The 72089-nt window shown below is 39.7% G+C and overlaps 6 protein-coding genes and 2 pseudogenes across 6 annotated transcripts; all 8 read right to left on the bottom strand.

The window, feature by feature from the left end:
• Window positions 1–1019: 1019 nt before the first annotated feature.
• LOC118800866 (olfactory receptor 1496-like) lies at window positions 1020–2015 on the bottom strand. Its single transcript, XM_036561027.1, has one exon. It carries the CDS (start codon window positions 2013–2015, stop codon window positions 1020–1022), a length of 996 nt encoding a protein of 331 aa, XP_036416920.1.
• Window positions 2016–22315: 20300 nt separating this feature from the next.
• Window positions 22316–23327, bottom strand: LOC118800865 (annotated as a pseudogene).
• Window positions 23328–32937: 9610 nt separating this feature from the next.
• LOC118800843 (olfactory receptor 1496-like) lies at window positions 32938–33932 on the bottom strand. The gene is given in 3 exon segments (XM_036560992.1): window positions 32938–33609; window positions 33611–33775; window positions 33777–33932. Coding segments are annotated over 3 exon segments (987 nt in total). The 5' UTR covers window positions 33927–33932.
• Window positions 33933–39811: 5879 nt separating this feature from the next.
• On the bottom strand, window positions 39812–40828 carry LOC118800847 (olfactory receptor 1-like). Its single transcript, XM_036560996.1, has one exon. It carries the CDS (start codon window positions 40826–40828, stop codon window positions 39812–39814), a length of 1017 nt encoding a protein of 338 aa, XP_036416889.1.
• Window positions 40829–46918: 6090 nt separating this feature from the next.
• Window positions 46919–47935, bottom strand: LOC118800844 (annotated as a pseudogene).
• A 10264-nt stretch (window positions 47936–58199) lies between these two features.
• On the bottom strand, window positions 58200–59213 carry LOC118800882 (olfactory receptor 1571-like). The gene has a single exon (XM_036561046.1). The coding sequence runs from the start codon at window positions 59193–59195 to the stop codon at window positions 58200–58202; it is 996 nt and encodes a 331-aa protein (XP_036416939.1). The 5' UTR covers window positions 59196–59213.
• Window positions 59214–63221: 4008 nt separating this feature from the next.
• On the bottom strand, window positions 63222–64223 carry LOC118800831 (olfactory receptor 1571-like). The gene has a single exon (XM_036560974.1). It carries the CDS (start codon window positions 64203–64205, stop codon window positions 63222–63224), a length of 984 nt encoding a protein of 327 aa, XP_036416867.1. The 5' UTR covers window positions 64206–64223.
• A 3547-nt stretch (window positions 64224–67770) lies between these two features.
• On the bottom strand, window positions 67771–68969 carry LOC118800852 (olfactory receptor 1571-like). The gene has a single exon (XM_036561001.1). It carries the CDS (start codon window positions 68949–68951, stop codon window positions 67959–67961), a length of 993 nt encoding a protein of 330 aa, XP_036416894.1. The 5' UTR covers window positions 68952–68969; the 3' UTR covers window positions 67771–67958.
• Between the last annotated feature and the right edge of the window lie 3120 nt (window positions 68970–72089).

Here is a 72089-nt window from a genome sequence, read left to right as displayed (position 1 = left end):
AGGTCAGCAGTTGTGTGTTTAAAATGTCAGTCACACTTTATTTTTAGTGGTCCTTTTTAGATGAAGTAAACCCTAAACAGACTCTCAGTGACATAAATCAATTATGAAGCAACAGTGAATACACTGATAGACTTTTAATGAACTGCATAAAAAATGTTTTTATAGTGTGCTGAATTCAGTTGTTTTTCAACTTAGTCCCCACTGTTTTTCATCAATCCCTGATGTTGAGTCTTGTCACACCCTTAAAATAATAGTTAACATTTAAAAATGTATATGTTTTTCGGGTACAATACATGAAACAGAAAGATAATATTCGTATCAACTGAAAGCCAAAATGTTCTCTTTAAATAAATGTACAAACCCCAAATTGTGGTTTTGGATCAAAAATTATATTAAATAATGGAACATTTTACGTATGTCACTGGGCGCTGTACGCCAATCAGGTCAATAGCTAATAAGAATGTATAACAACCAGTTTGAGGGACAGTAAAATCCATCAGAAAAAAAGTCAAGAGCTGAAGTATAAATAACTAAAAATAAACAGAAGTTATGTATATTTTTTTCTATTTAAACAACAGATATTTTTAGTACACTACAGAAAATTGGATTAACAAATAGAAACATTTAAATTTGTTATCTGTAATCCATAGATTGCCTACTTATAGGAGCCTGTTGTTGACAGGAAGAAGTATGGAGGATAGATAAAACTTGGTTACATTATTCTGATGATAATTTCGAATATAAATATAATATAATGTAAATTGTAGTTATCCAGTGTTGCAATTTTATGTCACTACTTTATTGAAGTGATACTGCATAATTTTGTCACATACAAAGAAATTGCTGTTTAAATGTAATATATATCAAAATAGAAACTGATGAATTTTTTCTTGCCCAAATTTCCTTTGACTAGACTGGTTGATTTTTAAAGAAAAAAATATAAACAGTAATAAATAAACACAACTGAAAATCCCTAAAAACAATTTTCTGAGGAGAACAATTATATAGTTATTGTCACTTTATTTCTTCGCAGTCTTTTTCACAGAGTTCACCTTCGCTCGTTTGTAGAGTACTTTAACAGACTGTAATACCTCCTCTGTTTTTAGTGTATACATGATGGGGTTTAACATGGGTGGAATGGTTTGTGTCAAAGCAGTATTGATTATTGCAACATTTGAATCTATATACGTTGTAAGAGCTACAGTATAAACACTTATAATTGGTATGTAAAACATGGCCACTAATATGACATGAGAAGTGCAGGTTTTAATGGCTTTGATTCGCTCAACACCATGTGAGATCTTCTGTAATGCAAAAGCAATACAAACATATGAGAGAGCTATTAGCATCAATGGAATGTAAAGCAGTGCAGCAGTTAAGACACTGCCAATAATGGAATTCATGGAGTTGTCATTACAGGCTAGGGAATAGACAGGTCCATGATCACAGTAATAGCTGTTAATTGTAGTTGATTTACAGAAAAACAGTCTAGTAATTAGAGCTACCATCAGAGCATGGGCACTCAGAGAGAGAATCCACATAACACCAATGATCAAAGTCATTGCAGTTTTGGTGACAATTGCATGGTATCTTAGTGGAAAACATATAGCAATTAGCCTGTCATAGGCCATAGCAAGCAAAGTAAGTGACTGCATGGCCATAAAGACATAAACAAAAAACATGTTTGCTAGACAGGCTTCATAAGATATGTACTGATTCTCAAACAGAAACATGTCCAGAAGCTTTGGAATGAGAGCAGAGCTTCCACACAGATCACACAAGGCCAAGTTGAAGACAGCTATATACTTAGCAGTGTGTAAGCTGTGTGCCAGGTATATGGTGCCCATAATAAACAAATTCCCCAACACAGTCACAGCATAAACAAAGCACAGAAACACATAGTAGTACTTTGCATGTGGGACATTGTAAAGTCCACTCATGTAAAAGTTGGAGGGACGAATAAATGTTGCATTTGTTGATGACACGGACTGCATAAAATTCAAATCAGCAGACATCTGGCTTTAAAACATCTATAGGAAGTAACGGTTTGCACTAATTAGATTTGTGCTGGCAATAGAAGTATAAACAAAATAATTGTTGCAATGTTACAATAAATCAACAATTAATCCTTTATAACGTGAATAAAAGCATAAAAGTTGTAGAAGAGGAATGAGATCACTATTGACAGTGTATGATTTGCACTATTAATACTGTACCTTCTGCAGCTGAGAAACAATACCAGCATACCTGTGAAGATCACTTGTATATATATTTTTTTGGTCTCTGATGAGATCATTCCCTACAGCACTGCCCCTCTGTTAAACTCTAAAGAAACAAAAAAGACAAGTCTCAATTTTATTTCAGTTGTTTTCAAATGAAGTTAATTGTACATTCATTGTCAGTAATTATTAGTTTTGTTTTATATTAATACATATTACAATCACATTTCAAAAGAAATTGGGACACTGTGCAAAATTTAAATAAAAACAGAATATAATGATGTGCAAATCATGTAAAAGAATCATTTATATCTAAGGTTGAAACTGAAAAATTTTACTCTTTTTGAAAAGTAGATTAGATTTGATTCGATTCAACTTTATTGTCATCATGCAGAGTACAGGTACAGAGGCAATGAAGTGCAAAATACAGTATTATTTTACATACAAAGTGCAGGGAAGTAACCATGGTAAGCAATGCTGTGGTTATAATATGTACAATTAAAGATGGTAGAGTGGTAAAAAAAAATGGATATTGCAAGTATAAATATGCATAATATATGGAGAAAGTATAGAGAACGCAATTTAGGAACGTACTGTGAGAGCAGCATATGTAAAATTATGAGAATGCAGAGTAAAAATATTTACAGTAACTGTCTGTGCAAATATGAATAGTGCAGTAATATGCTGTCCAAAATGAATAGTGCAATAATACTAATAGATTGTACAAATATGAAGAGTGCAATAAACCTAGGACATAAAGTACAGTAACACTGCAGTGAGTGCAAAGATCTGGTTAAAGTGGTAGGGTTAAAGGGTGGAGTTCAGCAGGGTCACAGCCTGAGGGAAGAAGCTCTTCCTGAGCCTGCTGGTTCAGCAGTGGAGGATCCTGTAACGCCTGCCAGATGGGAGGAGGGTAAAAAGTTCATGGTTATGTAACAGGTATGATCTTTGTTACTACTGTTTTACTAGTCAGGGTCTAGGTTCGGTATAGAGCTGGCTGTATTAAAGGTATTCAACTGAGACCAAGGCTTAAAGGAGCAAAAAAAATTAAACACATTTAATTAAGGTAGCACTTAAGATGCAATTCACAAATTTACAATTTGCAAAAAAAAAAATATATATATATATATATATATATATTTCAGCTTTGAATTCCCAATCAAATATTTACACAAACACAATAGAAATCACGAAAATTAATATAGGAATGTACAAGTTACATAAATTCGAACAGCTTCAAATTGCAAAACATAACATACAAAACTGTATAAATCTAGTACAATAAAACACTGAATATTTCCATTGGTTTCCTTTGTATATAAGCTCAATGTTCTTTTTTTTATTTTTAGGAGCATCAAAACTCCACTATAACCATTCTAACATAATATATAGCTTTTACCCAGTTGAAGCAGCAAAATTGGGCAACAAGTGCCCTCCTGTGGACTTCAGGTGTGAAAGTTTCAGCCATTTTAGAACTTTCACTCGGCACGGTGAGTAACAATGCGCTGCCACCATTTTCATAGGAAATGTGTTTAACAGAACAATTTATAACAAAACTACATTATATATCTTCCGAAGTATGACATAAAAAGCTTAAAACATACAATCGCTTTACTTTTCAATTGCTAAGTATAGAGAAGAAATGGGAATTGTAGAACCTTTTGTAGGTATACAGTGACTTAACAAGCGATTTAACACGTTATTTTGCGTTATCTATACGTTTACAGCTTTGTCTCCAATCTAGTGCATCTTCACGCTGAACGACCAACGGAAAAAAAGAAGTAGAACCTTGCAGCACTGCATATATACTATATTAGATAGGAGGAGCTTGAACACGATTCGTTCACATTCTTCAAAATAAGAGATCAAGTGCTCTACAATGAAAAGGGTAAATTATTTATTTACTTATTCATGAATCTTAGCAGCTATTTTATAGTTATATTAGCGAACGTAGAGAGGGTACGTTTTTGGGGTTTTATCCAAAACGGGATATTTTTAAAGCTTAATATTGATTCTCAATAAGTTCTAGAGATAAATATCTATAACTGGGTTACATCCTCCCCCTCTAAATATATGCAAGTCCCTTTTGCATACAGACTACACCACTTCAGAATGGGTCAGTGATAAGTTAGGAAGAGTCTCTACGTTTTCAAAGCTGTTCATAGAATCGATGATGGCAGTGTTAAGGCTTTGAAATAGGGAATGAACAACAGAAATGAGTGGATTCCCTAACTGAGGATAGTGAAATATGGGTTGTATCTTGATTCTGTGAGAATGTCTCACAGGGAGATCTGTGTCACTGACATTACATCTCTCCATGGATTCCGCAGATTCGTTACTAGAGCTTGCTACCACTTCTTTGGAACTGGGATCTTCATGTACCTTGGGAATGTCACTCATTGGATCAGGTAAGTGTTCTTTCTCTCCAGCAGGTGTCACAGCAGGCAAGTCACATTCTTTTTCCCCTACAGGATCTTCATCAGGTAAGTTTTCAAGGTTTTCCTCAAGAGGTGGTACTTTGGGTACAACAGGAATATCAACATCAACTGGTATAGCAGAAGGCAAGTTTTGACCTGGAGGACTGATTACCTCTCTCGATTGAGCAGCATTTCTGACATTCATCATCTCTTCCTCAGTTTCAGCATGAAAGGGTTGCTTAAGGCCATATACGTAAGACAGTCTGGTTTCTTCAGTTGGATGAGGAGCAAGAGTAAGGCTTCATTCGTCTTCCTCCAACTCTGACTCAATGTCGCCATTCGCTATCTCATTAACTGTTTGTCTTGATCTGGTTCTAGGTCTACAGGGCTTGGTAGAAGTAGGTTTGCTTTCTACTTCAGACATTGGTAAGAAACTGCAGGATAAGAGTAGGTCTCGGTGTAAATTATGGTGCGGCCCTTCTTTATTTTCAGGCCGAACAGTGAAGGCAAGTCTCCTGCACGGTTCACAACTACATACACATCGGGCTCCCACTTGTCAGCAAGCTTTTGTTTTCCTCTAATTCGGACATTCCTAATCAAAACTCTGTCTCCAACTTCCAATTTTGATTCAGTCACAAGTTTATCGAATCTGGTTTTATTTCTTCCCATGGACTTAAAAGCATTCTGTGTTGCTACTTTGTAGTTCTCTTCAAGATGAGATTTGAGGTTTTTTACATATTGAGAGTGTGATTTCTGGGGGCTTTCTTTGACCAGTAGGCCAAAAGCTATATCCAATGGTAATCTTGGTTGTCTCCCAAAAATGAGTTCATAAGGGGTGAAACCCGTGACTTCATTCTTTGTACAATTATAATCATGAACCAAGGGTTTCACAAAGTCGTGCCAATGTGATTTATTCTGGTTTGTCAGACTACCAAGCATATTGAGCAACGTCCTGTTGAAGCGTTCAACAGGATTGGCTCTTGGGTGGTAGAGACTCGTTCTTGTTTTCTGAATACCTGCTAGGCTGCACAGTTCTTTAATGGTCTGTGACTCAAAGTCTGGTCCTTGATCACTGTATAAATGTTCAGGAAAATCAGCATCCATTCTAGAGAACCCAATTTCTTTGGCAACACCAGTTGGTATTGTGTTTGTTCCTTCTCTTGTCGTCATCTGTACAGGACTCCTTCAAGTAGTTCAAGACAGTTTGACTCTCTTAACAACAATGGCAACTCAGGTAGCTTGGTTCTTACTGTTGGGCATGGCGTTTCTCCTGTTTCCAACGGAATAATCACTTGCTGTATGCCTGGGTCAGATCTTTGCTCTTCTTTTAAATCAGTCTTGGAAAAATTAGGAATAGTCCCACAACCTTGTATGAAATTTTCATTTTCAAAAAGTCAGGAATAGCATTTGCATGAATAGACAATGATTCCACACCAGTGATAGGGGATTCACAGTCACCAAAATCTCTCATAATGAAATGCTTCTCACACATAGCTTTGACTACATCCTCACTTATTTCTGATGTTTCAGAGGTGTGATGCTGAATGAACTTCCGGACCCATTCCTGTGCTTTCTGGAAAAGAGAATCATTAGTTAATTCACCATGAGAACATCTAGACAGGCCGTCTGCATCCTGATTTTTGTTTCCGGCATGATACAGTAGGTTGAACGTGAACGTGGAAAGAGCCGAAAGCCACCTGTAGCCTGTAGCATCTAGTTTTGCAGATGTTAATATAAAGGTGAGGGGGTTACTGTAAGTCACTACTGTAAAGGAATTTCCATAAAGATAGTCTGAGAATTGTTCTGTTTCTGCCCATTTGAGGGCGGGAAATTCAAGTTTGTGTGCAGGATACCTGGATTCACTATGCGACAAACCCCTGCTTTCAAAAGCAATCACTCTCTTCTGGCCATCTTGTTCCTTGTATAAAGCAGCCCCGAGGCCCGTCATGCTTGCATCCCGATGAAGGATATAAGGCTTTGTGAGGTCAGCAAACCCAAGGACTGACGCAGAAGTAAGTTTCTCAATGATAGTTGTTAAAGCACCTTTGCAGGCAGATGTCCACCTGTCAGCAAACGGTTCTTTTGGGTCCTTTTCGCAATGGAGGATATCCAACAGTGAGATTTGTTAGAGGGCTGATAATTTTGGAATAATCTTTAATGAATCTCCTGTAGTATCCAGAGAAACCAAGGAATGACCAGAGGTTTCGAGGCTTTGGCCAGGTTTTAAGGGCTTTCATATTTTCAGGGTCAGTTTCAACACCATGTTGGGAAATGATATGTCCCAAGTAGCGGGCAGATGACTGAAAGAAACTACACTTCTCCGAAGATAGTTTCAGACCATACTCTTTCAGACGCAGTGAGACTTTCATGAGGTGCTGTTCATGTTCCTCAATGGTTTTAGAAAATACTATGTCGTCAAGGAAAAATAGAACTTCCTTTAAATTCAAATCCCCCATGCACTTCTCCATTAGCCTCTGGAATGTGGTTGGTGCATTAGTGACACCCTGTGGCATTCTGTTAAATTCCCAGAAACCTAATGGGCAGACAAATGCAGTCTTGTGCTTGTCGCACTCTTCAACTTCAATCTGATAGTATCCTGATTTTAAATCAAGCACGGAGAACCATACTGATCCATTTAAGGCAGAGAAGGATTCTTCCAGATTGGGAAGGGCATAAGTGTCTTGGTCTGCAGATTTAGCTTGCGGTAATCAGTGCATAGCCTCACAGTACCATACTTTTTCCGTACCACAAAAATGGGAGAGGAAAATGGGGACTCTGACTCTCTGATCACTCCTGATTGTTGCAGATCTTGAAGGTGTTTTCTTACTGCTTCTAAGTCTTGCGGTTGAATAGGTCGTACGCGCTGCTTGAAAGGAGTCTGGTCATTAAGCTTTATGCAATGTTTCACTTGAGACGTTTGACGAAAGTCTAAGTCATGATGAGCAAATACTTTGGGAATAGAATTAAGTTTTTCTGTGATTCTCTCCTTCCACTCAGTAGGCAATGGGGAATCTCCAAAATCAAAAGTGATGCTTGGCCTGGATGCTGATTTCATCTAACAAGTCTCAGAGTCCTGAACATTGTGCTCTTGTGAAACAATGTGCTTTATAGCATTTATCTCAACAATCACACGTTTTTGGGGAATGATGACTATAGCGGCTCTTCCTTTCACTTTCCTTAGCCGCTTACAGAGCAGGTTACTGGTAACAAGCCAGACGCAAAAAACTTCTCAGAAACAAAACTATTGATGCAAAAAACTTTTACTATTCCAGTATTGATGTTTACAAGTCATAGTTGGCTCGTTAGGATTTCGGTCAGAAAACTATGTTACTCCTAACCTGACCGTCTTAAATCTGTTAACGCATTCATGGACGCTGTGTTCCATTACTATATTCCACGGGGTTCTTTAACTGCAACAACAATACAACTAAATATCATGTCAAGCAATTATATTAGGGTTTAACACAATATCAGAATAAAAAAAGCAAATGTTTACTGAACACTATAAGATTCTTAAATGGCTCCTACATTTAACATGACCCCTAATTGTCTATGCAGTGGGCAGAACAATTACCAAACTTACTCAAAAAAGGAGCCATTATACACACATTTGACAATATTTATAGTCTTAAGAAGCTAAATAAGACTAAATAAAGTCATTTCAAGAGTTCAGTGAGTCTCTTTACATTGCATCTTGTATCAGACACAGTTTACTCATAGGTCTGTTCAATGTGCTGGTTTTGGTCTGCACAATGACTCGTCTAACCATACCTCTGGAGTCTGGTAGTGTTTTAAGTATTCGTCCCATTATCCAGGAATTACGAGGGGCAGCATCATCCACTATCAACACAATATCTCCCTCTTGAAGGTTCCTTTTTGGTCTGGACCACTTCTGCCGCACCTGGAGTAGTGGTAAGTATTCTCTTACCCACCTTGCCCAAAAGAGGTCAGCAATATATTGGACCTGCCGCCAACGCCGTCATGCATACTGATCATCTTTAGAGAAGACTCCAGGTGGGATGTTCAGTTCCATCTTCAACAGCAACAGGTGGTTGGGCGTTAACACATCCAGATCATTAGGATCGTCAGATGCCTTTGTGAGGGGTCTGCTGTTGACTTCGCATATGACAGTCTGAAGGCCCTCATCATCCAATGACTGTTGCTTGAGCACAGAGTTCATGATTTTTCTCACGGTCAAATCTGCCTTTCCCATACGCCGCCATGATGAGAGGCTGCAGGAACGTTGAAGATCGTAGAAGATATCCTTCTTCGTCATCGCATTCTCAATTTTCCTTTGGTTCAGATCTTTCAGCACCTCCCGCAGTCCTCTCTCTGCACCGACAAGGTTTGTACCATTATCTGATCGCATGATCTTAATCTGTCCTCTTCTGCATAAGAAGCAACACAAGGCGTTAATACAGGAATCAGTATCAAGACTGTGAGTGATTTCGATGTGCACAGCTCTTACTGTTAGACAGGTGAAGAGTACCCCAAATCTTTTAACTCTGCCTCTTCCACACTTAACTTCAAAGGGCCCAAAGTAGTCTACCCCGACACTGGTGAAAGGAGGCTGATCGGGTAAGGCGCGGTCCTCTGGCAGATCTGCCATTTTTTGTTCTCCTGTCCTGCTGTTCAGCCTTCTGCATACTGTGCATTTTGAAATAATGTTCCTTATAGCTGAGCTACTTTGAAGAATCCAGTATTTCACTCGCAATCTGGCAAGCATGTAATTGCATCCACAATGCCCAATCTCCTTATGAATGTGTTGGAGAATAAGAATTGCAACCCCAGAATGTTTTGAGAGGATTGCAGGGTGCTTTATTTCTTCCGGCATTGCCAATTTAGAGAGTCTGCCACCCACTCTTAGTATTCCCTTCTGCAGAATAGGATCTAGTCTATAGATCTGACTGGTTTTCTTCACGTGAGCATTTTTCTCCAGGGCCTTGATTTCATCAGAGTATTTCTGCTGTTGACTGAATCGTATGAGCTCTGTTTCAGCCTTGTCCATGTCCTCTAGAGAGAGAGATCTTGATTTCAGAGTCACCTTGTACTTCTCAACACGGGTTCTCGTAAGTTCGTCTTGTCAGTTTGGGGAGCCTTCAGACTGGCTGATCTCATTCCTCAATGCTTTCCTCTTCTCTTTCAGACACAGCAGTATATCTTTGAGCCGCAGCAGCCACGCTACTGCTCTCTTTAGCCTTGGCCAATCCGAGTAGTAGCCAACCAGCTTGTGCATGGCAGAAGCCCTTTCCTCCGCTCCTACCATGCTTACCACTGCACAGCGCTTGATCTCTGGATCACTTTCTATGGATGAGCCCCCTAGGTCAGGTTGCTCTGGCCATTCGTTTCTGGATTTCACCAAGAAACTTGGTCCTTGTATCCAAGTCTTGCTCTGAATGAAGTCCCTCATTTTCACTCCTCTAGATGCTTGATCAGCTGGATTAACTGCAGACTGTACATACCGCCACTGTGACGGCTGTGAATGTTCCTTTATCACTGCGACTCTATTAGCGACAAATGTCTTGAAGTGACTGCTTTCATTTGTGATGTATCGTAGAACTGTGGTGCTATCTGTCCCAAAAATGGGATTCTTGGAGTTGGAATTGAAGTTCATGTCGCAGCATCTGATCCATTTTAACCGCAACCACGGCTGCGGTCAGTTCCAATCTCAGAATTGTGACATGCTTTAAAGGTGCCACTCTTGCCTTTTCCCATCAAGAGAGTGCAGTGCTTCTTGTCCTTGTTGTCAGTCAGGAGCAGGTAAGTAGCAGTACCATAGCCATTTTCTGATGCATCAGCAAAGTGATGTAATTCTGCAGACTGCAGGGGTCCAAATCCATTCGGCTGAACACATCTTCTTACAGCAAAGCCTTCTAGAAGTTGTAGGTCTGCCAACCATTCTTGCCATTTCTGTGCATGCTGGCCCTTAACCTCTTCATCCCAACCATGTTTTTCCTCACACAAGGCTCTCATCATCAGTTCTGCTGGCAGAATGGCGGGTGCCAAGAATCCAAGAGGATCATATATGGAGCTCACAATCGACAAGATTCCTCTCCTTGAGATAGGCCTCTCTTGTAGTTTCATCTGGAATTTGAAGCTAGTTGTTATTCTTCCATCTTCTGCTGTTTTGCATAAGGCATAGGAGGCACAACTGGGCGAAGACGTAGCACCGACAAGGTGAACCGTCATTCTGAACTCTTCAACCTCTTGTTCACCCTCTGGCCACCACAGAAAATGCAGAAGATCAGTGTCTTCTTCTGGGACCCTGACCTGATAGAACATAGATTTGATGTCCGCCATTAATGCCACCGGTTCCTGTCTGAACCGCGTCAAGACACAAACAAGTGTGTTGGTGAGGATTGGACCTTGGAGCAGCTGCTCATTCAGAGACACTCCTTTGTATGAAGCTGTGCAATCAAACACCACACGTATCTTCTTTTTCTTGGGGTGGTACACCCCATGGTGAGGGATGTACCACACCTTGCCATCACAGCGACTTAGCTGTTCCCTAGGGACCTGGACTGCATAGCCACTCTCAGTTATCTCTTTCACAAAGGTCTTATAATCTTCATGGAAGTCTGCATTCTTTCTGAGCTTTCCTTTGAGGTTGATGGCACGTTGTTCAGCGATACAACAATTGTTTGGCATGATTAGGGACTCATCTTTTAATGGCAGACCTATGCAGTAGTGGCCATGAACTAGCTTTGCAGAGCTAGCGACTAGACGCATAAACTTGTGGTCTTCCAGTGACATTTCTTCTTGCTCCTCATAGCTGCACTCTGGGAAGTCTGCATCATATTGCTGGTGTAACAGCTCTTCTATTTCCAGGACAGAGAGGCGATTGACTGTATGGCTCTGCAACAGGTCACTATCCATCCCCAGACCACATCGTCCTCTCAATGGCCCACCAACCACCCAACCAAGGGTGTACTATGTACAACCTGCCATGGCTCCATTGCCTTTGGAATGTTGGTGCCTATGAGTAGACCCACCTCAGCCTGTACACTGGGTAGACATACCTGTTTCAGGTAAGGCCACCTTGTGATGTCTTTCTGTTGGGGAATATTCTATTTCTTCACTGGGATATAGCTGCTGGTAAAGACCTTAGGCAATTCAATGTAAGTACACTCCTCTACACCACACACCTCCAGGTCTGAGAGAATGAAAGTCTTCATCACCTTACCATCATTTGCCTTGTTGCAACTCATTGTTCTAAGAAGAATTTGTGTTTTTCGCCCTCTAAGTTTCAGTTGTCTCTGGAGGTCCTCAGTGCAAAAGGTTGCTGTGCTGCCGGGATCAATGAACGCATATGTTTCTACATACCTAATCACTCTTCTTTGATTTGACCCTGACTGGCACAACAGCTAGTGCACACTCCACTCCGGCCCCAGTATACATGCATGCTTCTCGTTCCAGTGATATGCAGGCACTGGCGAGCTCTTTGTTTTCAGTGTCAGCTTCTTCCTTTCCGTCAGTAGCCACACTGTCTTCCTTGTCCACATGCAGTATGTCTGGATGTCGCTGATGCCATGTTTGACACTTGGCTCTCTTCTTGCAGTCCTTGCTGCGATGTCCCTGTGACACCTGAAGACACCCGAAGCAAAGCCCTTTAGACTTCAAAAAATCTATTCTTTCTTCATGTGGTAACTGTTTGATCTTACTGCATTCTGCAATCACGTTTGTTACGGCAATAGACACAGTGTTTCTGAGATGCAGCTACAGCAGCTTTTTTGTTTGTCACATCTTTTTCATTATTCTCTTTATATGCTGCGACATCTGTGATGAAGCTACTTCCCTTTTGTTCTCCTTTCTTGGATATACTTTCATACTTTCATAATTACTGTAGCCTGTAGAACGATGAATTCAACCAGTTCTGAGAACCTGGCCCGTCTTCTTCCTTTCTCTTGAATCTCAAAGGCTATTACTCTCCATTTCTCACACAATTTGTAAGGAAGTTTTGAAACAATGACCTTCATATTAGTAGGATTATCCATTTCCTCCATGAATTCCAGATCACCCATGGTGTTCTTGCATCCAGTCAGAAAAAGTGCATATGCATTCAATGCTTTACCATCTTCTGATTTGATAGGCGGCCAGTTAAGTGCTTTGTCCATGCAGGCACTGGCAATTTTAATCAACCCATCACCATAGTGCTTCTGGAGTAGCCTTCTGGCTTCTTCATAGCCTCTTTCTGGTGCCATATGCTCACAGCTACAGACAAGCTCCTGTGGCTCACCACTGGTATACTGCTCAAGGTAATAAAATTTCCTTGCTGTCTACAGCATGCTCAAATGCCCGAATGAAGGACTTATAGGAGAGAGGGTCACCTTTAAATACTGGCATATCCTTGCGTGGCAGACTTGACAGACTATGCTGCTGATGACAAGCATTTCAGTGATGACACTCTGCCTATGCAGCACCTCCTGGAGGTCCCTGTCATGTCTTGCATTTTGTGTTTGACTCTGACCGATGCCTTTGTGTACGTGGACCTTCTGAGACCTGCAATGGCATATCTAATAGCCTTGAGGTAGCCTTTCTTTGAATGGAGGGATGTGTTTGTGGATAATCCTCTTGTTTTCCTTCTAATTTAACTCGGGATAACCTCTTAGAGACATAGCTGTTCGTGCTGCTTTGCTCATCCTCATATACTTCCAAAAGCAGCCTTCACACAGCGAATACTGGGGCCCCATCTATCCGCTCTGGCGGTGGGGGTGAGACGTCCGGCGTCGCATCATCCAATGGCACTGTAACAACTGGTTTTCAAGAGAGAGACATGGTATGAACGAGACACTCTAAAACGCGGGGGAAGGTCAAGTCTGTAAGTCACATCATTAACACGTTTCAAAACTTTGAAGGGCCCAATATATTTGGGCTGCAATTTCCTGCAACTTCCCTCACTCTGGCGAAGATCTCTTGTAGACAACCAGACACGGTCTCCTGGTTGATAAACGGGTGACGGGCCATGATGACGGTCAGCCTGTCTATTTGTTGATGGGTTTCTTCCCACACTTGTTCTCTGTGCTTCATCCATTCATCGATGGCTGGCACATCTGTCTGAGTGCCCGTCCAGGGAGCTATCGGAGGCTGGTACCCTAAAATGCACTGGAAAGGTGTCATTCTAGTAGTGGAACTAATCAAAGAGGTTTGTGCAATTTCAGCCCAAACCAGATATTTCGACCAATCCGTAGGGTTGTTAAAACAAAACAGTCTTAGAAATTTACCCAATTCCTGGTTAACTGTTTCACATTGTCCATTTGACTGTGGGTGATAATCTGATGAAAGGCTCACGGATACCCCTAGGTGCTCAAAAAATGCGGTCCATACCTGGGAGGTGAACTGAGCTCCTCGGTCCGACACAATATCCTCGGGTATACCAAAAAATCAAAATACATACTGGAACAAGGCCTCTGCTGTGTGAAAAGCGCTGGGGAGATGGTTAAAAGGGATGAAACGCACTCCCCTACAAAATCTGTCTATTACAGTCAAGATTGTGGTAAAACCCTGGGATTCAGGTAAGTCAGTTACAAAGTCCACTGCTATATGTGACCATGGTCTATCAGGTATGGGTAAAGGCATGAGCTTACCGGCGGGTAATATCTTGGGCATCTTACACTGAGCACAAGTGGAGCACAATGACACAAAAGAGTGGATGTCTTGGGTCATGGATTCCCACCAGTACCTATGCACCAAAAGCTGGTGAGTACGGGTCTCTCCAGGGTGTCCTGATGTCAGTGAGGAGTGGGCCCAGGTGATGAGTTGTGTTTTGAACTGTTTTGGGGACATAGAGCTTTCCTGGTGGACATTGACTGGGAACTTGTATGTTGGGCAATGCCCTTTCGATCTCTTCATCAATTTGCCATCGAATGGATGAGATGGTTACCTCGGGTGGGAGAATCCGTTCGGGAGTTCCCCATTGGGGTTGTTGTGTGTCCTGTTGGTAAATGCTAGAAAGGGCATTGGCTTTGGTGTTACATGGTCTATAAGTGATGTGGAATTGAAAGCGTGCGAAGAATAGGGACCACCTGGCTTGAAGTGCATTGAGTCTTTTAGCAGTTTGTAGATATTCTAAGTTCTTGTGGTCAGTTAATACAGTGAAGGGATGATTGGCTCCTTCCAACCAGTGATGCCATTCCTCCAAGGCGAGTTTGACAGCGAGTAATTCACAGTCTCCCATACCAAAATTCCTTTCTGAGGGCGTCAACTTATGGGAAAAGAAGGCAATAGGGTGCAATTTTATCAGGGAACCAGTTCTCTGGGCGAGAACTGCACCTATGCCTGTTTCAGAAGCATCAACCTCTACTATGAATGGCTGTGAGGGATCAGGATGTCTCAAAATAGGGGCAGTAGTGAAAGCATGTTTCAGATGTTGCATGTCCTGCTCTGCCTGTTCCGCCCACTGAAGTTTCTTTGGGTTTCTCTTTAAGAGAGACGTGAGGGGGGCCACAAGGCTACTAAAGTTTCTAATAAACCTGCGATAAAAATTTGCAAAGCCCAAAAATCTCTGTAACTCCTTTACTGAGGAGGGTTTAGGCCAGTTTACTACCGCCTCGAACTTGTGATCGTCCAGAGTAATACCCTGGGGGCTGATGATATACTCCAGGAAAGCTACTGATTGCAGGTGGAATTCGCATTTCTCACCTTTTAGGAATAAGTGGTTGTCTAACAATCTCTGGAGGACCGCTTGTACATGTTGGATATGGGATTCAAAGGAGGGAGAATACAGAACGTCATCCAAGTAAGCAATAACGAAACAGCCTAGCATGTCTCTAAGAACATCGTTTATAAAAGCTTGAAACACCGAGGGGGCGATAGAGAGCCCGAATGGCATCACCTGGTACTCATAGCGCCCCCTAGTGGTCATAAATGCCGTCTTCCATTCATCTCCTTGCTTTACTCTAATGAGGTGCTATGCACTACGGAGGTCTAACTTAGTGAAAAAGCTTGCACCTTGAAGTTGTTCTAGGGCCACCGGGACTAATGGTAATGGATAGGGATAGGATTTGGAGATTTGATTCAGGGCTTGGTAATCAATACAAGGACGGAGACCACCATCCTTCTTCTTAATAAAGAAGAAACTGGACGCAATGGGAGAAGTAGATGGTCTAATGAAACCTTGCTCTAGGGCTTCTTCGATGTATATATCTAATGCTCTTTGTTCTTCCTGGGTAAGCGGGTATACTCTGGCTTTGGGCAGGACAGGATTTTCAATGAGTTCTATAGCACATATGTTCGGTGAGGAGGCAGTTTGGTCGCGTTCTTTTTGTTGAACACCTCCTTCAGGTCTGTGTATTCAAGGGGAAAGGTGACATCGGCATTAGGGCTTTCTGTGGAAGTGGACAAAAGGGATACGGCAGGAGGAGTGATGCAGTGCTGGAGACAATAGTCAGATTTAGTGATGGAGTGCTCAGACCATGAAATGTTAGGGTTGTGTTTCTGCAGCCTAAAATCAACTCAAATTCAGAATGGAGTAACACTAAAAAGGACAGTTCCTCTTTGTGAAGGGCACTGGCTTGCATAGTCACTGATTTTGTGACATTGGAAATGGTCCCAAAACCCACCGGTCCTCCATCTAAAGCTGCTACTTTAAGACTGGATTGCAGTGGTTGTACTGGAATCTGCAGCCTCTCCACTAGTCTGGCGTGAATGAAGTTTCCCTCAGCTCCTGAGTCGATCAACGCTGAAACAATAAGATAGTATAGCTGACAATATATATTTACAGGTAATATCATGGATTTTGAAACCAACCCCTTTGTGGGAACACTCACCACGTGGAGTACACTCCACGTGCTGTCCAGGGGTCGGCACCTTGCTCTTTTGTGGCCTGGCACGGTAATCACGAACTTGATGTCCATCTTTTCCACAATACAGACAGGGATGACTGTCAAGTCGCCTTCGTCTCTTCTCCTGTGACAACTTGAAGAGTCACACTGCATTGGTTCAGTGGCATCCATTTTCTCTTTAATGACTCTCACAGGCTGCAGATTTCTCCGTTGTGTTTTTTCAGTCTTGGTTCTAGTTTTGGAGTGAATCAGATGATCTAGCTTAATAGCTACGGTGATCAGTTCATACAAACCTAAGTCATCGTCCTTGCTTACTAGTTCATTCAATACATCTGCATTAAGTCCCTGTCGGAACATCACCAATAGAGCCGCCTCATTCCATCCACTACTTGCTGCCAGGTTGTGAAATTCCAGATAATAGTCCACCACAGAACGGTCTCACTGACGTAACTGAGCAAGTAATTCTCCACTAATCTTACCCTCATAAGGGTGATCAAAAACCAATTCCAGCTCTTTAATGAACTGCCTATAGGACATTTGATGAAGGTGTGCCCAACCAGCAGTGGCCCATTCAAGAGCTTTTTCGGTCAGACATGAAACAACAAAAGCTATCTTAGCCTGATCAGAATTGATAGGAAAATTATCACAAAAAAACGAACATTGCAGCAGAAACCCACAACATTTATCTGGATTGCCCTCATATTTATCAGGTTTACTCACTGGAAAAGTTGCTGATGAAATAGCAGCTGCAGTAGTAGGTAACATAGTGCTTACTGACTGTTCTGCTAGGCTCATATTCTGCAGTTGGTTAGTGAGTCCCTTGACGCTGGTGACCAGTTGAACTAGCTGGGTTTGTTGATCTGCTTGTTGGGCGATGGACTCTAAAGAGTGAGTGACACCAGAAAGCACTTGTTGATGTCGGCCTAGGAGTGGTCCCTGGTCCCCTCCTTTTGGAAGGCTTCAGGATCCGCTGTCTGCATGGTATGGCGAAGTATTCTGTGATGTGGCAGCAGAATACAGATGCTCGCGGATGTAAGAAAAATGACAAGTTTAATATGATCAGGCAAACAAAGCAAAAGGGCAGAGCAAAAACGAGGTCACAAAAACAGGCAAGGAAGTCAAAAACATAGGTCAATCAAAACAGGCAAAGGCACAAAAGGAATAAGGCAAAAGGCAGAGTCGAAAATACAAAATGGTGGTCAATAAACGGAAAAACAGGCAAGAATATACAAATGCTCAGTAGATGGCAAGGATACAACACTTCGCAATTAGTCTATCTAAAGCCTGGGCTTTTAAAGTAAACTAACTAGTCATGTGAGCAGAAACACAGGTGACACCAGTTAGTATTCCGGAGATGCAGAGCACTGATAGGTGCGCGAGCGGGAGTCAGCAGTCACGTGAGTCCCCACTATGGGAAATGGAGTCTGTGTCTGAGTCCGAGTCGGAGGGAAGTTGCTCCATCATGTGATCTCCCAGAGGAGTCTGGGAGATGAAGTCTGGTTCTTTGCTAGAGTTCGTTGAATGCGTGACAGCCCAAATATGATTTTCTCACAAAATCATCTCTGGCTGTGTTTGGCCGTTCCATTCAAAATCTCTTCGAACATGGAGTGGTTTGATGAGTCTCTTTTAATGTTTTGGTACAGAAACATCAGACTAAATATTAATAATATAATATTATATATAATATTGAGTCTCAGCAGTGCGAAAATATGACGAATGTCGAGTTGCATTGATGTAAAAGTCGCATGAATTCCGATCTGGCTGTTCAGACTGAGTCGCATTGCCGCAGATCGGACACGTATCAGATTTCAGTACCACATATGAAAGCGTCTCAAATCGGAACTGAAAGTGTCCGATTCAATGGGTTTTTTGCTGTTCACACAGCCACACAGATGACACATCTGTGTCACATTTGAGGAAAAAGATTGGAATTGGGCCACTTTTACCTGCTGTGTAGACGTAGCCTAAGAGGCACTTGTATTCCTCTCCAGCAATTATGACTTGTGTGGTACATTTTGCACCAATTAACCCTTTGGGAAGTGTGTGGGCATTGCCAGTGGCATGAGAACGAATTGTCACACTGTAATTTCTATTCATGGTGGGACGCTTCGGGACTGGTGTTCCTGTTTGACCCTCAACAGAAACATCTAGTCGTTTAAAGTTGCAGACTGAGTCTCCCATTGGTGTTGTTTCTCTTTCAGCTCTTTTTTCTTTCGCTTGACTAGTTTAGCATTAGGAGTATTGCTGCATGCACTAGCAATATGCCCATCTTCTCCACACCTAAAACAGTACCAGGGTCTGGGTCTACTCTTCTGTGTATCGTCCACACTATCTACATGCTCTTTTCTTACAGGGGTAGAGGTATTCTTGCATAGCTGGAAGCATTTTTAGGTTTTACTTTGCTTTTGAATGTTCTAACTTTTGCTCTTGCCTCTTTCTTTTGCTGCATAGAAGCCCCCTGTGATGTTAGCTCAGCAGTTTGTCTTTTCAGCTGCTCTGTTTTGGAAGGGGGATCATTTGTGAACAAGAAAGGATCATGTACTTGGCTCATATCTTGGGGTGAGTGTAACGTTTGGACGTTGGCTTGAACTCTCTGCTTTGATAATCCAAGATGTTGTCTCATTCTTGTCTTTTTGACAGCACGTGTGTCTACTTCAGTGTGGAGTGACAGTAAGAGCTTTGTAAAAGTGGGTGGATTGTCACTTCTTAGCTTTAGTCTAAGATCAGAGATCAATGCATCATCCCAGCATCCTCTACAAAACTGCTTTAGCAAATGTCTGTTGGATTCAGATGCAGATATGCCACCTCATCTGACAGCAATGTTTAATGCTCCTTGCAACCTATGTAAATAAGTGGAAGGTTTCTCGTCTAGATTTTGGAAGGTGTTTATAAACTTTGCGAAAAGCTCATTCCCATCTTCAACAGTACCAAATGCAGAATCTAAAAGCTCAAGGCAGGCTCTTGGTGAAGCAAGAGGACCTAGTTGCTTGACAATATCTGCTGCTGGTGGTGCAAGGCTCTCCATGATCTTTCTGGATTGATGCAGCTCAGAAAAGGTAGGATCTTCAAACATGAGCTCAATACTGTTATGCCATGACTCATAACCGGCTTTGTTGCTGGGGCATGGAATCCTCCCAGAAAAAGTTTGAAGTCTAAGTGCTGTGTAGGGCTGCAATGCAACTCCTTCACTCTTTACTACATGTTCCACAATGACTCTTTGCATGTCTGTGGGATTTAGATCATCTGTGCTTATCTTGTATTGTAGTCTGGCAGCAGGTTTTGCTGTTGAGGGGTGCTGACTATTACTGTTGACATTGGGTGACTGGGCTGTGTGTAGCATACTTGACCTAAGGTCTTCATGGGCAGAAATGACCTCTTTCTCTTGGTCATCCTGCATGTCAAGTTGAAAGCTCTCTTCTTCATCCTCACTACTCTTTCCACCATCTGTTTCAGCAAGGCTGAGTGATCTGGACATATGGGACAGCTCTTCCTGCAACACAACACTGAAGGACATCCCACTTTGTTTAGCAACATCTTTCAGCACATTCAGGTAATTCTTTGTTGCGTCTATGCTTTCTTGATTGCAATACACACTAGGCAGTGCAGACACATGGTAAGTAAAGGAAGAATCATCTTTGTTCTGATGTATGAGGGGCAAAATAGGTTGGATGGATTCTATAGCTGAGCCATAACTATATTCAACTATGGCATGGTTGTGCAAGTCTGAATCTGGGTTTGATAATGGTATTACTTTAACTAAGAGAGAATTAGGCACCTTAATGTTTTCTGACTGGATGATTTCCATGGTTACTGAAGAAAATGCTGTTGAGTATTATTATTTTTATTTTTTTAATGTTCGTAACTTGGTCTCAGATGTGAAGATTTATTTAGTCTAGATTTTAAAACCAGCTCCTGGCTGGCTCGCCATTTTTTACATGTAACAGGTATGATCTTTGTTACTACTATTTTACTAGTCAGGGACTAGGTTCGGTATAGAGCTGTATTTAAGGTATTCAACTTAGACCAAGGCTTAAAGGAGCAAAAAATTAAACACATTTAATTAAGGTAGCACTTAAGATGCAATTCACAAATTTACAATTTGCAATCGTCTGCATAATTTCTCTTGATTTTGTCATTTGTGGCCTCTCAACACCTGTCCACAAATGTGGACAATTTCTCTACTTGAGAATTCCATGGGGGAGAGCCTGAAAGACACCAGATGCTTCTAGAGCAAGCTCATCAATTCTAATCAATGCTCATCCTGGAGATGGTATTGCGGTCCACTCTCACTTATTGAAAGCCCTCTTCATTGACCCACCTTGGTTAAAGGCTTGTATGGCATGCTTATAACGCAGTATTACACTCTGAACAGTTTTTGTTATAGAAAAGAAGTAATACAAAAAAATATGAATATCTGAATGCAGACACTCCAAAGAACCACTGCAGTTATTTGACCAACAGTTTGAGTGCGCCCCTTGCTGTGTTGATCTTGCTTTCTTCCCCCTTGAAGGGGGCTGCATCTCTTCATCATCAGAGTCATCAATAGTTGATGATTCTGAAGACAGAACATGGCAAGACAAGAGCATTGGATTTACTAGTTGCCTTAATTATGTTATTCCAAATAAATAGAATAAATAATTGCCTTGATTAATACTGTTTCTTGTACTCACATTAATTGAGCATGATAGTAAGATGTCTACGATAGTAAGATGTCTGAGCACCAAAGTAAGATTTCAGTACTTTTTCCAGGCCCTGAATGAAACTGACTGCCAAACCAAATGCTATCATCATGGCAATGTTTAAACAGCTGCACATGGCCATCAATGGGGCACAGAATGACAGTTTTTGCTCCACTGTTTCATTTAACTGTATGAACTTTACAAAGCTGTGCTGGTTCCTAGCATAGGACTCTACTTGTATAGATATAGTGAACGTATGTGAAAGGTCAGTTGTGTTCATTTTTTTTTCTGATTGTGGAAGCAGACTTAGAGCACTGGCTAATGTCCCTTTGTTGCAGTGTTTATTAATGATTACAGAATAAAGAAATGGAAACTTTTCTGCCTCCACAGGGAAGGCACTGTGAAATTTAGTGGAAATTCTGTATCTTCTATACATATTTGAAATCATGCTAAATGGGCCATGAGCTCAACTCCTGATGTGAGTCATGGCCTTGATATTGTGTAAAAAAGTATTGTCAACTCTCTGATGACAGGTAATATTTAAGTAACATATCTTGTTCTGGTCTAATACATGGAACACAAAGAATATATGAAAGCTTGAAAGCTGAGCTCTTTACAGAAATTAATTACAGCAAACTGTGGATTTGGTTGAAAATTACAAAAAATTATGGAGTGCTAGTCATTGCCAGTCAAGGCAATAGCTGGCAATAGCTAATGATGAATGACATACATGACAGCATGTATAATGACCAGTAAAGTAAGTCAATAGAAAAGTCTGGAAAATAAGTAACTAAAAATAGAGTGAGATTATTCCATTGTAAATAACAGGTATGTTTAGTAGGCCACGGGAAATTATTTAACAAACCGAAAAATCTAATTATGTCATCTGTAATCCAGATCATGTACTTACAGGTGACTATTGCTGACAGGTGGAGTATATTGTGGAGTATGGTAATACAATTTTTAATTGTAGCTACCCATTGTTGAAATGTACTAACTTATACTATCTTATAGACTTTCAAAATAATTTGATTTGATTTGAAATTAGGATTGCAAGTTGATATAACTGACAAAATATAAGTTGATAAAATTACATTTAATCTAGCCAAAATTCATGGACATTTTTCGACTTGACAGGTGTATCTGTTTTAATAATCAAAACAGCAATAAACACAACTCGCATGATTGTATCTCTCACAAGGCCAATTTACAGTGCCATTTCAATTCCTCAAAGTTTTTTTCACAGCTTTTTCCACTTTAGAGTTCACCTTGTTTCGTTTGTACAGTACTTTAATGGACTGTAACAACTCCTCTGTTTTAAGAGTATATATTATGGGGTTTAACATAGATGGAATTGTTTGTGTCAAAGCAGTATTGATTATTCTGACATTTGTACTGATAGATGTTGTAAGAGCTGCAGTGTAAACGCTAATAATTGGCACATAAAACATGGCCACTAATATGACATGGGAGGTGCAGGTTTTCATAGCTTTGATTTGCTCAATACCTTTTGCAATCCTTCGCAATGCAAAACCAATACAAACATATGAGAGAGCTATTAGTATCAATGGAATGTAAAGCAATGCAGCAGTACAGACATTGCCCAATTATGGAATTTATGGTATTATCGTTACAGGCTAGTTTATAGACAGGACCATGATCACAGAAATAGCTGTTAACTGTAGTGGATCTACAGAAGGACAGTCTGGTAACTAGTGCTACCATCAAAGTAATGACACTCACAGAGAAAATCCACATAACACAGATGATCAAAGTCATTGTTGTTTTGGTGACAATTGCATGATACCTTAGTGGAAAACATATAGCAATCAGCCTGTCATAGGCCATAGCAAGCAGAGTAAGAGACTGCAGGGTCATAAAGACATAAACAAAAAACATGTTTGCTAGACAGGCTTCGTAAGATATGTACTGATTCTCAAACAGAAACATGTCCAGAAGCTTTGGAATGAGAGCAGAGCTTCCACACAGATCACACAAGGCCAAGTTGAAGACAGCTACATATTTAGCAGTGTGTAAGCTGCGTGCCAGGTATATGGTGCCCATTATAAACAAATTCCCCATAATAGTCACTGCATACACAAAGCACAGAAAAACATAGTAGTACTTTGCATGTGGGAGATTGTAAAGTCCAATGATGTAAAAGCTGGAGGGACGAATAAATGTTGCATTTGTTGATGACGCTGACACAATTGAACTTAAGTTAGTAGCCATCTGGCTTCATAACACCTGTAAGAAGGATGATTTGCATTAATTCAATTTGTGCTGGAACACCTTATTTTAATTCCTTGTTACAATGCATGTATAAATAAAGTCATTACAATGCAGTAAATTACACTAAATCAACAATAAATTGTTTTGTATAAAAAAAAACACAAAAATTGTAGAAGGTGAATGAGATCGCTAGGGCATCGCAGGCACTATTGATACTGTACCTTAGGCAGTTGAGAAAGAATGCCAGCATATCGGTGAAGATCACTTTTATTTGTGTTTGGTCTCTGGTGATATCATTCCCTGCAGCACTGCTCCTCAGTAGAACTCTAAAGAAAAAATTAGACAAGTCTTTCCATAGATCTCTACTGCCACATTTGTAATGAGAGCACAAGAGAGATATCTCAAGTAATTGGTCCTGACCATTTTGAGGAATTTGATTGCATTTTCAGCAAAAGGGTTTAAGAATTATGCTATACTGAAATGTAACCACTGTCCAATCAGTCCTGCGCCAAATTTAGAGGCATTGTTGAAGTTGCCCCTAAATATTTCGGCTGATGTTACCTATCTGTCTTTCTGGTTTGACTTCAGTTGTTTTGTTCATAATATAACCTATATACCTGAAACATGTACATTATAACAAAGATGACTTCTCATAAAGTTGCTTGTGAATGCTGATCCAAGATCAAATTTGTGTTTTCTGTTCATTATTTATTAGTGCAGTGCTTACCAACACTGGTCCTGGAGTACCTATGCACATGTTAGTGTTACTGCTGCTCCCAAAACACCTGATCTAACTTATCAGCTAATAAACTAGCTGTTCCTTAATTTAAGTAGGTGTTTTAGAGAATGAAAATAATAAAATGTGCAGGACATGGGGTTCACCAGGAGTAGGGTTGGAAATCTGTGTAGTAATCTCATTTGGCACTGCAACGACCTGATGGTCATGAACCTTCTTTGAGGGATTAACGATAGTAAGCAGAATAACAGTGTGACAGTACATGCTTAAATATTGCTATTGTTAACAAAGATTTGCCAATAGACAGCTTAGAATTATATAAAATCTGAAGTCAATCATGTTACTTGCTGATCAACCTCCTGTGAAATGAACACAAGGAACACAAAAGATTGAGAAGACATATGGATGATGCAAATTCAGCACTAGTCTCAAATGAAGTTGTGGAGTCATAAAACCATATCAGGAGATGTGTCTCCAAGTCAATGATGCTACATAATTGTACACTGTATGTTGAAATTAAAAAGAAAACATTTTTAAAAAGCTGGTAACAGCTTTGAGTGGCCCCAAGATTGCACAAGCATCCAGACATTTTTTTATGTTATTTTTATTATATTATTTAATTTTTATATTTAACTAACTAACTATATATACTAAACTGTAGTGATAATTTACCCAAGCTAGTAAATAAAATTACTCAAGTAAGAGTTGTGTAAGGAACATGGTTTACATTAAACTGCATGCTCAGAAGATTATATAAGACATCCTAGTTTATCTGCTTCCAGTAAAGTATTTCAGAATCCCTGAAAGACTGTGCAGAGGCTGTTACTGTTTAATTAAGTTTAAGAGAAGAGAGAGTCAAAATTATGAGTAAATTGCTTAATTAATAATGTAGTTTTAGTGAGTCCTGCTGCCCATCAGCTCCCTGGACTCTAGCTTACGTTAATGAGGTATGAATCTCTCACAACCTTCAAACTGTATATTTTCACTGATATCTGTTCAGAACATTTACACCATTAAAATCAGCAGCAACATCAGCAATTTACCGAGCTGTGATTTTTACTGTAATATATTTCACTAATCATGCTGATCACTTCATACAGAATCAGACATTGTTATTGCATTTCACAGTTAAACAGCTACACGACCTCTCACAGTTAAAGACAAACACCAACGCAGAGAGAAAGAGAAAGAGAGAGAGAGAGAGAGGAAGAGACAGAGAGAGAGAGGCAGGGAGGGATCAGGCCAGTCATCACCACAGAATCACTGTCCAGAGTTTATGAAGAGCCTGTGTTAGGCTAGATTTCTTGTCTCACAGCCGTTCACGACTGTTTATCTCCAAAACAGCCACTAAACTAGGCTGTATAAATGGTAAGTGGGCTGTGGGCGACACCTGTTAACTAAAGCAGCTAACAGGCACTGTAATAAAATATACGCAACAGATTTCCAGTGTCATAATCAGAATGATATAAAAGAAAGAAGAAAATCGTAAACACGGTACCCGTTTAGCTCGGCTAATGCTGCCTCATACTGGAGTCGAGTTGTGAAAGCGGATCTCAGCAGGTTTCGTGTTTGGCCGCTGATAATAACGCCGTTTTCTTTAGTTCATGTTAAATAAATACAGATGATCGTTTGGACGCGGTCTGCTCCTCGAGTGAGCTGGTTCAGTTCTCCTCTGCCCTTCTCCACTAAACTGGACATCTCTGTAGTGTTTTTTCCTGCAGGAGCTGCTGTTTTTTGATTGGTGAATCTTTTAGATTTAACCGTGCGTGGTTCGTGTTGGTGTCTGAGCTGATTCGCTCATAATTTATTTTTACTCTGTAACGTTATGGAAATTAAAGTAGCGAAGTAAAAGTACTTCATTAAAATTTACTCAATTATAAGTAAAAGTACTATGATTTAATTCTACTCCAAAAAGGTCTGAGATGTAGTTTTCTGCTTGTTGATTCAATTTTGGGCCATTCCTCTTGGCAAACTGTCTTCAGCTCCCCAAGGCTACGAGAATCCCTCTGATGGGCTTGTATTTTCCATACATTTTCAATGAGCCTCAAGCCAGGAGATTGGATGGGACATGCAAGTACCTTTAACTTGTTTTTAAATTATTTTGGCTGTATGTTTGAGGTCAATGTCTTGTTGACATCTTCTCCTCAGATTCAATTCCTTAGCTAGTTAAAAGAGTTATAGTTATATATAATGACTGCTCATTGTGCACTAACCTTTCCTATAATTTCCATCAAAGTCATCATTTTAGTTGAGGCTAAAATTTCAGTGTTCATGTTGTGTTGGATCAATGTTAAATTATCAGTGAAAGTTGCCAGCTCCTAACTTTGGCCACAGTGAATCTGAATTTACATTATTTTACAATATAATGCCAAATACCCTTCCTGGATCGGGGCCTTGTTGTGGCGGAAGGGCTTGTGTGGTCTAGGGATCTTCAGAGCTAAGTCGTCGGGAGCAACATGCTCCTGGTAGGGTCTCCCAGGGCGAACAGGTCTGGAGTGAAGACCCAGACTAACTCGATCCAAAAACCTCCATGAAAAACAGACGCAAAACATCGTGTACCCTGCCCGGGAGAGGGTCGCCTCAATGCGTATTAAAATCGCAGAGAGGAAAACTCTGACTGTTGTGTGTGCTTATGCTGAATGGACCCTGTTCAAAACCTCCATTGTGGAAGCTGCCAGGCGCAGCTGTGGCCAAAAGCTTGTCGGTGCCTGTCATGGCGGTAACCCAAGAACCCCCTGGTGGACACCGGTGGTGAGGGAGGCCGTCAAGCTGAAGAAAGAGGCCTTTAGGGACTGGATGGCCCGAAGGACTCCCGATTCAGCAGATAGGTACCGACATGCAAAAAAGTGGCAGCTGCAACGGTGGCAGAAGCAAAATCCAGGGCGTGGGAGGAGTTTGGTGAGGCCATGGAAAAAGACTTTCGGTCGGCCTCGAGGAGGTTCTGGACAACTGTCCGGCGACTCAGGAGTGATCGGGGTGACTGCGCCCAGGCTGTATTCAGCAGGGGTGGAGAAACTCTGACTTCAAATGAGGATATTGTCGGTCGGTGGAAAGAGCACTTTGAGGAACTCCTTAATCCGGGTGACATGCCTCCCTCACGGGAGTCAGGGCCAGAGGCCTCTGGCGTGTCAAGCTCCATTTCCCTGGTGGAGGTCACTGAGGTAGTTGGCAAGCTCTTCAGTGGCAAGGCTCTGGGGGTGGATGAGATTCGTCCGGAGATGCTTAAGGCTCTGGATATTGTGGGGCTGTTGTGGCTGACACGCCTCTGCAATAGTGCATGGACCTCGGGAACAGTACCCTTGGACTGGCAGACCGGGGTGGTGGTCCCTATTTTCAAGAAAGGGGACCGGAGGGTGTGTGCCAACTATCGGGGTATCACACTGCTCAGCCTCCCTGGGAAAGTCTATGCCAAGGTGCTGGAAAGGAGACTTCGGCCGATAGTTGAACCTCAGATTGAGGAGGAACAATGCGGATTCCGTCCTGGCCGTGGAACAATGGACCAGCTTTTCACCCTCTCACGGATTGTTGAGGGGGCATGGGAGTTTGCCAACCCAGTCTACATGTGTTTTGTGGATTTGGAGAAGGCTTACGACCGTGTTCCCCGAGATATCTTGTGGGAGGTCCTCCGGGAGTATGGGGTGCCGGGGTTACTACTCCGGGCCATTCAATCTCTGTACGCCCGGAGTGAGAGCTGTGTTCGTATACTCGGCATTAAGTCGGACTCTTTCAGTGTTAGCGTTGGACTCCGCCAGGGGTTGTGCCCTGTCTCCACTCCTGTTTGTGATATTCATGGACAGGGTGTCAAGGCGTAGCCGGGGTCAGGAGCGCATTATGTGTGGAGGCCGGAGGGTGGCGTCTCTGCTATTTGCAGATGATGTTGTTCTTTTGGCTGGATCACATGGATGCCTCCAGCGCACACTGGAGCGGTTTGCAGCTGAGTGTGAAGCGGTTGGTATGCGGATCAGCACCTCCAAGTCTGAGTCCATGGTCTTAGCCCGGAAAAGGATGGTATGCCCACTCCAGGTAGGGGGAAAGGACTTGCCCCAGGTGGAGGAGTTTAAGTATCTCGGGGTCTTGTTCACGAGTGATGGGAAGAAGGATCGTGAGATTGACCGCAGGCTGGGACAAGCGGCAGCAGTAATGCGGTCGCTGTACCGGACTGTAGTGGCGAAGAGGGAGCTGAGCCGTAAGGCGAAGCTCTCTGTTTACCGATCGGTCTACATCCTGACCCTCACCTATGGTCATGAGCTGTGGGTAATGACCGAAAGAATGAGATCGCGAATACAAGCGGCAGAAATGAGCTTTCTTCGCAGGGTGGCGGGCTACAATCTATTTGATAGGGTGAGGAGCTCGGCCATCCGGGAGGAGCTCGGAGTAGAGCCGCTACTCCTCCGCATTGAGAGGAGCCAGCTGAGGTGGTTCGGGCATCTGATCCGGATGCCCCCGGGATGCCTCCCGGTGGGGGTGTACCAGGCACGGCCTACCGGAATAAGACCCCGGGGTCGTCCTAGGACCCGCTGGAGGGATTATATCTCCAAGTTGGCCTGGGAGCGGCTTGGGGTCCCCGGGAATGAGCTGGAGGAAGTTGCGGGGGACAGGGTCACCTGGGATTCTCTGCTCTCCCAACTGCTACCGCGACCCTATCTGGACTAAGCGGTTAACGATGATGATGATGATGATGATGATGCCAAATATCACCAGCTCTTAACGTTGGCAAGAATGACATTAAGGCCCAATCCCATTTCACCCCTCACCCCTAACCACTTAGCCCTTTGCCCTCTATTTTGCGTGTTCATGCCTAGGGGTAAGGTGTTCCGATTTTTGTTCCGATAGAGGGATAGGGCGAAGTGTTAGGGATACATGGCCCTCCAAATGGAGGTTGTTCAGAGGCACATTCCAAACGGAGTGTAATGAAAAAAAAGAAAAACCGGCAAGATGGCTGCATAACAGAAGAAAGAAACCCACAAATATAAGTTAACAATCCGTTAAAAATTACGATAACCATTGTATTATCATGTTTCAATGTCGTTTCAATGCAATGTATTATGATCATTTTCTTCATAACATGCATAAAAAAGTGCTAATAGTATGCTAATGTCTTGGTAGCTAGCTAACTAAGTTTCCCGTTCCATCTTAAATAGCTTTGAAAGTAAATGGGTTTTCTTCAGGCATGCAAGGTCCAGTTCATATGACAGATGCTCCAGATATGTGCATTATGATCACAGCTGATAGCGAGGATGAAAATGTAACTCAGCAAGAGAGGATTTCCACCTTGTGACCAGGTCAGGTTCAGGGCCACAGAAAGAGTTTGAGAGCTGTGCTAAGGTTAATAATTGGTCAGAAAAAACAATGGCTATCAGAGACAATGGAGCTACAGGGTCTGTTGCTTACAAAATCTAAGGTCAAGGACATGGACATGGAGGAAATAAAAGCTGCATATGGGCAAAAAGCGCCATGTAAGTGCCAGTTAAGTCACTACATGCAGAGAGACAACATCTATAAAAAAGTGTTTATTGTGTATGACTGTTCTGAGGTTGAACAGGAGGTTGGTGTGGAAGTGTTTACTAATGCCATGGATGATATGAGAATGGGTCTCCCCCTCAACTTCACTGTGCTCCTTGCTTTCATGCACAGTGGCTGCTCTCAATCAAGCCCCCTGGTGGAGCGTCCACACACTGGTATGGGCAGACAAGCTCACTAACAGGTAAAAAAGACAAAACTTGATGCTGCCAGTGTTACTTGACTGATTCAGCCTGGTACTAGAACAGAAAAAAGAATGAGAGCATCCACTGTGCATGAAAGTGTGAAGCACATTGAGGTTTAAGACCGTCTGTGAAATACATTTAGAAGCCTTCGAAGCTTAATGTCAAACCATGCAGACCAATGTCTTTTGAGGATGGAAATATAACGTGGACTGACATTAGATGCCATGACTACTAATTAGAGTGCATGAAGCAGAGCTGTCCATTGCCAAGGAGGCTGGCTAACCCACTCACAGTCCTCAAAGGTCCCTGCTAAGAGCCAAGATACCCCAGCTGTTATCAGTATTCAAATGCAGATGTATAACATAGAATATGTGCTTCGCTGGACAATGAAGCTTGAAGTAGTATGCTACCTTGGCACTGCTACAATGCCATCAACCCCGATGTCAAACCTCTTCTATAGTTATCAACTGTGAAGTCACTGTAGGGTATCAGCCCTGAAAGTGTAGAAATTTTGGGAAGTTCATATGCCCATCCATGTTAGCACCTGTACAGTAAAGACTATGAAAAAAAAGAACATGAAAATGCGAAATATTCTGGGGAGGTCCTTTTAAGTCATGAAAAAATGGGCAGTATATATATATTTAAAATATATACTGGCAGAATATATCAATTATATCAAAAAAGGACCTTTGCTCCTCATAAAATGGGCGAACTGTGACATTGTGCAGTGAGCTTTTCACTTTGGGAAGGTGAAAGGAGACAAAACAGTTTCTCCACCTTAGTTCAGGAGCTAAACCTTTACCGTTGCTTTGACTCGCAGCTGGGATCTCAGCTGTGTTTGAGCTGATTTTGGAGATGCAGCTCCAGATTAAATAAAGCACAGAAAACAAGCCAAATGTCTTTAAGTGCAAATAGGATTCAGTTCTTTGCTGCCATCAGATGGGACAAATGGTGACCAGGGCTGCCAGCTCTCATGCGTTGGCCCTGAGAAATGCAATTCAGTGTAATCTCACTCTCTCATGCCACACACAACATTTCTTACACTTTATGATGTGTGAACTGAATGCAGTTCGCTCATGTCAGAAAGCTGAGAAAACCTTCACTAAACATGCACAAAATTGACATGAATTGAATCAAAATGAAAGGGTAAATAACCAACTTGGTCAGTTAACTAAGCATAGCCAATAACAAGAGCAATGTAGCAGTGCTAAAGCAGGCTATGCTTACGTATTTTACTATGTAGCTATTAGCTTTGAAATCTGTGCCTATCAAGTGCAGCCTTGTGAAGAATCTGACAGTGCTACATCCAGTAGTGGTGCCAGGACTGCCGTTTTGGGTCTGCATGACAAATATGAAGGTGGGTCTTTTAAAAAAAAAAGGAAGACAAAAACATGGAAAACAAGGTAAAGTGTTCTGTTGAGTTTTTTGTACAAAAAAGGTAAATAATAATAAAAAAAACAACAAAAATACTGCGAAGAAGATGTGTAACTGACAGTTTTTGTGCAGATGGTATGTAGATTGGCCATATTTACATTGTTTTGAGATGAGTATAAGGTATACATGTTTGAGTATGGAATGAGAGTCTTGTATTATAAGCAGAAATTAACATAATGATGTAAAAGAAGAGTTGCTGTAGGTTGCAAGTATTAACCTGTTCTTATTTCAGGACGGAAAAATAGAATCCTTATATTCACTCTGGAAGTGAATGTGCACTGTTCAAGTTTCGTAAATTACTGACTACTGCCTTCTTGCTATGTTGGACCAACATGCTTAACACTGTGCTTCCCACCAAACCATGTACATTAAGTCATTAACAGGAAATGGACTGGACTGTTTGCTCTGTCAAGTGGAATTGTGACTGACCATTGAAGAGTATGGGGACGGGCAGAAAAAAAGTGACTTTTGGGAGACTAAGAGAGGTAACTTGTTTGATGTCCATGTTTTGTTACTGAGAAAGCATGTGAGTAATACATTCCTATGATTGCTGGAGTGGTGTTAGGTTTTATTAACATCAAGAGTGGAGGTAGTGTTGGGAATGTAAAGGTTAAGGCTTTGAGTGCATTGTTTTGTGGTTATTATAGTGAATTTACCTGTATTCATGGGGTACTGTGCTCTCTGCTACTTTTCTTTCTGTGTTGCCCTCTCATTTTTCTGTTTTTATCATCTGACTGTGCAATAAATGAGCAGCACTTCACTCCCATTTTAGTCTAACTCATCCTTTGGCTGGAGAATAGATGGGTATTACCACAGAGCGGGCAGAAAGTTAAACTAGCTCTGGTCCTGGAGCTGGTTATGGGAACAGCTCCTGTGAGTCACCCCGACCACAGTCTGGAGGCAGAAATCAGACATTTTCTACTTCATAGGGAAGGCACTCATTTAGTGGCATTTAGTGGAACTGCTCTGTCTCCTCTAGATATGGGAAACCACGCAAAATGGGCAGTGGGCTCAGTCCATGATGCTGAGTCTAGTCTCACCCCTGGTATTGTGTAAAAACTACATTGCAAATTGTTTGATGACGGTTAACATTTAAATAAGCATATCTTGTTCTGGTCTAAAACACACAAAGAGTATTTGTATCACCTGAAAGAATTTTCTCTTTGCATACATGTAGGAACTCCAAACTGTGGTTTTGGGTCAAAAATGACATTAAATAATGGAGCATATGTCCCAAGGTGCTTTAAGCCGATAATGGCAACAGCTAATGAATATATATGACAGCGTGACCAACGGGCAGTGAAATTAATCAATATAAAAAGTTCCAGTGTAAATAGCAGGTATGTTTAGTAGGCCATATGAAATTGTTTAACACAAATCAAAATATGTCATCAATAATCCACAGATATCCCACTTATATGGGACTGTTGCTGATAGGAGTCAAAATGTGGAATATGGATAACACTTGATCATTTTTTTCTGATAATATATTTAAATAACTGATTTTGTAGGCTTTCAAGATAACTTATGACATTATGATTGCAAATTGTCATTCTATACACAGTTTTATTACATATAGAGAAACTGCTGTATAAATCAGCACCAAAACAAAAATGAATAAAATAAAATTTCATCTTGCCAAAATTCATGGACAATAAAATGGATAATAAAAACAAAGTAATAAACACAACTGAAAATCCCTCTCACTAGGCCAATGTAGAGTTATTATGTCACTTCAGTTCTTCACAGTCTTTTTCACAGCTCGTTCCATTGTGTTCACTTTGGTTCGTTTGTAGAGTACTTTAATAGACTGCAATACCTCCTCTGTTTTTAGTGTATATATGATGGGGTTTAACATGGGTGGAATGGTTTGTGTCAAAGCAGTATTGATTATTCTGATATTTGCACTTAAAGGTGTTGTAAGAGCTGCAGTGTAAACACTAATAATTGGTAGATAAAACATGGCCACTAATATGAGATGGGAGGTGCAGGTTTTCATAGCTTTGTTTTGCTCAACACCCTGTGAGATCCTCCGCAATGCAAAACCAATACAAACATATGAGAGAGCTATTAGGAACAATGGAATGTAGAGCAGAGCAGCCATACAGACATAGCCCATTATGGAATTTATGGAGTTATCATTACAGGCTAGTTTATAGACAGGGCCATGATCACAGAAATAGCTGTTAACTGTTGTAGATCTACAGAAGGACAATCTGGTAACTAGAGCTACCAGTACAGCATTGACACTCATAGAGAGAATCCACATAACACAGATGATTAAAGACATTGCTGTTTTGGTGACAATTGCATGGTATCTTAATGGAAAACATATAGCAATTAGCCTGTCATAGGCCATAGCAAGCAGAGTAAGAGACTGCAGGGTCATAAAGACATAAACGAAAAAACATGTTTGCTAGACAAGCTTCATAAGATATGTACTGATTCTCAAACAGAAACATGTCCAGAAGCTTTGGAATGAGAGCAGAGCTTCCACACAGATCAGACAAGGCCAGGTTGAAGACAGCTATATACTTAGCAGTGTGTAAGCTGCGTGCCAGGTATATGGTGACCCATTATAAACAGATTTCCCAAAACAGTCACTGCATACACAAAGCACAGAAACACATAGTAGTACTTTGCGTGTGGGATGTTGCTAAGTCCACTGATGTAAAAGCTGGAGGGACGAATAAATGTTGAATTTGTTGATGACATTGACTGCATGGAAGTCAAGTTAGCAGCCATCTGGTTTCAAAACACCTGTGAGAAAGAATGATTTGCATTAAATCAAGTTTGGCTGGAAAACCTTCAATGAATCTCTTTTCACTGTGCAAGTATGAAAAGACATGTTACAATAGTCACACTAAATCAACAATAAATCCTTTGTAATAATAATGGAAAGCATAACAGAATTTTAGAAGGAGATATCTTTACCTTCCGCAGCTGAGAAAGAATGCCAGCATATCTGTGAAGATCCCTCATATTTATGTTTGGTCTCAAGTGACATCATTCCCTATAGCACTGTAGAACACTGAAGAAACAGGGAAAAAAACATTACAGGCCCAAATGGGTTTGCTTGGAATGAACTGAGAACACAGACGCTATAACACATTAAAGAGAAATCGAAGTGTCTGCTTAATTAAATGTAAGATGGTTAAAATTCAGAGTGGTTTGTTGTGAAATGCTTTGCTTTGGAAACTTATGGGGTCAGAAGATAGGAACCAGATATCCAACCTATTCAATGCCTTTAAAAGTTCCTTATTGTTTTTGCATGAAATGTTTCTGAATGCAATGCCTGCTACCTAAAACATTGTAAGACAAATTAGATCTCCAAAAACTTTTTTTGGAATTGTGCTACACTGAGCTGGAATTCTGCTACAGTGAACTGTGATCGCTGTCCAATCAGTGTCCTCAGCCAAACTTAGAAGCATTGTTTAAATCAGTTTTGGAAGCTTGTAGGTAAAGTTGCCTGTAAATGTTTGGGCTGACTGTCTGTCTGTGTGTCTGTATGGACTTCCATAGTGTTTTAGACTGTCTGCAAAGTGTTATGCATAACATAACCTATGACTGAAACATGTACATTGCAACATAGATGATGACTCATGAAGTTCTGTGAATGCTGAGCCAAACTTTTTTGTTATTTTTTGTGCCACATTTTAGCAATTAAAAGTACTGAAGATTAATTTTTTGAAAGTATGCCATTTGAGTCCACAGCATTCAGTGCCATATTTAGGAGACAAAACACTGGCACTATGTAAGATTTGGGGATTTGAAGACATATCTGGTGGAAATACATGTAACATGTGGAAAAACATTCTGTAACATCAAGTTGTGCTTCAGATTGCAAGAGTATTCAAAGAGAATTCAGTCAAAACTTATTATAAACTTATTAAAGGTTATGATTACCACTGTGGAGAAAAAATATCAAATACTATATGAAAACAACAAGAAAGTATAAATATGTTTTAGAAATATGAGTATTTTTACATGTCTATAGAAATTACATTTGAAATATTACAAAATAAAAAATTAAGTTTTATGTTTAATAAAACATTTGCCTTGTTTCCACATTAACACATAAATCATTCATTTTTAGTATAATGTAATATTTTTCTGTCTTTATGTTTTGTTTGCTGCATTAACTTATTTACCCATAGAAATGCTGTACCTTCATATTAATTGACATGATGAAGAGTAATTAATAATTTTAGCTTTCACAGAGCCAAGTTTTATTTATTTATTTATTTATTAATTTAATTGCATAGCTTATATTAATTTATGAATAAGTGGACTTGGTCATTTGATGCTGAAGATATTTTTTATTTTTTCACATTTATTGAGTCAAGGCTCGGCTTGGTCACAGCCTGCCTCCAGATGGAGGCAGAGAGCCATCCCTTAGTATTTAGTGGCAACTGGCTCTATCTGTGACTGGGACTTCTTAAGGTAAACTTCTTATTCAAAGCACAAACACCTGAAGTCCTGTCAGTTCAGGTGGGCATTATTCTTCAACTGGTTTGATTTCATATTGTTTTACCATCCCAGGATAAAGAACACTAAGGCTGACACACTCTCCAGGCAGCAGGAAGCCTCAGCACGCTAAGATAATTCTGGGTCTAACCTTCCCAGTAGGCACATTGAGGCTAATGTGCATTTTGACCAGGAGACTGTTATTCGAGGGGCCCTGCATCAAGAGCCAAGCCTAGGAAGGGCTCCCCTGAAGATGCAGTATGTCCTCCTGCAACCATAGCAAAGGTCTTGCAATAGGTAAATCCCAGTTGGCTGGGCATCTTAGCATCACCATAACCCAAGAAAAGTGGTGTCCAGTCTTATCCACAAAGAGCTGGTGTGGCTGTAGGTTTTCATTCCAGCAAAGCAGGAGCTCACATGATCAGCAGTTTGAAGACAGAAACTAGGTTAAATAAGTGGAATCAGGTGTGCTCCAGCTTGTTTTGAGTGAAAACCTGCAGCCACACCAGCCCTTTGAAGATAAGACTGGACACCCCTGCCCTAGAATAGGCACATGCATAGGCACTTCTGGTGACCCAGTATCGATAAGGATGTGCACTCATTTGTGGCAGTCTGTCAGGTCTGTGCCCAGAACAAGGATCTTTTTGTATGGCCAGCATCATACACTAACCATGCCTTATCCCCTCATGCACTTGGTTCCACCTGTGATTGGACTTTGTGTCCAAGTTGCCAGCCTCTTGAGGAAACACAGTGATCTCGGTGGTAGTGGACTGATTCTTTATGGCCTGCAAGTTTATGTTCTTACATGGGCTTTCTTACTGCCAAGAGGACCGCGGAGCTGCTTTTGCAGCATATAATTAGAATTTAGAGGATCCCACAAGACTTAGTCTCCAACTGAGGCCCCCAGTTCACCAGCAGCTTTTGAAAGGTGCTTTGCCAACTCTTAGGGGCTTCCATCAGCCTGTCCTCTGGGTTCCATCTACAGTTCAACAGGCAGACAGAGAGAAAAAAACAGGGTCTGGAGAGGATTCTTCAATTCTTGGCCTCATCTAACCACTTCTGTGGGCTAAATATATACATAACACCCTCTGCCACTCCTTGCTTGTGATATTTCTCTATAAGCGCCAGTTTGACTTCCCACCACTGCTGTTTCCTTACAAAAAATAGACGTTGGAGTTCCTGCAGCAGAGCTCCTAGTCCAGCACTGCTGACAGATCTGGGTCGGTAATGGGCATCAGTACCTTGAGGACTGGCAGGCCTAAGGTCGTGGGCTCAAGCTCAGCATACCTGGACCTCATTAGGGATTTATAGCATTGGCAGTGTGAGGGAACACTGGGAGTCATTTGTGGTGGAGGGGGTCTTGTAAGTGGCTGACCGGCTCGACCCAAGCTTGCCACCAAAAGAAGGCAAAGAGCTGCCATTCAGTAATTAGTGGCAACTGGTTCCACTTGTGAATGGGCATCCTTAAGGGGAGCTTGCAGGTTGCTCAGCGCTCAGCTTTGAGTTTATTTTTCTATGGGCCTAACTCTAACCGGTATACTTTGGGTAAAAACCTTTTTTCTTCCAAGAGACCTCTAGAGCTCTTGACTTTATGGCATAGGTATAAAACAAAAGGGTAACACTTAACAATACTGGTCCACAAATAAGCATGTATTAATACTTAACTAATGCTTCATAACAGTAAATTAATGTATGAACTAATACTTAACACATCACATCAGAAAATAATGAAGTGTATACGTTAATAAAGAACTAAATCAAATATGAATAACCATTAATAAGGCAATCATTAATTATTAACATAATTCTAACTCAGCCTGTTAATTAATACCATGACTTAATATATTAATTAAGATAATTTCTTTAAAGCATAATATCTGATGGGGATGATGTAGGTTAACACAAATTATAGGCTAAAATAAATAATCTGTAAATAATCAATAAACTAATCTGGAGGAAACTCAATGGCAATTTTTCTGGATCAATATCCATTTGCTGTTCCTGATGCAGCATTTCTTCTAATCAGTCATTACCATCTGATGTTATCGGTGTGTCCCTGATACTCCTCCCTAAGTCACTTGAAAATTCTTTCCAAAATATACTGCTTTCAGCATTTTGTTTATAAAATTAAGTAAAGTTATAAATTTATTGAAAATATTTAAACTTTGACTATACTTAGGTGCAGTCCTTTTTGAGCCCAATGAGCACTCAGTTGTTTGTGTGTGTACAGTTGTATGTAAATGTTTGTGTGAAATAAATCATTTGTGGCATATGAATAAGTTTGGACATCCTAGCCTCTTAGGCAGATGATATCACAGCTTTCAAAGGCTTTTTCTAGCCAATTAGGGTTCTTTCTATTCTTGTAAAATAAATTTCCACTTACTTCTACTTGCAGAGCCCTTCTAGTTACGTGATATTCTTGGGCCATCTTGCACACACACCATGTTTAAGATATACCCACAGATTTTGAATGTTGATCAAGTTATGGGTCTGAGAAGGCCATTCCAAAAGCTTCAGCTTGCATTCTTGAAGAAGTTTATGGTGGATTTTATATCATTGTCCTGTTGTAGAAGCCTTTTTTCACCTTCGGTATCTTCACCGACTGTGTCACATTTGCCTCCAGAATTTACTGGTATTTCCTGGACTCCATTCTTCCATCTGTCTACCCAATCTATGTTTTCTGTGCCACTGGTTGCCACACACCCCCAAAGTATATTAGATCCACTCCTGAGGAATTCTGTTCCATGGACAACAAAAGGGATAGTGGACCTTATTCTTTAAAGTTGTATAAAACAAAGAGCGCATACTTCGCCACCATTGATGAACTGCTCTGCGTCTGATTCGTGAAACTTTTGTACAACATGGAAACAGGAGATTTGAAAACAAATGATGCATCAGTTTCAATGCATGAAATCACTGACATATCATTTACATTAAGCATGAGCTCGTGAAGGGCTCAGTGACTCAGTGAGGCAATAGCTGTACTCAAATGAGTTTGAGGTCGAGCAGTGAGTGCACTGCTCCCCCTACTGACCAAACTTTATAGGGTTAAAATTACAACAGCAAGAAAGAATAAAATGAGAAATAACTACAAATCAACGGTTGCTACCCAATGTGAGTTTGATTGTACAGATACAGCAAAGACGAAGCTGATGTATAATAAAATCTGTGAAATTTACACGTGCTCATTTTACAATCAGATTTGACTGTATACCACTTTTTTGAAGAATAAGGGCCAATGATCCAGGAACATGTCTTACTTGAAGAAATCACATTTACACATACTCTCAATATGCTGTGCTTTGCAGCAGCCATTGTTGAGCTCTCCATCATTGTGTCCATGTCAGTGTCCATACCCCCACACCACCCCTTTCACTAAGAGGACCAATGAGAGCAAAAAAACAAAGAGTACATAAACATTGCATGTTCTTAGTCCAAATAATTAAATTGTAACTGAAAGCAGGGATCAATTTATCAGTGAACATTTTGCTTTATTTTTCTCTTGTTTTTTTCTTGTTTTTTGCACTGGCAACTGCCCCTCATCTATTTGCATACATGAAAATACAAAAATTTAAACTTGAAGAACAATTGTTAACACACTGTATAAAATAAAATATTTTTGTAATTGTTTAAGCAGTCTATGAACATTTATTCAAAAGTTCTTTACTCAAATATCTACCTGAAAGTAGCTATCAATTTTCACTCTACTTGTTTTTAGGTAACATTACATATATTTGAATTTTTTCTTATCTTTATTATATGTCTGACACACATATATTAATCTAACCATGAATTGTAAACTATAGATTCTCAGTGTAACATAATTCTAAAGACATAAGAACATCTGCAAATGTGATTCTTCAATTTTATGTAATATGCAGCAAATATATTCATTTAGAACATGTAAACGAACAATTACAACCAAATAAATGACCTAAATTTATTCAAAAAAAAAAAAAATTTACAGTACATTATACTACAAGCATTTGTCTATTTTTTTAATAAAAAAATAAAAGTAATTTCACTGGCAGCCTGATGGTAGGGAAATGAGCTTTAAATTCTTGCAAGTAATACCGTGGAGATTCCTCAGCTTTATGCAAATAGGTCAAACTACAGTTATTGTCATTTTATCATTTATCATTTTAATTCTTTGCAAGGCTTTTCACAGGATCTTCCGTTGCAAAGTTCACCTTGATTTGTTTGTAGAGTACTTTAATAGACTGCAATACCTCCTCTGTCTTCAGAGTATATATGATGGGGTTTAACATGGGTGGAATTGTTTGTGTTAGGACTGAGTTGATTATTCTAGTATTTGGATGTATGTACGTTGTAAGAGCAGTAATGTAAGTGCTGGTGATTGGCAGATAAAACATAGCTACTAATATGAGATGAGAAGTACAGGTTTTCATAGCTTTCATTCGCTCAATACTGTGTGAGATCTTGAGCAATGCAAAACCAATACAAACATATGAGAAAGCTATCAGTATCAACGGAATGCAAAGTACAACCGCAATACAGACGTAGCTCATTATATAATTAGGGGAATTATCATTACAAGCTAGTCTGTGGACAGGGCCATGATCACAGAAATAACTGTCAACAGCAGTAGATCTACAGAAGGATAATCTGGTAATCAGACCTACAAGGATGGTGATGAGAGATACAGAGACAAGCCACATAACACCAATGATCAGAGTCATTGTGGTTTTAGTGACAATAGCATGATACCTCAGAGGAAAACATATAGCAATTACTCTGTCAAAAGACAAGGCAAGCAGATTAAAGGACTGCTGGGTCATAAAGAGAAAAACAAAAAACATGCTTGCCAGACAGTTTTCATAAGAAATGTACTGATTCTCAAACAGAAACATGTCTGCATACTTTGGAATAATAGCAGAGCTTCCACACAGATCAGACAAGGCCAAGTTGAAGACAGCTATATACTTTGCTGTGTGCAAAGTCCGTGCCAGGTATATGGTACCCATTATAAAGGAATTCCCTAAAACAGTTACAATGTACACAAAGCACAGAAATATATAGTAATACTTTGCATGTGGCATGTTATAAAATCCATTGATGTAAAATATTGGGTGGCGAATAACTGTAGCATTGTTAAGGGATTCCTCGGACGTCATGTCAGCTGTTGATTGGCCGTACATAAAATGGAAGAAATAACAGTTATAGAAGTTTTAAACAGTCACTCATTACAATGCAAAGCATCAAAATATAAATTATAAATAAAACATTATAGAGATTTTATCACACCCAATGAATCAATAATAAATCACAATCTTTGTAATACCATGAAAATATAGGAAAGAAGAATTACAGATACATATGCCAGATACAATACCTTCTGTTGCTGAAGCAGAATTTCAGCAGAGATCAAACACATTTATAATTGGCAAATGTTTACGTAATCCTCAGAAGCACAGTCCCAAGACACAATCCTCTATAGACAAGGTAGTATGCTAAACTATCCTAAAATACATTTGCATAAAAAGTCAATTTTAAAAAATGCAAGGAATACTTCTCATAAATCAAATTGTGTTATCCAGTTTGTTTGTTTTTTTTTAACTAGTCAATATTCTGTTTATTTTTAAATATTAGGTAAGTAATTTAAATTTTACTTACCATGCCAAGGGAACATGGCTCACCCACTGCTACCCATATCACAATTAGTGCTGCAGAGCAAACCATACTAGGAGTGAAACCATCCTTTCTTGGTAATGCTACACTGACTGCTGAAATATTATATGCATCGAAAACAGCCAACACACACTGTTCTTATAACGTGTTATTCTTACATCCTGTTGTACATCCAACTTTCTTTAGCCCTTACTATGAAAGAATTTTATATTTGTTGGTCCATGATGTTCATTTTATTCTTAAACTGTGTTTACAAGGTTTTCATGTGCATGTACAATATTTGTATATCTACAGTTTGAAATATTTGTGACTGTGCACAATTTTATTTTGAAGGGGCTGTCAACTTATCAACCGACTCTCCTCTGCCTGTGTTTTATGGCCCTACTTTTATTCAAAAGATGCAATTTCAAGCCACTAACACTATACTTCTGTGTTAGTGATCCAGTAGGCTGACTGGAATTTATTGGAATATGTTAGAATAATTGGAATATATTTTGTCCTCATTAGAGTAAGCTAACCAGCTGGGCATGTGCTTAACAGGATCCAGTATTGTTCAAAGATAAACTTTAAGTTTAAATCTTTGCTGAAGGAGTCAACATCCAAACTGCAATATCCAAAGTAGAGCACATGTTACTTGAATGTCTGTATGACAGTATACCACCATTAGTTTGGTGGCTCAGCTGTAAATCATATTAAAGGCATCAGGAATTTATGAAAAAAATTAAGAAATCACACAAACAGTACACTATATCATATCTCATTAATTGTACGAGTAGCCTACAGTTCTTCTCATTAGCTAGCAAACTAACATCAATAACAGTGTGAAACTATCAAATGAGTTAGTACATAGGTTTTCACATGTATTTTCAAATCAAAATATAAGGGCAAATAAATGAGTAACTAAATAAAATTAAACTAGTTAATGGAATATTGATAGCAGTTTTAAGTAATAATTGGAAATTAACAAATAAAAGGAAAAATTATGGAAAATTGGAGCGAGTGAAGTCGAGTGAATGGTGTTGAAGTAACAGGAAAGCCTATGGCTAGCAGGCTAATGGCTTCACATTCCACAGACCAGGTTTTATCACACAAGTGTAGAGGATAAAACAGAAATTTGAGGGAGAGACACTGAGTGGCTGGTGCTGGAGTTAAAGATAAAACAGTAAGTTTGTTATCCTGACTAAACTGAGGTATGATTTGTTGCTGCCCTGTGGTTTGACATGCTTAAATTTGTATATCTAAAACAATTAACTTTAGGTCAATATTTTTTGGAAATTCAGCATCTGTTGTATAAAGAGTTTAAGCAGCCACCTTATGAGAACATTAATTTATGTATGGTAAGGGGAATAAAAACATTTAATATAGCATAAGAAAACACAGTGTCATTGACTAGAGGTCAGTCACACTAATGTTTTTGAATTCTCCTTCTTTCATCCCCTCTCATGATTGTCTCTACATTAATAATAACTTAAAATAACAACTTCCTTTCCTGGATCAAGGGTTTGCCATTGCGGAACGGCTTGTGTGGTCTAGGGATCTTCAGAGCTTCTTCTAGGGTCTCCCAAGGAGAACAGATCTGGAGTGAAGACCCACACTAACTTGATCCAAAAATCCCTCATGACTAAGGGAGACAAAAGATTGTGTTTCCTGCCCGGGAGAGGGTTAGTGGGACCTACCCCTGGAGCCAGGCCTGGGGGTAGTGTTCCTTGGCAAGTGCCTGGTGGCCTGGCAGCCTACATAACCCAACTGGGCTCAGCCCAATAAGGCAATGTGGGGGGACCATGTGAGCCCACCACCCACAAAACCAACATGGGGGACTAGTACAGTGCTGTATAGGTGGTGGGAGATGGTTGGTGGCATGGACCCCTGTGGCAGAAACCGGCTCTCACCAGAGGGAAAGGAGCTGGAGCTTGTGCGGGAGGTTGAGAGGTACCAACTAGATATAGTTGGCTCACCTCCACCCACAGTGTCTGCTCTGGAACCAAACTCCTTGATAGGGGTTGGTCCCTCTCCTACTCAGGAGTTGCACAGGGAAAGAGGGCGATTGTAGGGATACTCACAAGTCCCTGGCTGGCTGCCGTGTAGTTGGAGTTGCTCTGGTGGCCGAGACGGTTGCCTTAATGCAAATTAAAATTGCAGGGAGGAAACCTCTGACTGTTGTGTGTGCTTATGCTCCAAACAACAGCCACCCACATGCAGATTGTTGAGGGGGCATGGGAGTTTGCCAACCCATTCTACATTTGTTTTGTGGACTTAAAGAAGGCTTACAACCATCTTTCCTGAGATATCCTGTGGAAGGTCTTCTGGAAGTATGGGGTGTTGGGGCCACTACTCCAGGCCATTCAATCTCTGTGCTCCCGGAGTGAGAGTTGTGTCCGTATACTCGGCATTAAGTCAAGCTCATTTAATATGAGTGTTAGACTCTGCCAAGGTTGTGCCATGTCTCCACTCCTGTTCATGATATTCATGGATAGCGTGTCAGGGAGGGTGGCATTTCTGCTATTTGTGGATGATGCTGTCATTTTGGCTGGATCGCATGGATGGCTCCAGTGCTCACTGGAACAGTTTGCAGCTAAGTGTGAAGCAGTTGGTATGCGGATCAGCACCTCCAGGTCTGAGTCCATGGAGATGCCACAGGTGGAGGAGTTTAATTATCTTGGGGTCTTGTTCACGAGTGATGGGAAAAGGTATCGTGAGATTGCCCACAGGCTAGGACAGGTGGCAGCAGTAATGCGGCCACTGTACCGGACTGTAGTGGTGAAGAAGGAGCTGAGCCATAAGGCAAAGCTCTCTGTTTACTGGTCTGTCTACATCCCAGCCCTCACCCATGACCATGAAAAAGATTGCGAATACAAGTGGTGGAAATGAGCTTTCTTCGCAGGGTGGTGGGCTAAACTCTACTTGATAGGGTAAGGAGCTTGGTCATCCAGGGAGAGCTTAGAGTAGAAGAGGAACCCGTTGAGGTGGTTTGGGCATCTGATCAGGATGCCCACTGGAAACCTCCTACTGGGGGTTTACCAGTCATGGCCTACTGGGACGAGACCCCAGGGTTGTCCTAGGACCCACTGAAAGGATGATATCTCCAAGTTGGCCTGGGAGCGGCTCAGGGTCCCCCAGAATGAGCTGGAGGAAGTTGCGGGGGACAGGGTCTTCTGGGATTCTCTGCTCTCCCAACTGCTACCAGGACCTTATCTGGATTAAGTGGTTAAAGATGATGATAATGACGATGAATAACTTCTATGATAACTTATAGTATTTTTAATTCTGATATTTCAGTAATTTAAAATTTAGTACAAATATTGATTGAACACTTCAAATATTTTTTAAGTAATGTTTTACTAAGAGCATTTCTGCTTTTACTCTAGTACAGAAGATGTGTACTTTGTCCACACTACTCCTGGCCTACCGGGAGAGGTAAGGTTAAAACCCTGCCTGCATAAACAGGTATTTCTCAGGTGTGGAAGCAATGTCTTTACTGGATTTTAGAGCCTTGTATGCTTATGCAAATGCAGTAGGTCAACATAAATAGGCATGCATGTGTTTCAATTATTTAATTTAGTAACTTTAGCTAAAGGTGTTGTTTTCCTACAGGTATCTGTCTGCTGCTTCTGGTTCTTGACGATAAGGATTTACAGCTCATCCCAGTACTTTTATTTATAGTAACATTTGTAGTGTTGCTCTTGTTAGTTAAAGAAACAACATTGATGTTGAGAAGCGCTGCAGCATTGAATGTTTGCTGCTAGGTTAAAATAAAAGAAAACCAAACAAAAAGGTTGTATGCCTCAATGCTTTTGTATGCCTTCATTTGCTTTCTTGAGTAGAAAGCTGTCTGGAGGAGGTAGGTGCGTATCTACTGATAGCAGGCAAGGCTTTCAGTTTAGTTTAAAAATCACTCCACTTCAGAACAAAAGGATCATGTTTAACATGTTGTAATTTTCTGTTTATACCTTTCTCTTGTAATATTGCATAAACTAACACAGTACGGGCTTGCCTCCATCTCATCCATTCTGCTTTTCACCTCCTGCCCTCCATCTGGATTTTACATGTGATCGAAATCACATGTCTGTAGACAACGTATTGGAGATTGTAGTCCATCTGTTTCTCTGCATAATATGTTTACCCCTTCATCAATGATCAGGACCACAGAGTAGGTATCACTTGGGAGGTGGTTTTCTTTTCAGCACTGCAGTGACATTGACATGGTAGTGGTATGCTATTGAGGGATGTGTTTGTGGTTTAGGCACAGCAGTGCTGCTGGAGTTTTAAAACACTGTGTCCACTCCACTGTGTTCAATTACACACCTACCTTGTTAGTCCATTTAAAGGTTAAGTTAGCTGTAAGCTTATCTGTTGCTGTCCAGTTTGTTAGTTATTCTGTAGTCCTTCATCAGCACCACAGGATGCTGCTGGCTGGATATTTATTCTCAGTCCAGTAAATACACTTCGGTGTTCAAAGACTTGAGCAACACTGCTAGTAATTGCGTCTGGCCCATAACATGGCCTATGTAGGGTAAGGGTATGGTATGGCCTTGATATTGCACACATCTGGCCCATAAGATGCCTTACATCTGGCTCATTTAAGGTGAAGCTGAGGTTAATTCCTTTGGTCAAATGTGGGCCGTAAGAGAACTGCTGATGTGGGCCACATTTGGGCCACAAATTCATTGCTATTGCTGGTCTGTTAACTGGTTCAGGCAGAAGTTTGATAATGCTACTATTTACAGCCAGATGTGATGATGCAGAGACTGTGAAAAAGGTACATTTTTCATTTTTATTGCCATCGTATTTGTTTACAAATTTGGAAACTTTTATGTACTCTTCTAACAGGACAAGACTGACTGAAATATTATCTTTCAGTTGTATTTAAAAGAGCATGGGGAAGTATGTTCAATTTGAATAATTAAAATATGTCTCTTTTAACCCTTACGTGGCCAGTGCATACACCGTCCTGAAATACATTTGCATAAAAAGTAATTTTGAGCCCAAAACTTTATTACAAACTTCCATAACCTAAAGACACTGAAGTCCTTGTAGTTACAGAAAAATATGCCTTTTTCTTAAGTGGTTAACCTTCAAAGTATTCGAATAAATGAAATCTAACCAAGTGTAAGCATCAGTTTAACATCTTAATTTTTTGTCTAGGTGAAGACAGTGTCTACATTTTATAATTTTTATAAATAAGCAGTGCTTAGACATTTTCTCAAAAAATCTTCAAATACCTACCTGTCCGTAGCTGTCCATTTTTTTTGTTTATTCCTCTGATACACAAATATTAATCTGATCTTGAATTGTAAACTCTGATTTTTCATGACAGACTTGCAATATAAAAGTAATCTAAACCCCCAAAAGAACAAAGTCAACATCATCATAATCAAGTGTGATTTGCAAACATTTGTCATATGCAGTAAATATATAGCTTCAGAACATTTAAACTAACCAAATAAATGTTCTACCTTTATACAAATCCATTAACTTATAAATTAAACAACACTAGCCTATTTAAAAGTGTAGTTGAGTTGACTCAGTTGAGCTTTTGAACTCTGTAAATAACACAGTGGTGATTGTTTTGTGCAAGAACAAACTACAGTGATTATATCATTTTAATTCTTCACAATGTTCTTCACAGGCCCTTCCATTGCTGAGTGCACCTTGATTCGTTTGTAGAGTACTTTAACAGACTGCAATACCTCCTCTGTCTTCAGAGTATATATGATGGGATTTAACAAAGGTGGAATTGTTTGTGTTAGGGCAGAGTTAATTATTCTAGTATTTGGATGCACATATGTTATAAGAGCAGTAATATAAACACTAATGATTGGTAGATAAAACATGGTCACTAAAATGAGGTGGGAAGTGCAGGTTTTCATAGCTTTCATCCTGTCAGCACCATGTGAGATCTTAAGCAATGCAACACCAATACAAACATAGGAGACAGTTATTAGTATCAACGGAATACAAAGCGCAAAAGCAATACAGATATTACCCATTATGTAATTGAGGGAATTATCATTACAAGCTAGTCTATAGATTGGGCCATGATCACAGAAATAACTGTCAACTGTGGTAGATCTGCAAAAGGACAATCTGGTAATTAGAGACACCAGGAGAGCAGTAACAGTCACAGAGATGACCCACACAAATCCAATGATCAGAGTCATTGTGGTTTTGGTGACAATAGCATGAAACCTCAGACAAAAACATATAGCAATTACTCTGTCAAAGCATAAAACAAGCAGAGTAAAGGACTGCAGGGCCATAAAGAGAAAAACAAAGAACATGCTTGTGAGACAGTCTTCATAAGATATGTACTGATTCTCAAACAGAAACATGTCTGCATACTTTGGAATAAGAGCAGAGCTTCCACACAGATCAGACAAGGCCAAGTTGAAGACAGCTATATACTTTGCTGTATGCAGAGTGTGTGCCAGATATATAGTACCCATTATAAAAGAATTCCCTAAAACAGTCACAGCGTACACAAAGCACAGAAATACATAGTAATACTTTGCATGTGGCATGTTGTAAAATCCATTGATGTAAAATGTTGGAGGGCGAATAAATGTTGTGTTGTCAAGGGACACGACAGAAGTCATGTCAGCTGTAGAGTGGTCTTACATAAACTGTAAGAAATAACAGTTATACACAAATGAAAGTATATGAAATGTTTAAAAAATACTAAAAACTGATTCATAATGCTTTGATACAATACCTTTTAAAGCTGGAGCAGAATTTCATCCAAGGTTCAAACACATTTATAATCGATCTATGTTTACGTCATCCTCAGAAGCACACCCCAGTGCAACACAACACACATCTCCATGGAAAAGGTGGTATGTTAAACTGTGTTAAATTGATTTGGTTTCCCCAGCACCCAAAGTTTGACCTTACATTGATATTTCTTGGGAAGCATTCTGAATTACAGTTCGTCATTAAGTCAGTGATTGCTCAAGAATCTCCAGACTTAAAGGCACATAACTCTTTAAGACCTTCTTTACTTTTGCCTATGTTATTAGGCATGTTACTTTTGCAGTGGTCCCCAGAATACTGCGTTGTATGTCGAGAAGTCATGTCAGTTTTGGGTGGGTCTTACATAAACTGTATGAAAGAGTAGTTACACAATCCTGAAACAGTTCCTCATCACAGTACTACCAATCATCAAAATATAAATGCAAATTAAAAAGAGTAGGGTATTTTATTACATATGCAATAGAACACTTGTAAATGACATTCTCTGTAACACTAATGAAAGCCTATGAATCAAGTACAGGACATCAAAACTGTAAAAACATTGAAGCTCAAGAAGTGGACCTTCCAACAAGATAATGATCCAAACATACAAGTAAATCCACTAAGGAGTAGCTCAAAAGGAATAAATGGAGGGTTATAGAATGGCCTAGTCAAAGCCCATATCTGAATCCCTTTGAAATGCTATGGGAAACTTAATAAATTGGTATAGAATGGACTAGTAGATAGACTAGTAGATAATTTAGTAATATAAAAAAGGAAGACCACTGTGCTCATGGTTAACACATCAAACATTTATAAGTACTTCTAAAGTAGGATGGGTTCATTCACCAATTACACAGGGCATTGACATGCATTATTATAAAAAAAATTAATGTACAAATGTGAGAACCAGCATGCTGCCTTGTACACATTATATACAGGAATTAATACCCTACTGAGAGTGAACTGGTGTCTTATTTTATTAATTGTTTTTTCTTCAAATGTAAAAATGAGTTTCTTTGTTGATTTATGTCTGCTGTAGTTTTAGCAGATTTCTTTCATCTAAATTAACTTACCCAAGACAGTGGTGTCATCACTCCGCACATCTTCCTTATTCTATAGTAGGAATAAAAGTGATCAACTATCCTACAGAATTCAGCATGAGCAACTAACAAGAATATTACTAATACTTCATCATTAATTAACAATATTTGTGACCCCTATTGTGAAGTGATAATCTATTCTACAGTGTAACGCGACAGAATGACGCAGACGCTTGCAGATAAAAAGGGAATGAGAAGCTTTACTGGTGAAAACAGAATCCACAATCGTAGTCAGGTCACAGGCAATGGTCAGATCCAGAAAAGACAAAATATACAAAAATACAAACATAACCAGGCAAAAGTATCCAAAAGGGGTCAGGCAAAAGGCAGGTCAAAACACACGGCAAAAAGGTCAGAATATGAACAGACAATCAGAAAATAAACGCTCAGTAGCTCTGTGAGAAGAAGCAATACCTCGCAATGAGACTAACTACAAGCCCGGGCTATAAGCTAAACTAATCGGAGAGAGACAGGTGAAAACAATCAGTACTCTGGGGAACTGGAGCGCTGGTTGGAGCGCGAAAGTGAGGCTGGCGTCACGTGATCTCCCAGGGGATTCTGGGAGATGGAGTCCAAGGAAAGTTCAGAGCCTACGGGAGTCGTGACAGTAACCCCCCCCAAAGAGTCCGGGATGGCCCCGGGACGAGGCCGACCAGGACGACCACCACGCCCACGTCTGGAGATCTGAACAGGAGCAGGACTCGAGCTGCCGTGGCGCTGGACAGATGCGGACCGTCCATGACGACCCCGCAGATGCACATGATGTGGATTAGAGGGCACCTTCCGTGGACGGCCCCTAGGTCGGGGAGCAGGTTTCCCTGGGTGACGGACGTGGAAGTCCGCTATTAAACCGGGATCCAAGATATCCCGTGCAGCTACCCAACACTGCTCCTCAGGGCAGTATCCCTCCCAGTCCACAAGGTACTGGAGTACACCTCCACGTTTCCTGGAGTTCAGCAACCTACAGACAGCGAATGCAGGTGCTCCATCTATCTCCTCCGGATGGGGTGGTGTAACGTCTGGCATAGCCTCATCCAAGGGCCCTGGAATAACAGGTTTTAGTAAAGAGACATGAAACGAATGTGAGACTCTGAACCTGGGGGGCAAATCTAATTTGTAAGTCACTTCATTAATTCTTTGCAGTATTCTGAAAGGACCAATGAATTTAGGAAGCAACTTTCTACTTCCCTCTGATGCTCTGAAATCCTTGGTAGACAGCCACACTCTATCTCCAGGCTGATAGATGGGGTTCTATGACGGTCTGCTTTCACCTTGTTCTTACGTAGCACTTCCTCAATCCGCTGATGAGTTTCCTCCCAAACGCTTTCGCTTCTCTGCATCCAGTCATCAACAGCTGGAGCATTAGTGATGGCACCCGTCCAAGGTGCCAAAGGAGGCTGGTAGCCAAGTACATACTGAAAAGGTGATAGACCTGTAGCAGAACTTTTCAGTGAATTTTGCACCATTTCTGCCCATAAAAGGAACTTAGACCAGTCTGATGAGTTATTTAAACAAAAGAGTCTAAGGAATTTTCCCAGTTCTTGGTTCATTCGCTCACACTGTCCATTAGATTGCGGATGATACCCAGACGTCAAACTGATGGACACTCCTATATGTTCAAAAAACGCGGACCAAACTTGTGAAGTAAACTGGGGACCTCTATCAGACAAAATATCCTCGGGGATACCAAAAAAACGAAAAACCTGATTAAATAAAGCCTCTGCCATTTGGAAAGCTGTGGGGATAGTAGCAAATGGGATGAAACGGACACTTCTTGAAAAACGGTTGATGACGGTGAGGACAGTAGTAAAGCCCTGAGATTCAGGTAAGTTTGTCACATAATCTACGGCGATATGGGACCATGGTCGGGCAGGAACTGGTAAGGGCACCAATTTGCCTGCGGGCAAAGTTTTAGGCATCTTGCACTGGGAGCAAATGGTACATGACGCAACAAATTAATGCACATCACGGTTCATAGTCTCCCACCAATACCTATTGGCTAATAATTGCTGTGTGCGGGTTTCTCCCGGATGACCAGACGTGAGAGATGAGTGTGCCCAGGTTATAAGTCTATCACAAAACTGTGATGGGACATAAAGTTTACCAGGAGCGCAATGACAAGGAACTTGGAAATTTGTTAGAGTCTTTTCTATTTCCTCATCTATTTCCCATTGAATGGCTGATACACTCACTGTGGGGGGCAAGATTGGTTCCGGATCAGACATTGTAGACTCAGAAGATTCGGATTGGTGCATACGGGACAAAAGCGTCTGCTTTGGTGTTCTTGGAACCGGGGCGGTATGTGATGTTGAAATTGAATCTAGCAAAGAATAGGGACCAACGGGCTTGACGGACATTAAGTCGCTTAGAGTTACGTAAATATTCAAGATTTTTGTGGTCAGTGAGTACCAGGAAAGGATGCCTAGCTCCCTCTAGCCAATGACGCCACTCCTCCATTGCGAGTTTAACTGCTAACAGTTCGCAATCGCCAATACCATAGTTGCGTTCAGATGAGGTCAACTTGTGAGAATAGAAAGCTACCGGATGGAGTTTAAGAGGGTTACCAAAACGTTGAGATAGAACAGCGCCAACACCTATTTCTGAGGCATCCACCTCCACGACAAAGGGTTCAGAGGGATCAGGATGTTTGAGGATAGGGGCAGTAGAAAAGGACTCTTTCAAAGCTTGAAAAGCCCTATCAGCTGGTTCAGTCCATTGAAACTTTCTGGGATTTCCTTTGAGAAGAGCAGTGAGGGGATCAGCAATACTACTAAAGCCTTGAATGAAACGACGATAAAAATTGGCAAAGCCTAGAAATCATTGGAGATCTTTAACGGATGAAGGCGTGGGCCAATTCAAGACCGCCTCGACTTTCTTATCGTTCATAATGACCCCATTGGTGCTAATGACATAACCCAGGAAGGAAACTGATTGGATGTGGGACTCGCACTTCTCTCCTTTTATATACAAATTGTTCTCTAAGAGCTTCTGAAGGACTGCTCGAACATGACTGATGTGGGATTCCAGGTCCGGTGAGTACACAAGAATGTCGTCAATGTAGGCTATAGCAAATTTACCCAGCATCTCTCTGAGAACGTCATTGATAAATGCTTGGAAGACAAAGGGGGCGATAGAGAGCCCAAAAGGCATAACAAGATATTCGTAGTGCCCCCTGGTGGTCACAAAGGCTGTTTTCCATTCATCTCCTTCCTTTACACGAATAAGGTTATAAACACTTCTCAAGTCCAGTTTGGTGAAATATTTGGCTCCTTTTAGTTGTTCTAATGCAGAGGGAACTAACGGAAGTGGGTAAGGATATGTCTTAGTGATTTGATTCAGACCTCGATAATCTATGCAGGGACGAAGACCTCCATCTTTCTTTTTAACAAAGAAAAAGCCTGAGGCAATCGGGGACGTTGATGTGCGGATAAAACCCTGATCGAGAGCTTCCTGGATATAGGTATCCATGGCCAGTTCCTCCTCTTGAGTGAGAGGATAAACACGTGACTTAGGAAATATAGCGTTGTCCACAAGTTCTATGGCGCAGTCATAGGGTCTGTGTGAGGGGAGTTTGGTGGCATTGCCCTTGCTAAACACCTCCTTGAGGTCCATGTATTCAGGAGGAATGGTCACATTGAGGTCAGTTTGGGGGCTTTCTATGGAAGTTGACCTGACAGACATAGTGGGTGAAGACACACACTTCACTCTGAGTTTTCTAGGATGAAAAGGGACAGGTTTTCAGAATGTAGAGCGCTGGTTTTGAGGAGTATGGGCTGGGTTTGAGATGAAATGGCTCCGACTTGGGCTCCATCCAGCGCAGCGACTCGCAGTATGGTTGGCAGGTCTTCTACAGGAACACAAGTTGTTCCACGAGGCGGGAATGGATAAAGTTTCCTTCCGTTTCGGAATCTATAAGGGCTGAAACAACAATAGACATCTGATGACAGCAGACAATTACTGGTATTAAAAATGACTTGGAAACCAACCCCTTTGTGGGAACATTCACCACATTAGCACGTGGAGTGTTCTCCACGTGCTTTCCAGGGGTCGGCGCAGAATTTTTGGGTGGCCTGGTCCTGCAATCCTGTATGAAATGACCGGCACCAGCACAGTACAGACAAAGACCCTCTCTCATCCGTTGGAGCCTCTTATCCTTAGATAGGCGAGAGGAGTCACACTGCATGGGTTCTTCTCTGTCCTCATGAGTAAAATGTCTAGGGGGAATTCGGGTTTTCACAATGTCTTTTCCAGGGTTGTCAGTTTGTTTCCTGCCACTATTATTAAGCAGCTGATCGAGACGAATGGAAAGATTTATTAACTGGTCCAGTGAAAGTTCATCATCTCTGCATGCCAGTTCCATAAGAATGTCTGCATTAAGCCCCTGACGGAACATGACTAGTAGTGCTGCTTCATTCCATCCACTACTAGAAGCTAGTGTGCGAAACTCCAGAGCATAGTCTACCACTGAGTGGCGGCCTTGCCGTAGCTTGGTTAGCATCTCGCCACTGAATTTTCCTTCATGGGGGTGATCAAATACTATCTTAAACTCATTCAAGAACTGGTCATGAATGTGTGACCAACTAGCTGTGGCCCATTCTAAGGCCTTATCTGTTAGGCGAGATACCATAAAAGAAATTTTGGCATGATCTGAGCTAGTGGGGGAATTGTCAAAAAAAATGGCACACTGAAGCAAAAAACCGCAACACTTGTCGGGGTTGCCATCAAATTTATCCGGTTTGCTGACTCGAAAAACAGCACTCGAGTTCACCACTGAACTTGGAGGACTCACCACTGACTCTGCTGGGTTACCACTCTAAAGTTGGGTGGTGAGATCCTTCACGCTGTTGACCAGAAGCACCAGCTGAGTTTGTTGCTCTGACTGCTGGTGAACTAAAGCCTCCAGAGACTGATTTACCCCTGCTAGCACATGTTGGTGTCGGTTGAGCAGATGTCCTTGCTCGTTCAAAGCTTTCTGTAAAGCTTCTGGATCTGCCGTCTGCATGGTAGGCGAGGTATTCTGTAATGCGACAGAATGATGCAGGCGCTTGCAGATAAAAAGGGAATGAGAAGCTTTACTGGTGAAAACAGAATCTACAATCATTGTCAGGTCACAGGCAATGGTCAGATCCAGAAAAGACAAAATATACAAAAATACAAACATAACCAGGCAAAAGTATCCAAAAGGGGTCAGGCAAAAGGCAGGTCAAAACACATGGCAAAAAGGTTAGAATATGAACAGACAATCAGAAAATAAACGCTCAGTAGCTCTGTGAGAAGAAGCAATACCTCGCAATGAGACTAACTACAAGCCCGGGCTATAAGCTAAACTAATCGGAGAGAGACAGGTGAAAACAATCAGTACTCTGGGGAACTGGAGCGCTGGTTGGAGCGCGAAAGTGAGGCTGGCGTCACGTGATCTCCCAGGGGATTCTGGGAGATGGAGTCCAAGGAAAGTTCAGAGCCTACGGGAGTCGTGACATACAGAGTTCACATAAATACATAATCATTAAAAAAAAAACACCATACACCTCACATATAACTTAACTAGTAAACAAGTAAATAATAAGTGAACAAATAATGTTATACAATACAAGCATGTAATACACAGACAAACATCAATTAATAAATGTTTCACATACTATACCACACAAAACTGCAAAACAGGTTTCTCTTTGTTTACATTATACAGCAGATTGTTCACAAAGACCACAGACAGATCCTAAAGGAGAATCTATAAAAGCAGCTCTGATAAATGCTATTAACTAGTAGCTAATAAAAGTAGGACAAAACGGTTGTAGTTTCTAGCCATGGGTATTCAGTTCACAAGAACAGATAACTAATTAATATATGCTTATAATTTTATTCAGATTCAGGTAAGGAGATGAGTGGAAGACTGCATTTGAGATCGCTAGAAGGCATTATGAGTACTTGGTAATGCCATATGGGTTGGTAAGTGCCCCTTCAGTTTTCCAGGCTTTTTTCAACAATGTCCTCATAGGCATTTTAGGCCGATGGGTAGTTTTGTACATCGATGATAGACTATATGGACAAAAGTATTGGGACACCTACAAGACAATTTATGACATCTCAATCTAAATCCATAGGCATTAATATGGAGATGGTCTCCCCGTTGGAGCTATAACAGCTTCCACTCTTCTGGGAAACTTTTTACAAGATTTTGAAGTGTGTCTGTGGAAATTTGCCCATTTATCCACAAGAACATTTGTGAGGTCAGACACTGATGTTGGACAAGAGGGTCTGGCTCACAATCCCCGTTCTAGTTCATCCCAAAAGTGTTCAATGGGGTTGAGGTCAGGGCTTTGTGTGGGCCAGTCAAGTTCTTTCATACCAAACTCACCCAGCCATGCCTTTATGGACCTTGCGTTGTGCACTGGGGCTCAGACATGCTGGAACAGAAAAGGGCCTTCCCCAAACTGTTCCTACAAAGTTGGAAGCATACAATTGTCCAAAATGTCTTGGTATGTTAAAGCATAAGGTGCTTAGGCAAACCCCTGAAATACAACCCCATAGAATTATCCCTCCTCCACCAAACTTTACACTTGGCACAATGTAATCAGGCAGGTAACAGGAGTATGAGCAGTTTGATCTTAAAGAGTTGGTTCACCACCAAAGCTTCGTTCAAGCGCCTACTTTTCATGCATGCTAAATTCCACAGAATTGAATTATGATGTAGGTAATCAAGAACTGTTTGCCATAAATTAGCTCTAGAAGAGTGGAGACACTGGCTTGAGGGAGCTTTACATCCATTTCAAGTCCTTACTGATCATCAAAATCTTGAGTATATAAGATCTGCCAAGTGCCTTGTTTTTTATCCCCGATTTAATTTCAAGATCTTTTATTGCATAGAGTCCAAAAACACTGATGCATATCCTAAATTTGGAAGAATGCACCCAATTAACAAAACAGTGAAACCATTTTTGACCCAGTTGCATTGTGGCTCCAATTAAGGGGGATACAATGGAAGAAACTGAAAGGCAGAGAGAGAGAATGGGCCCATTATAGATTTTATTACTGACCTTTCCTAAATCCAAAGGGCATACAGTAGCCTAGTTATCATAGACTGGTTCTCAAAAGCTTGTAGGCTGATCCCAATGATGAAACTGCCCACCGCCCATCTGAAGCTTTATTCCATCAAGTCTTCAGGTTATATGTGTTACCAGAGGACATTCTGTCTGATCGGGGTCCTCAATTTACATTACACATATGGAAAGCCTTTTGGTCTCAGTTAAATAGCAATTTTAGTCCAATCTCTAGTTTGTCTAACACAAACTAATGGACAGGTCGAAAGTCCAGTAGATCAGTAGGTTTTTAAGGTCTTCTTGCAGTGGGTCACAATGATTAGACTTACTTTCACACTTTGACAGAATATGCACAGAACTCTTTAATTTGCTTATCTATGGGCATCACTCCATTTCAGTGTGTTCTGGGTTTCCAACCCCTATTGTTCCCATAGACAGGTGAAAAATAGATGAAAAGAAGTGGCAAAACCTTGGAGGAGCACATGTCCATAAAGAGCTATTCAGAAACACACCATACAATCTAATTGCCGTCATCATAATGTACCTCCTTTTAAACCTGGTCAACGGTGTTAAGACACATTACTCCTGTTTCCCACAGACTAGAGCTGTGGGAAACAGCTTCTTATAGAATTTGGCCTACTTTTCATGTTTCATTGCTTAAACCAGTGTCTGTCTCCTCTCAGGTTGGAAGTGAAGCAACAGCGCCTCCCCCACCTTTGGACATGGATGGCTCCCCTGCATATGCAGTCCAGTTGTTGTTGGACTCCTGGTGCCTTGGGAGACCCCTGTCCTTGCCAGCATCTGATTTTGACTTTGGATTTATAAACCTCCACTTGACTCCTTATTTCTGTATATATTTTTTTCTTGAAAAGTTCTGTGATTTTTTTCTGAAAGTTTTGAGTCTCAACCATTTAAAACCCAAGCAGTTTGGGAAATAACTGTGAAGATAAAAAATCAGTAGGCCTTTTGCACAAGAAACAGAAATATGCATATGAAGAGTAAAACAAATTCCTGTGTTGTCTAACGAATGATTAAAAACAGGGGTGTAGACTTGAGTCATATGACTTGGACTCAAGTCACAAATTTAATGACTTGAGACTCAACTCAACAAAATCAAAAGACTTGAGACTTAACTTCGACTTGAACACTAATGACTCTGACTTGAGCCTCATGACTTGAAAAAAGACTTGAGACCCAAAGTGGAAGAAAGGTGAGAGGTGTCTGACTGCAGATGGGACACTTACTTTTTATGTGTTAAATGTTGAAATGGCCTTAAATTAGTTAAAGAATGCATACTGACTTTTTTAGGCCTTGAAGATTAGAACTTGAGACTCAAGACTTGCCTGTATTAATATGGGACTGCTGGAGAACATAAGCAACAATATGGGAGTCCATATTCTTTGTAGAAGAATTCCTTCACAGCTGTTAGAGTATGATAATATCAGCTAATACGTACAGAATGATAAAATAATAGTTATGTGAAAATATCTTTAATCAAAAAGCTTGATTAGCTATCTTATCTGGAGATTCTTCTAGGGAAAGTTCTTGAACAAAGTTGGCTTGACCAAGCTAACTAATAATGCTTTAGAAGCTAAAACAGTTGTAGAACACTGTTGATAGATTTTGATAACAAGATTAGGTTTATGCAGTAATTCCAGTTTCTAGGTGACTATAATGTCATTAGACATTAAAACCTTAAGAACAACCACAGGGTTACAAAATATTTTATACAATAGTATATTAATAGACATTTATTCAAACAAAAGTCTTTATTAAAATGTCTTCCTGAAAGCTAACAAAAAAAAATGTTCTAACCTCAAACAGATCCATTTATTTATAGTACATTGAACTACAAACTAAAATAAGCCTGTTTTATTATTAATTAAAAAGAATTTACAATACCAGCCAGAAGAAATGCATCAAATGCCTTTGAGGTTTTCAGCTCTGTAAAAAATATAGTGGAAAATTCTCTTTTTTACACCAATAGGCTAAACTACAGTTATTATACCATTTTAATTCTTTGTGACACTTATCACAGGATCTTCCATTGAAACATTCACCTTGATTCGTTTGTAGAGTACCTTAACAGACTGCAATACCTCCTCTGTCTTCAGAGTATATATGATGGGGTTTAACATGGGTGGAACTGTTTGTGCTAGAGCTGAGTTGATTATTCTAGTATTTGGATGTAGGTATGTTGTAACAGCAGCAGTAATATAAACACTACAGATGGGTAGATAATACATGGCCACTAATATGAGGTGGGAAGTGCAAGTTTTCACAGCTTTCATTCGTTCAGCACCATGTGAGATCTTAAGCAATGCAATTCCAATACAAACATATGAGAAAGCTATCAGTATCAATGGAAGGCAAAGCACAACAGCAGTATAGACTTTGCCCATAATGTAACTAGGAAAATTATCATTGCAGGCTAATCTGTAGATGGGACCATGATCACAGAAATAGCTGCCAACTACGGTAGATCTACAGAAGGACAATCTGGTAATCAGAGCTACAGAAACACCAATAATAGTCGCAGAGATGATCCACATAACACCAATGATCAGAGTCATTGTGGTTTTAGTGACAATAGCATGATACCTCAGAGGAAAACATATAGCAATTACTCTGTCAAAGGACAAAGCAAGCAGAGTAAAGGACTGCATTATTATGAAAAGAAAAACAAAAAACATGCTTGCCAGACAGTCTTCATAAGATATGTACTGGTTCTCACGCAGTAACATGTCTGCATACTTTGGAATAACAGCAGAGCTTCCACACAGATCAGACAAGGCCAAGTTGAAGACAGCTATATACTTTGCTGTATGCAGAGTGCGTGTCAGGTATATAGTGCCCATTATAAAAGAATTCCCTAAAACAGTCACAGCGTACACAAAACACAAAAACATATAATAATATTTTGCATGTGGCATGTTGTACAATCCACTGATGTAAAATGTTGGGGGGCGAATGAATGTTGCATTCTCTTTGAACACCATGGATGTCATATCAGGAGAAGACTGGTCTTAAATAAAATGGAATAAAGAACAGTTCTAGACACTTCAAACAGTTCTTCACACTAAGACATATCAAAATGTATTTATATAAAAAAAAGATTAAGAGACAGAATAATATCAAAAATAAATAGAAAAAGATAATTTTCATAAAACTAATCAACACATTTGAAACAAGAGCACAAGGGTGTAAAATTGATAGAATGCCATCTCCACTAGGACAAGACCTGGAGTAGAATTTCAGCAGCGATCAAGCACATTTATAATTGACCAATGTTTAGTTTACGTCATCCTGAAAAGCACACCTCTAAAACTCAACTCTCTATAGACAAGGCTTTGTGTTAAACTGCAATTCATCTCTCAGAAATTTAATTAGCATAATAAATAATATATCAGGACAGAATGATTATGGGTCTGGGTTATTATTGCTGTGTCTGCAATGTAACCACTCTGGCAGTGTTCAAAGTAAGACAGGCACCCAGTCAGTATAAATGCCGGCAATAGGAAGAGAAAGTCCAAATTGTGAGGGACTGTTTTTTGTAACAAAAGTTGTTTTTGATCACTTTAACTAAAGGTTTTATTTTGAATGAGAAAAAGCCGCTGTAGCCCTCACCCTAACACCCACAATATGAGATGTGGTTTCTGACAAAATTTAATTTAAAACCAAAAGGTCATGGTGCCATCATATCTTTTTTTGTTATAAAAAACTTTTTGATAGAGAAAATGTGTTGGGCTAATTTTGTTACTCTGATGACACCAATCAGTAATAAGGTGCTCACCAATCTGAAATCTGTCCTGAACTTTCTTGTGCATCACTGAGAAGCCCAACAATAAAGGCAGCATCATGCATGTCTTATATAAATGGCACCTCCCATGCTAGACATCTCTATATGCTCCACCCATCACCATCAGTTTTTAAAGTTTATTTTAGCTTTAATTGTAATTCTGCATGTACAGAAATTGTGTGGTATAATAACATACAGTAGACAGGCATTACAAAGAGAGAAGAAAATTTTGATTTAAAACACAGTAAAAGCACAAAATCAAGTCAGGTGAACACAAAAAGTAATTTTATGCCTGCTGTACAAGACCAGAAGGCCTGGCCACGGTTGAAATGGGCACCTCAAAGTTTGCATAAACCCACCAGAAACTTAAAATAACCCCAAAAATAACATTTTTCTTTTAATTAGTAGTTGCCTGTGTTGATCTCTTTTTGTGGTGTTATTTGCATGTATGCCCTCCTTCAAGAATTGTCAGGATGTAGCCTTAAACGACAAGCCACACTCTTCAGCCCCTTCTTTTTCTCTATGTGTCCTTAGGTTGTGAGGTATTCATAATATTCCAACGACATCATGCAATCATGCTGCCACCATTTTGGTAGGCAACTTCAAGTTCACTCGAGGCTGCAGTGGCGGTTTGTCATGAGATAACAATGTCATACATCATTTTTTGAACGTTTAGTTTAAAACCAAATTTTAAAATGTATTAACCAATATATTTTCAGTGTTTTGTATTTTAGTATATTTTTATTTGATTTGTTGCTACAGTGATAACAAACAAAAGATAAATTCTAAATGGCTGAGGTTTCCCACTGCATTATTATCCCAACTTTATTGGGCTAATTTTGTTACTCTGATGACACCAATCAATAATAAGGTGCTCACCAATCTGAAATCTGTTCTGAACTTTCTTGTGCATCACTGAGAAGCTTTTGCAGGGCACCCAACAATAAAGGCAGCATCATGCATGTCTTATAAACAGATGGCACCTCCCATGCTAGACATCTCTATATGCTCCACCCATCATCATCACTTTTTAAATTTTATTTTAGCTTTAATTGTAATTCTGCATGTAGAGAAATTGTGTGGTATAATAACATACATTAGACAGGCATTACAAAGAGAGAAGAAAATTTTTATTTAAAACAGTAAAAGCACAAAATCAAGTCAGGTGAACACAAAAAGTAATTTTATGCCTGCTGTACAAGACCAGAAGGCCTGGCCACGGTTGAAATGGGCACCCCAAAGTTTGCATAAACCCACCATAAACTAAAAAAATAACCCAAAAAATATATTTTTTCTTTTAATTAGTAGTTGCCTGTGTTGGTCTCTTTTTGTGGTGTTATTTGCATGTATGCCCTCCTTCAAGAATTGACAGGATGTAGCCTTAAGCGACAAGCCACACTCTTCAGCCCCTTCTTTTTCTGTATGTGCCTATGTGTCCTTAGGTTGTGAGCTATTCATAATATTCCAATGGCATCATGCAATCATGCTGCCACCATTTTGGTAGGCAACTTCAAGTTCACTTCAGGCTGCAGTGGTGGTTTGTTATGAGATAACAACATCATACATAATTTTTTGAATGTTTAGTTTAAAACCAAATTTTAAAAAGTATTAACCAATATATTTCAGTGTTTTGTATTTTTAGTATATTTTATTTGATTTGTTGCTACAGTGATAACAAACAAAAGATAAATTCTAAATGGCTCAGGTTTCCCAGGGCATTATTATCCCAACTTGAATATTATCACACTAAATAGCATGCAGAAGATGCATATACCGTTACAACTGCACTCATTAGTATCGTGCCTTTGTACTGCTTTGACTGAAATGCAGGTCAAAGTGGATTTACGAATCACTGCTTTGTTTTTATTTGCATTGCTCAAACTGTGTTTGAACATGTCCCATAACATCCGTGATGGGTGATATTCCACCTGTCTTCATGGTATGGTGGAAGAAGATGTTTGTTTGAATGAAGTAAGTGGGTAACACTTTACAATTTGGTTTCCTAGTTACCTTGTAACTATGACTGAACAAGTCTTGAACAAATATAGTAATTATCAGTAATAAGTAACATGTTATCCTTCTTTATTAATCAAGAAACATAAGGAGGAATTGGTTGTTCCAGCAGTAGTTACCATTGGATAAAGTACATTGAATGAATGGACAGATTAACTAATATAGTAACATGCATTAACTAATATAATAGCTAAGGTTATTGTAATATAATAACAAATATTAACTAATATAGTAGCAGAATAACAAACATGAGTTGAAGGTAAAGTAAAAATACAGATAATGAAAAAGTGAACGATTCAACAATACAGTAATAATCCATGTGTTTCAGAGTGACCTAATCTGAAAACTGAATGATCATGTTTTAACTAGTTGGGGACTAATTTGCAGACCTGTTTATGTGAAGAGCTGAAAGCTACAGGGGGCCAAACCGAAAAAAGTTCATCTCAGAACAATCAAGCATCGTGTCAGGCTGTTTTTCTGTGCTGACCATTCTGGACTGTGTATCCCTAAAGTACTTAAGATAATCAGTGAGTTTATTTTTTTTTAATCTTCTTAACTAAAGTCCTTCTGTGCAAATAAACTGACTGATTAATATATACATAGTGCAATACAACCATGTGTTCAACACACACACTTTTTGTATGAAAGCCCTTTTACCAACAAGTAGGAGAAAAAATGTCTTTCTCTTTAAGGTTCAAACTGTGACTAATTTAATCTAAATAGTAAAATACTTACTCAAGATTTAGACTTGCAAGATAATTTGCAAAAAGAACACCATGCACAAAAGACTCCACCTGCAAAAATTTGTTTTCAGCTTTATTTTTGTACTGTATCATTTGTTTCTTGAATTGGCAACAGCATCTTTTATGTTGTACCTGTTTGTCTATACAAATATGTAAATAATGTAAGCAGAAATTGAAACCTTAAGGACCACCTTGGGATTTAAACATATTTTATACAATGGTACATTTATAGATATTTATTCAAATTTCTTTATACAAATATCTACCTCAAAGCTAACAAAAATAATTGTTCTAACTTCATAAAGAACCATTAGTTTACAGTACATTAAACTACAAACATCAATGAGGATGTTCTATTAATAATAAAAAAAAGAAAAAGAAATGCCTTTGAGGCTTTCAGCTCTATAAAAATATACAGTGGAGAATTCCTTTCTTTATGCCAATAAACTAAACTACAGTTATTATACCATTTTAATTCTTCACATCACTTTTCCAGGATCTTCCTTTGCAAAGTTCACCTTGATTCGTTTGTAGAGTACTTTAATAGACTTCAATACTTCCTCTGTCTTCAGAGTATATATGATGGGGTTTAACATGGGTGGAATTGTTTGTGCTAGAGCTGAGTTGATTATTCTAGTGTTTGGATGTAGATATGTTGTAACAGCAGTAATATAAATGCTAAGGATTGGTAGATAATACATGGCCACTAATATGAGGTGGGAAGTGCAAGTTTTCACGGCTTTCATTCGTTCAGCACCATTCGAGATCTTGAGCAATGCAACACCAATACAAACATATGAGAAAGCTATCAGTATCAATGGAAGGCAAAGCACAACAGCAATATAGATGTTGCCCATAATGTAATTAGGAAAATTATCATTGCAGGCTAGTCTGTAGATGGGACCATGATCACATAAATAACTGTTAACTGTAGTAGATCTACAGAAGGACAGTCTGGTAATCAGAGCCACAGAAACAGACATAAATGTTGCAGAGATCATCCACATAACACCAATGATCAGAGTCATTGTGGTTTTAGTGACAATAGCATGATACCTCAGAGGAAAACATATAGCAATTACTCTGTCAAAGGACAAAGCAAGCAGAGTAAAGGACTGCATTATTATGAAAAGAAAAACAAAAAACATGCTTGCCAGACAGTCTTCATAAGATATGTACTGGTTCTCACGCAGAAACATGTCTGCATACTTTGGAATAACAGCAGAGCTTCCACACAGATCAGACAAGGCCAAGTTGAAGACAGCTATATACTTTGCTGTATGCAGAGTGCGTGCCAGGTATATAGTGCCCATTATAAAAGAATTCCCTAAAACAGTCACAGCGTACACAAAACACAAAAACATATAATAATATTTTGCATGTGGCATGTTGTACAATCCACTGATGTAAAATGTTGGGGGGCGAATGAATGTAGCATTCTCTTTGAACACCATGGATGTCATATCAGGAGAAGACTGGTCTTAAATAAAATGGAATAAAGAACAGTTCTAGACACTTCAAACAGTTCTTCACACTAAGACATATCAAAATGTATTTATATATAAAAAAAGATTAAGAGACAGAATAATATCAAAAATAAATAGAAAAAGATAATTTTCATAAAACTAATCAACACATTTGAAACAAGAGCACAAGGGTGTAAAATTGATAGAATACCATCTCCACTACGACAATACCTGGAGTAGAATTTCAGCAGCGATCAAGCACATTTATAATTGAGCAATGTTAACGTCATCCTGAAAAGCACACCTCGAAAAAAAAAAAAAAAAAAACTCAACTCTCTATAGACAAGGCTTTGTGTTAAACTGCAATTCATCTCTCATAAATTAAATTAGCATAATAAATAATATATCAGGACAGAATGATTATGGGTCTGGGTTATTATTGCTGTGTCTGCAATGTAACCACTCTGGCACTGTTCAAAGTAAGAAGTCAAGTCACCCAGTCAGTATAAATGCCGGCAATGGGAAGAGAAAGTCCAAATTGTGAGGGACTGTTTTTTGTAACAAATGTAAGTTGTTTTTGATCACTTTAACTAAAGGTTTTATTTTGAATGAGAAAAAGCCGCTGTAGCCCTCACCCTAACACCCACAATATGAGATGTGGTTTCTGACAAAATTTAATTTAAAACCAAAAGGTCATGAGGTCATCATATTTTTTTTTGTTATAAAAAACTTTTTGATAAGAAAATGTATTGGGCTAATTTTGTTACTCTGATGACACCAATCAATAATAAGGTGCTCACCAATCTGAAATCTGTTCTGAACTTTCTTGTGCATCACTGAGAAGCCCAACAATAAAGGCAGCATCATGCTTCTCTTATATAAGATGGCACCTCCCATGCTAGACGTCTCTATATGCTCCACCCATCACCATCAGTTTTTAAAATTTATTTTAGCTTTAATTGTAATTTTGCATGTACAGAAATCGTATGGTATTATAACATACAGTAGACAGGCATTACAAAGAGAGAAGAAAATTTTTATTTAAAACACAGTAAAAGCACAAAATCAAGTCAGGTAAACAGAAAAAAGTAATTTTATGACTACCGTACAAGACCAGAAGGCTCAGCCTAAGCTGAATGGACACCCCAAAGTTTGCCTAAAACCCACCAGAAACTGAAAATGACCCAAACTGTGTCTAATTGTAAATGTTAAAAGAATACTGTAAGAAAACACTAATTATTAAAATATAAAATAGTTTATCCACATCCACCTAGTCTTCTACCAACTCATATTACTCATGTATACCCATATTGTCCTTGTAAAAATAACATTTTTCTTTTAATTAGTAGTTGCCTATGTTGATCTCTTTTTGTGGTGTTATTTGCATGTATGCCCTCCTTCAAGAATTGACAGGATGTAGCCTTAAGCGACAAGCCACACTCTTCAGCCCCTTCTTTTTCTGTATGTGCCTATGTGTCCTTAGGTTGTGAGCTATTCATAATATTCCAATGGCATCATGCAATCATGCTGCCACCATTTTGGTAGGCAACTTCAAGTTCACTCGAGGCTGCAGTGGCGGTTTGTCATGAGATAACAATGTCATACATAATTTTTTGAACGTTTAATTTAAAACCCAATTTTAAAATGTATTAACCAATATATTTCAGTGTTTTGTATTTTTAGTATATTTTATTTGATTTGTTGCTACAGTGATAACAAACAAAAGATAAATTCTAAATGGCTCAGGTTTCCCAGGGCATTATTATCCCAACTTGAATATTATCACACTAAATAGCATGCAGAAGATGCATATACCATTACAACTGCACTCATTAGTATCGTGCCTTTGTACTGCTTTGATTGAAATGCAGGTCAAAGTGGATTTACGAATCACTGCTTTGTTTTTATTTGCATTGCTCAAACTGTGTTTGAACACGTCCCATAACATCCCTGATGGGTGATATTCCACCTGTCTTCATGGTATGGTGGAAGAAGATGTTTGTTTGAATGAAGTAAGTGGGTAACACTTTACAATTTGGTTTCCTAGTTACCTTGTAACTATGAGTGAACAAATCTTGAACAAATATAGTAATTATCAGTAATAAGTAACATGTTATCCTTCTTTATTAATCAAGAAACATAAGGAGGAATTGGTTGTTCCAGCAGTAGTTACCATTGGATAAAGTACATTGAATGAATGGACAGATTAACTAATATAGTATGCATTAACTAATATAATAGCTAAGGTTATTGTAATATAATAACAAATATTAACTAATATAGTAGCAGAATAACAAATATGAGTTGAAGGTAAAGTACAAATACAGTTAATGAAAAAGTGAACGATTCAACAATACAGTAATAATCCATGTGTTTCAGAGTGGCCTAATCTGAAAACTGAATGATCATGTTTTAACTAGTTGGGGACTAATTTGCAGACCTGTTTATGTGAAGAGCTGAAAGCTACAGGGGGGCAAACCGAAAAAAGTTTATCTCAGAACAATCAAGCATCATGTCAGGCTGTTTTTCTGTGCTGACCATTCTGGACTGTGTATCCCTAAAGTACTTAAGATAATCAGTGAGTTTATTTTTTTAAATCTTCTTAACTAAAGTCCTTCTGTGCAAATAAACTGACTGATTAATATATACATTTCTCTTTCTCTTTAAGGTTCAAACTGTGACTAATTTAATCTAAATAGTAAAATACTTACTCAAGATTTAGACTTGCAAGATAATTTGCAAAAAGAACACCATGCACAAAAGACTCCACCTGCAAAAATTTGTTTTCAGCTTTATTTTTGTACTGTATCATGTGTTTCTTGAATTGGCAAACCTTAAGGACCACCTTGGGATTTAAACATATTTTATACAATGGTACATTTATAGATATTTATTCAAATTTCTTTATTCAAATATCTACCTCAAAGCTAACAAAAATAAATGTTCTAACTTCATAAAGAACCATTAGTTTACAGTACATTAAACTACAAATGTAACATGCCAAGCAGATTCAGATGCTCACAGATGTAAAACACAAAGGAGGCTTTACTTATAGAATCACAATCTAAAGCATGGGTCAATTCCAGAAAGCACAAGAGAAACAAACACACAAACATAACACCAGGCGAAATGTCCAAAAAGGGAAAGTCAAAAACATAGTCGGGAATACATGCAAAAGGTCAAAAATCAGTAATCATACACAAAGGCTAATAATCCAAAGGGCAGAGCAAAAAAGGCAAAGTCGAGAAATGAAAAGTGAAGGTCATACAGGATAAACATACAATGAAATGAACGCTCAGTAGATCACGCAGTGGATACAATACCTCGCAAAGTCCCTATGCTAAAGCCCAGGCTTATAAACTAAACTAGGTTTGTCATATGATCAGTAACACAGGTGACACACATTAGAATTCGGGAGAGCGAGAGCGCTGATATAAGTCAAGTCATGTGAGGAGTCAGGTGACCTCCCAGAGAATCCTGGGAGGTTGAGTCTAGGTTAGTGTCAGCGTTTGTTGACTGTGTGGAAGTCATGTGATCTCCCAGAGGATTCTGGAAGATCAAGTCAGAATCCAACGAGGTACTCGGAGGATGCGTGACAACAAACAGCGATGAGGATGTTCTATTAATAATAAAAAAATTAATACTTTACCAGCCAGAAGAATGCCTTTAAGGCATTCAGCTCTGTAAAAATATACAGTGGAGAATTCTTTTCTTTATACCAATAGACTAAACTACAGTTATTCTACCATTTTAATTCTTCACAACACTTTTCACAGGATCTTCCATTGCAAAGTTCACCTTGATTTGTTTGTAGAGTACTTTAATAGACTGCAATACCTCCTCTGTCTTCAGAGTATATATGATGGGGTTTAACATGGGTGGAATTGTTTGTGCTAGAGCTGAGTTGATTATTCTAGTGTTTGGATGTAGGTATGTTGTAACAGCAGCCATATAAATGCTAAGGATTGGTAGATAATACATGGCCACTAATATGAGGTGGGAAGTGCAGGTTTTCACAGCTCTTATTCGTTCAGCACCATGTGAGATCTTAAGCAATGCAACACCAATACAAACATATGAGAAAGCTATCAGTATCAATGGAAGGCAAAGCACAACAGCAATACAGACTTTGCCCATAACAGAACTAGGAAAATTATCATTGCAGGCTAGTCTGTAGATGGGACCATGATCACATAAATAACTGTCAACTGTAGTAGATCTACAGAAGGACAGTCTGGTAATCAGAGCTACAGAAACACCAATAATAGTCGCCGAGATGATCCACATAACACCAATGATCAGAGTCATTGTGGTTTTAGTGACAATAGCATGATACCTCAGAGGAAAACATATAGCAATTACTCTGTCAAAGGACAAAGCAAGCAGAGTAAAGGACTGCATTATTATGAAAAGAAAAACAAAAAACATGCTTGTCAAACAGTCCTCATAAGATATGTACTGGTTCTCACGCAGAAACATGTCTGCATACTTTGGAATAATAGCAGAGCTTCCACACAGATCAGACAAGGCCAAGTTGAAGACAGCTATATACTTTGCTGTGTGCAGAGTGCGTGCCAGGTATATAGTACCCATTATAAAAGAATTCCCTAAAACAGTCACAGCGTACACAAAACACAAAAACATATAATAATATTTTGCATGTGGCATGTTGTACAATCCACTGATGTAAAATGTTGGGGGGCGAATGAATGTTGCATTCTCTTTGAACACCATGGATGTCATATCAGGAGAAGACTGGTCTTAAATAAAATGGAATAAAGAACAGTTCTAGACACTTCAAACAGTTCTTCACATTAATACGTATCAAAATGTATTTATATATAAAAAAGATTAAGAGACAGAATAATATCAAAAATAAATAGAAAAAGATAATTTTCATAAAACTAATCAACACATTTGAAACAAGAGCACAAGTATGTAAAATTGATAGAATACCATCTCCACTAGGACAAGACCTGGAGTAGAATTTCAGCAACGATCAAGCACATTTATAATTGACCAATGTTAACGTCATCCTGAAAAGCACACCTCTAAAAAAAAAACACTCAACTCTCTATAGACGAGGCTTTATGTTAAACTGCAATACATTCTCTCATAAAGTAGCGTAATAAATAATATATCAGGACAGAATGATTATGGATTTGGGTTATTATTGCTGTGTCTGCAATGTAACCACTCTGGCACTGTTCAAAGTAAGACAGGCACCCAGTCAGTATAAAAGCAGGCAATGGGAAGAGAAAGTCCAAATTGTGAGGGACTGTTTTTTGTAACAATTTTAAGTTATTTTTGATCACTTTAACTAAAGGTTTTATTTCAAATCAGAAAAAGCCACTGTAGCCCTCACCCTAACACCCACAATATGAGATGTGGTTTCTGACTAAAATTTAATTTAAAACCAAAAGGTCATGAGGTCATCATTTTTTTTTTGTTATAAAAACCTTTTTGATAGAGAAAATTTATTGGGCTAATTTTGTTACTCTGATGACACCAATCAATAATAAGGTGCTCACCAATCTGAAATCTGTTCTGAACTTCATCACTGAGAAGCCCAACAATAAAGGCAGCATCATGCTTCTCTTATATAAGATGGCACCTCCCATGCTAGATGTCTCTATATGTTCCATCACCATCACTTTTTAACTTTTATTTTAGCTTTAATTGTAATTTTGCATGTGCAGAAATTGTGTGGTATAATAACATACATTAGACAGGCATTACAAAGAGAGAAGAAATGTTTGATTTAAAACACAGTAAAAGCACAGAACTAAGTCAGGTGAACACAAAAAAGTAACTTTATGACTGCCGTACAAGACCAGAAGACCTGGCCACAGTTGAATGGACACCCCAAAGTTTGCCCAAAACCCACCAGAAACTAAAAATGACCCAAAATGTGTCTAATTGTAAATGTTAAAAGAATACTGTAAGAAAACACTAATTACTAAAATATAAAATAAATAATAATAAACTTTTTCCACATCTAACTAGTCTTCTATCAACTCATATTACTCATGAATATCTATATTGTCCTTGTGAATAACAGATGGTGAAATCCTGGTCACAACACAGTTAAAGAAGTAATTTGTAAGCTGGATACTGAACTGTGGGTTGTACCCATGCATCTGTACTATCTCCCATACGAGTTTTCTCACGCCATTCTGTGTGCTGTGTACATTCCACCTTCTGCTAACGCGGGCGCTGGGTGTGATGTCATCCACTCAACCATTGCAAGGGTGCAAAACCAGAGCCCTAGTGCATTCATCACAGTGTCTGGAGACTTCAATCATGTTACCCTCTCATCATGTCTGCCCACTTTTAGCCAGTTTGTTCATGACGAGAGAGAACAAGACTCTGGACCTGCTGTATACCAATGTCAAAGAAGCATATAAATCCACAGCTCTCCCCCAACTGGATCGTTCAGACCATAACCTGGTTCACCTCTACTCGTGCTATAAATCCCTGGTTCAGAGACAGGCAGTGACCACAAGGACAGTGAGGAAGTGGTCACCTGAGGCTGTAGAATCACTGAGGGGCTGTCTGGAGGCTACACAATGGGATGTCCAGTGTGAATCACATGGTAAGGACATTGATGCAATAACAGTTTCTCCCTTGGATCTATTTTCTCTGCTTTTTGTTCACTGTTTGCAGTTGTGAGCACGACTTTTGCTGTTGGCACCTTTTTTTTCCACGGACGCTAATCAGAGTTGGACAAAGCAGTAACCACGGACTCGCACTGCTATTAAAGCCGACGAGGGGGTGAGCAACCTGGCTTGGAACTTGAGACCGCCATGTCTCTGTGCGTTTATTGCTCACCATTCTCTCCCTTACATACTTCTCGCTTGTGGAACTGCATACGCTAAAATACGGGATTGCTGAATCCCAATATTGATGTTATTGTCAACGAGCGAACTGTATATATTGTATTTGTATGTTTATGTACATTTGTATATACATCACTTTTTTGGGTGTTTAGGGGAGGAAACACTTGTAAGTAGATCATTAAATGCTGCAGCTGCTGTGGAAAATTGAGCTCAATTGAGAGTGATATATTACGGTGCCCTGACCTTAAAAGGTGTTTGTAAGAGCATTCCCTGTGGAACCACAATAAGCAAATCTCTCTGTATCACGGTTCCATTTATTAAACGGTGTGATAATACAGGGTGCATTTTACATATGGTGGCCCATACGGCGACGTATTCTGGCCGTAAGGTTCTCTTTTGAGCTCACTTCTGCACAGTTTAAGCATATCAAACACATTTTTGATTTGTTGTTATTTCTTGTTTTTTTCTGAGTTTGGTTGTTTTGTGAGGCTGGTCACATACAGCATACATTTGGGGGTAACAGTTTGTTTAGCTCATACCAGGCTATTGTACATTGCTAGCTTTGTTCCTAGCTTTATTTAGAGCAAAACTAATACATCAGTAACATCTACACTTGTAATGCACACATAATCTCAGTCATATACACTTACATACCTTCATACGTTTGTATACCTAGGATATCCAAGGCCCTCCTTTTCGCAAAATGGAGGTGGCAGAAGAACAAGATAGACCCCTCAGCATTTAACAAAGGGGCAGCCACGTGGGGATATCACTGAGGTTTCTAGCCTACTTGAACAGTTATATTTGGATGATCTGAAACCATCTGTTGCCCAACATGAAGATGATGATGATGTTAGCAATGAGCTTGGCTTGTTGGGAGAGAGACTTCACAAACTCACTGAGAGAGTAGAAGCATTAGAAAGACGACTTAAAGATGTGGTTGATTCCTCCCTCAGTGGGGAAGAAGGGCTAAGAGAAACGGTCTGCAAACTGTCTATCAACGGGAAGGAGTATATAGATGAAAGGTTTAGCCATTTTGACC

Source organism: Colossoma macropomum, unplaced genomic scaffold, assembly GCF_904425465.1.
Source record: "Colossoma macropomum unplaced genomic scaffold, Colossoma_macropomum, whole genome shotgun sequence".
NCBI lineage: Eukaryota > Metazoa > Chordata > Actinopteri > Characiformes > Serrasalmidae > Colossoma > Colossoma macropomum.
The sequence above is the reverse complement of the archived record's forward strand: the minus strand, read 5'-3'. Positions and strand labels throughout refer to the sequence as shown.

Bases quoted from the DNA above. Each gene is read 5' to 3' on its own strand.
- LOC118800852 (XM_036561001.1), bottom strand. From the start codon at position 68,951: ATGACATCCATGGTGTTCAAAGAGAATGCAACATTCATTCGCCCCCCA.
- LOC118800847 (XM_036560996.1), bottom strand. From the start codon at position 40,828: ATGTACGGCCAATCAACAGCTGACATGACGTCCGAGGAATCCCTTAAC.
- LOC118800882 (XM_036561046.1), bottom strand. From the start codon at position 59,195: ATGACATCCATGGTGTTCAAAGAGAATGCAACATTCATTCGCCCCCCA.
- LOC118800831 (XM_036560974.1), bottom strand. From the start codon at position 64,205: ATGACATCCATGGTGTTCAAAGAGAATGCTACATTCATTCGCCCCCCA.
- LOC118800866 (XM_036561027.1), bottom strand. From the start codon at position 2,015: ATGTCTGCTGATTTGAATTTTATGCAGTCCGTGTCATCAACAAATGCA.